At 38.4% G+C, this 72,089-nt stretch overlaps 1 long non-coding RNA gene across 1 annotated transcript; it reads right to left on the bottom strand.

Annotated features, from left to right (window-relative positions):
• Positions 1-35,633: 35,633 nt before the first annotated feature.
• On the bottom strand, positions 35,634-57,793 carry LOC309858191. Its single transcript, XR_014308087.1, has 3 exons — positions 57,560-57,793; positions 37,976-38,026; positions 35,634-35,755 (listed from the first exon to the last, which is right to left on the bottom strand). It is a non-coding gene; the product is annotated as an uncharacterized lncRNA (long non-coding RNA).
• Between the last annotated feature and the right edge of the window lie 14,296 nt (positions 57,794-72,089).

Raw genomic sequence — 72,089 nt, 5'->3', positions numbered from 1 at the left:
TAGTTGAGTGGCTCTCACGTGATTAAGATGGTGCACCTTGGCATAGTCTTCCAGTAACAGATGTTTCTCTCAGCTTTGCCCACCCAGTGTGCAGACTGGGCAATGCGAAAGTGGAACCATGAAATACAGAGGTACAGAAGTAGCTCGAGATGCCTCCAGTTTTGCAAACTGGTTAATATTATATGGAAACAGAACAGATTATATGTGTGTGTGTGTGTGTGTGTGTGTGTGTGTGTGTGTGTGTTTGTAAATACTAGGAGGGTAAACCACTGACGCTTAAGTTCCTTTCTCACAAATCTGGATCTAGAGGCATATTTAAGAGAAATGTGCTAGAAAATTGTAGGCAATGCTGCCTGTGATAAGCTCATACCTCTGCAGTGCCCACAGTGACCATTCCCATGGCTGGCCATCTTTGGCGGCAGGAGTTGGTTCAGCCTCCTTGCAGGATACATCAGAACTGGGGGGAAGGGGGAGACTCAAGAGCTCTGAGACAGCCTACAATGACAAGCAGGAGGTGGTGGGCAAGCAAAATAGTTTCTCACTCCTCTGGAGGGACAATTCTGAGGCTTACTCCACGCAGAGCTTTTATTTCCAACAGCAGTAACAGACTCATTAATGCAGCACACACTGGGTTATGCAGGAATGAACGGAAGTTGTACTAGGTAAAAACACATGATGCAACAAGGGAGCTAGAGAACAGGAATGATGAAAGAAGAGAGGAGTGATATCATAACCCAGGATGGGTAGAGGTGTCTCCTAAGGTCAGGGAGAGATTGCGTGTCCATCTTCTTCCTGCACCACCGCTACCCTCAGAAACCCTGTGTGACTGTGTCATAACTCTGTGATATGCATCTGGGATTCATGTCCAAATCCCACTTGTCCCAGCCCACATCTTCAGATGATGAAGAGGTTTCTCTCCTTTTGAAATTCCATTTTTATTTCTGTCTGATTGTGTGGTATATGATTCCTGGTTATAATTTTCCACCTTCTAAAGAGGGATTCATCTTCATCAGTACCTGGGGAATTAACAACACTATCAGATGAGGAAATGCTTGGACCAGACCACAGAACAACTGGATGGACTTAGGTCCTTTCTTTCCTCTTCCCACTTCTTGAAAGCAGGCATGCTGTCAAAGAGAGAGACAGGAGCTCTTGGGATGGATTAGAACATCATCATTCCAGGAGAAAAGACAAATTTGGGGGCATGTGGTAGATGGCTGCATAGTATAATTTCAAACACAGTGGTTCAGTGACCCTGGATTTGATTATTCAGAGGGTTCCAGACACCTGTTGGAGAACAGAGTGCCCCAGCCCTTGATCCTCCATACCAGGCGGGATAGCCAATCTTTTGTGTTCAGGCTGCTGGAGAGAGGTGTGGAGCCCCTGAGAGCCACTGATCAGAGGATTGCAATGTTATATCCTTCTTAAGCAAAGGAATACTGAGTGAAACATCAATTTAGGATGGTGTAGAGGAAGAAATTCTTTTGAGTTTTCCAAAGAAGAAATACTACAAGAAAATATTGCTATGCCCTTATAAATGGAGAACAGGTAAGGAACACGGAGCTCTAGCAATCCAATGTAGAAAGTCATGACTATTGATGTATGTTTCTTCCCCAGAGAGAGGAAACAGAGTTGGGTCTGAGTCCTTTATTCTTTTTTTTGTCTTTCAGAATCAAGGCAGAGACAGGTAGAGGGGAAAAGGGATCACTGACAAGTTGGTTTTGACTTTTCTAACCCTGAGCTTTCCAAGGGTAACCTTTGATCTCTCCTTTCATGAGCTCCTCTGTCCACAGTCTCTGAGCACATGGTTTGCTGACACAAGTCTTTCAAACGAAGCCCACATCAGGGAGCTCCATAGGAAGGGAGCATGGCAGATTTCCTATTCTGCCCACTGTTAGAAGTCGGCAAGAACACAAGCTGGACCCAGACAATGGAGGTTCCCCATTCCTTCCTGTGTCCTTGAAATCTGCTCCTTTTGTCTTCCTCACTCCCAGAAGCTGCTCCAAAGGTATAGCCTTGAGACAGAAATGTGGTTTCTCTCCTCTATACATCATATCATGATCAGCATTGTCTTTGTGCTTGGGCTGCTGAGACTCCTTTCCTACCACCCGCAAGGGTGTGTTTTCTAGACAGAAAAAATTAGACAGAGTCAGTCAACCCAGGAAACTTCCAAAATCCCACAATCAATAACTTTGTCCAGGGCATCCTCTCTCTGTGCCCCCAGGAAGTCTGTGTCCACAGCCAGCCCTCCATAAGACTGCACTATTGGTCCCAGGAATCTCAGGCCATTGCCACTAGATTCGTGGGTATATGTTTCATTGCCAAACAGAAAACGCTTCTCCAACTCTTTTTGAGAAGAAATTTTACTCAAAGTATTATCTTGGTCCAGTCAGGAACTTCATTAATTCCTCCTAGGAGCACGTCTTCTGAAGTGTTCTCCTTTTTTAAATAATCAGTGATATTTATCCTTCACAAATACATTTCTTCCTTCAAATAGGAAAGTGATGTCTTCTATCTGTGCTATAGTTTGGGTTGAGGTTTGAGGCACCAGGAGCTTGAGAAGGAAGGTAATCAGCTTTGGCTTTAATAAATTGCATTTTTATGCTTCTAAAAAGTGAGCAGGTGCATGGAGGGAGTTTGCGAGGGGAGGGTTGCATGTCCACTATCATCCAGAGTCCTTTCAATCTGCTAAGATAATATCATTTTGAAATATATAATTATCCTTTGTGACTTTCATTTGGGGGAAAAAAGGAAAACTAGTATGAAAGCATTCATTCATTCAAGGGCTTGTGAAAGTGAAAGAAAGCAAGGAAAGACCCCAGTGTAGGACCAGGCTAAGTCAGTTCTTCACCAACAACCTACCTTCCTTTCCATCTCAACACGTGAGCCTACAAGCATCTCTGAGTGAGTAATACAGAAGCAACAGCTTGGGAGCAGTCACCTTGGCTACTTCCTGGTGAGCCCTGTACACTTCAAGGAGGTAAGCGGGTAAAGCAATCTCCTTTCTCTTGCTTTCCCAACAGGAGGAAACCAGAGGGTAAGGAGGGCAGAGAAAAGGGCTTGGCTGAGCCGGGAGGGAAAGGAAGGGGTTCTCTTTCCAGATTTGGACAAGAAATCTTCCCATATTTCCACATAACACTCAGGTCACTCTCCTTCCTCTGGATGCATACAAAATTCAAAGCCAGGGACATGTTAAAATTGCCTCCTGGCCTGAGCCAGCTCGCCCAAACTCTATCCATGACAACAGGAAAACAACTGCTCTGAAGGGGCTCAGGGACAGGGACCTTTTCCTGAACACAGTTCTATTTTTGTATTCTAGCAAATATAGCCAATGCGCAGTGAACAGAGAATGCTTTAGGTGAAGGCATGTGTTGGAGGTTCAGGGTAGTGCTCTGGTGATCCCTGGGGGTGGAGAAGTCAGGAAAAGGCAGAGGAAATGTTTGGCTACAAAATCATTTTGAGGGATGCCTGAGTGGCCCAGGTGGTTAAGCATCTGACTCTTGATCTCGGCTCACGTCGTGATCTCAGGGTCCTGCGATCAAGCCCCCATGTTGGGCTCCACACTCAGCACAGGGTCTGCTTGAGAGTCTCTTCCTATCCTCTCCCTCTGTCTCTTCCCCCCATCTCAAATACATAAATAAAATCTTCAAAATCACACACACACACACACATTTTGAATGGCAGTGCTCACAGAACTCAGAGTTAGGGACCACCATTCAATCTGCCCAGGGCTATGCTTCCGGGGGTGCCACTGATACTGAATGCAGTGGGGATGGGTCTTCCTGGAGTTAAAGGACACTGAGCCCCACACCACACACTAAATATCAGGGTAACCAAAATGCACGAATGTTTAGACACCTGTTACACATTCCTATCCAGCTCTCACATGGGAGGAAATTTCACTAGATAATCCTTAGACAGAGCAGATGGTGGCTAAGATGGTTGCTGGGTTAAAAGAGGAAGAGTTGGGCAGGTTTAGTAGGAAAACAGTGTGGTGGTATGTCAATCCGTGCCATTTTCCTGTGTGGACATGCCCACGGATGCAGCTACACTTCTGCGGGGGGTGAACCGATGTGTTTGCTGGAGGGACCAAACAATAGTCACCATAGTGTAGGGGGCACACAAAACAGGCTGGTGCTTATACTTTGCACAGAGGCTGTGGGGCCCTCACACTGTAGCCGACCACAAAGGCTTGCACTAATGATGGACCAAAGACAACGTCTTCATTAAGCATTTTATTGAAGTGGACATCATGATAAAGAGGCAATATGGCCCCCAGTCCTGGCTAGTATTGGGTGTCTTTTACCCTGGTGAAGAGTGATTTCAAATCTGACAGAATCTAATTATTTAGAAATTAAGTTATGAGAGGCTTCTTTCAACCACTGTGAAACATATTCTTGATTTTCTTTTAGTTTATCTTTTAAAATTCACAATGCTTTGAAGTAACAGATATCATTTATCCTTTTTTTTAAACAGATTAAGAAATAGAGGCACAGATAAGTAAAGGTACACTCATTGGACTAGCATAAAAGAAGGGTCCAGGGATGGAGAACCCTCTGTTATCATAAGGAATCAATTAAGATAAAGTGACAAAAACAAAAAAATCACAAGGTGATTGTTTTAACCAACACAAAGGAAAGTACTGACGCATGGGATTGCCAAGTCTGACATTAGGGCTGCACTCAGACACCAGGATTATTGCAAGGGCTCAACTGATGTCCTTAGGATTCAGTTTCTCTTGATGTCTTGGTCCTAATCTTTTGTATTTGTTCATTCTCCAGCTTCATGTGGTAGCAGCATGCCTACAGCAAGTTCAAAGTGAAATCCTTTCAGGTTCAAGTACCACTGACAATAGAGTTTCTACATCACAAGAACTCCTGTAAGAGTTTCACTGTTCCTTACTGGCTCCGGGTAGACCACATGCTCTTCCTGAACCAGTCACCAGGGATAGGATGCTTTTTTTCTTGGCTGGGTCTATGTCACATGCTCACTCTTGGATTAAGAGTATCAGTATAAGACAACTCCAGGTACACATGAACAGAAACTGAAAAATAGAGATAACTCCCCTAAATGAATTTTGATGCTTGTTTTCAAGTATCGAACAAATATAAAAAAGGAGACGTACTTGTTTTTCCCTATATCTCAATGAGCTTATTCCTTCTCGGCAGCCACAAAGTTCTTAATTGAAATGAACTCTAATTCTAGTGACAAATGACTAAAAATCCAGATTCCCTGTCATCTCTCCCAACGGAAAAACAGATCTCTGTAATCCACGAATCCATCCACAAAGCTCACCAAATGTTTAGATTATAAAACCAAATGTCCAATCCTTGCTGCCTCAGTTGTGAATATCTTTTCATCTATGAACAAACTAATAACAGAAACAAGATCTAAAATTAAGAGAGGGGAGAAAAACTAGAGAAGTAGAGTTTGAACAAAATTAAAGTTCTATTGTCCCTTATGTTCACCTCTGCAGGTGAAGGAAAGACGAGCCTGGGTTTATTATGCTGCCCGCGAGGTGCATTTTTCTGAACACAGAGAACCTGGCTGCCAGGCGAGTCTACCGCACATCTCAGTGAATGACATCCAAACATGATACACAATTATTTATGAAAGACATCATAATCATGAGTCTTCCACATATAAAAAATGAGCCTTGCCACAGGTTTATTTAACTCATTAACTAATGAGAAAACTAGGGTGCCTGGGTGGCTCAGTTGGTTAAGTGAGTGCCTTTGGTTCAGGTCATGATTCCGGGGTCCTGGTATCGAGTCCCACATCAGGCTTCCCCTGCTTTGCGGGGACCCTGCTTCCCCCTCTCCCTCTGCCTGCTACTCCCCCTGCTTGTGCTCTCTCACTTTGTCAAATAAATAAATAAAATCTTTAAAAAATAAATAAATTTTTTTAAAAAAATTAATGAGAAAAACCAGTAAATGAACGTGGTACAGAGGAGAATCCAAAGTACAACACATATATAAGGTAACAAGAAACGCTAGAATGAATTTATAGATAGAGTTAAATGGGTCTATCCATAAGGTAATAACCTACTGCATTCTACAACCAATTTCCATATCTATGGACAAGAATCATTCGTATTATTATCAGTTTTATACAACTTACAGAGGTACAAATAGCTCAAAGTTATGAAAGGTAGAGATGACATGGAAGGGATTTTCTATTCCAGAGATTACTCTTTTTGTCCAGTTCCACAATATCCCAGAACACTGCAACACAGCCCCAATGGATAATCCAACAGGACCTGTGACCCCCTACTCATGCCATCCTCTATTTCACTGGGAACCAAAGAAGGGAATTGTCTCAATCTCCAAGTCTCACACTTTTTTTTTTTAAGTAAAATAGATTTCTTAGTTTTTGTTTGAATACCCCTTTCCTAGAATTGTACTGTAAATCCATGGAGATTGGATCAAAATAGCATGTCAAAACCATCTCTCACTACAGTGTAAGTGTCTAAATACATGCCCCTTCAATTATACAGCATGTTATATTCCCTAGCAAGGCTCTCTCTTTAAGAAGAGAGCTTTTCAGAATTTGTTCATAAAAAGTCCTTTCAATTACAGTCTCCATTCCAGGTACATCGTACAGTGACCATATGTAGCTTACTCCAATCTTTTCTTTTGTTCACTGAACATCCGTGAATGGAAAAAACACTCCCCGTAAACATTATGAGCTAGTGTACTGACTGGACACATAATGGCGTTAAAATCAACTATCCTAAGAACTTTTCTAGTTTGATTTGTTGAATACGTAATGCCATCTTTCATGACATAACTTGCTTTTTCACTCTTTAAAAGTCCTTTCGATCTCATGACCAACAACTTTTTAAAATGTTGCCCATTGGGGCGCCTGGGTGGCTCAGTGGGTTAAAGCCTCTGCCTTCAGCTCAGGTCATGATCCCTGGGTCCTGGGATCCAGCCCCACATTGGGCTCTCTGCTCAGAGGGCTTCCTCCGTCTCTCTCTGCCTGCCTCTCTGCCTACTTGTGATCTCTGTCTGTCAAATAAATAAATAAAATCTTTAAAAATAATAATAAAAAAATAAAATGCTGCCCATTGAAAAAAACAAACAAACGAAAAGCATTACTATCAGTTTGCAATCCCCTTCTTCTCAAGTGCTCCACAGGATGACAAGTCAGGTCCCCATGTTAGAAGAGTAATTAGTTACACCAACACAAAAGAACTCGGTTCTTCAAGGGATGAAATCCACTGCAAGGGATAGCCATGACAATTGTCCATAATTACCCACGTCAATTCAGTATTGCTTGCTCGTAAGTAACGTCCCCTTTAAGAACAGCTTTGACATTTAAAGGGATAAAATTCTGTCATTTCTCTGTAACACATTCAACAAGTTCCCTGCAGCCATGGAGTACTTCAGTAACACTGTTTACACATCTTTCAATTTGCATAATCCTGTTGCTAACAGGGTAGTGAACACTATGAAGAGGAAATAAATAGATCTCACTTAATAAATTATTTAAAATAAAAAGTCAGTAAGATTTTTGAGATCTTTCATTCTGAATTAAAGTATGATTTCAGTGTTTCAAATATACCAAGAATTCTCTCTATTCTATTTGCTAAAGGGAAACACAATTTTTGGAAAGAGAAAAAAAAAATACTGAACTCATCTGTTTTACAGATGTTTTATCAAATATTAGAGAAATAGCTAAACTTATATAAGTTGTCTCATAAACCTTGTTACCCAGCTCATTTTGTAGACTAATAGATATTGCATTAATTTTAAGAATAAAGGTAATACCAAGAAATGATGCATATAGACATACATATGCTAAGAAAATGCAGCAGTGTACTTTAAAAATCATATTAAATTATTAGAATATATACCGGGAATGCAATAGTGGTTCAACATAAGCAAATGTACTTCATCACAATTTTCTCACTAGATGCAGGAAAATATACTTTAGGGCATAAATGTCAATTTATGATTTTAAAATGTCTCAGCAAACAGGGGATTTCCTTAGCTGGTAACAGTTATACCCAATACTGAATGGGAAAAAAAACCTGAAGACTTTTCTAGTTGGCCCCAAGAAAAATAGTACACATTTTAGAAAAAGAGATTATTTTTGCTTTTGAAAAAATCACTCTTGAAATTTGGTTGGAAGTCTATAATATTTATGTATTAATTGGGGAGAAATTATATCTACATCATTCTAAATAAATGATAGACTCTTGTTTTATTTTGAACTTGGGTATTATTATTTTACCCTGTAAAGATACCTTTTATCATTTGTACACAAATTGGTATATGTTAGTGACACACTGACACCACATAGAATCTTCTTTCTAAAATTTTTTCTCCAGTAATTGTCAACAATCATTGATGATTCTTGCCAAGATCAATTATTACCACAGTGGATGTAAAATTAATCTTTTCTTCCTCATTTATCAGTTTATATACTTCTGTAAAGAGGGCCTTTCTTCTATTCCTTTATTTTCTGTTTGGCCATTTTCACGTTATTTTCTGTATATGTTAATTCAATACAATGTTGTAGTTTGTTCAAACAGAAAACTGTGTTGTAAATAAATTAAGAAATTAAACCTATAAAAAAGATAAGCCTTTATAGGTTTATCTCAAACCTATAAAAAAGATAGGTTTGAGTGTTCACCTACACCACTGCATTTGTAATTCCTTTCCTATACCCCATTTCTTCACTAATTTTCACAGTTATGTACTATGTCCCATGCATATACTCCCCAGTGATACTCAAACACTTTGAAAGAAGAGATCATCTTACCTGTCTATGTAGTCGTGGAAGACTTGTCACAAGTAAGCATGGGGGGTGCTCACAAAATATGTAATGAACAATGAACTTTCAGGGAGCTCCACTGAATAATTGGATGACACATTAAAAAGTCCTACCAACAGTAAAGTAGTAGTATTTTTTTTACCTTTGAAGTAGTTCCACATTTCTAGTGAAAAATAATAATAACTATATCAAACTTTTAAGTAAATCCAAAAGGGAAAAAATGAATTAGAGGTAGATGAAACTGGTCTCATCATAGAAATCAAGGCCTTGCAACTGGGAAAGTTACAAATACCTAAAAGAAGATTCTTCATAAAAATGTCAGTTAACGTAAGTTAGTAGACATAAGACAGTGGAAAGAAGAAAACAAATATTAAAGAGCAACTTTAAATGGTAGCATTAAAAAGTACAGACCATACAGTAAACTGTGCTTCCAAGGCTCACTGATGTAATACAAATAACAACAAGGAAAAAAGAAATATTCGGTTTTGAATTTGCATTTGCCTCTTAAAAACCAATAAAAGAAAAAAATACATAAAAAGGGTATTTTTAAGAAACCCAAAGTAAATGAAGTTACACTACTGGTATCTGTAAATGTTAACTAAATTCAGTTCCCTGGACCAAGAACTCTAAATTTTTTTTTAACTTTTTTAATTTATCAAAGAGAGAAAGAGCACAAGCAGAGGGAGCAGCAGGCAGAGAGAGGAGGAGGCTCTTCACTGAGCAGGGAGTCTGATGTGGGACTATAACCCAGAACCCCAGGATCATGACCCGAGCTGAAGGCAGACACTGAACAGACTGAGCCACCCAGGTGCCCCGCAAACATCCCAAATTCTATCTTACGTCCTTGAGACCATGGACCAAAGGGAAGAAGCACTGTATCTAGACCCAGATAGTACACCGTCCCAGGGAACTGACAGAACTTAACACATATACCAATAATAATACTAAGCACGGCAGTAATAGAAAACATCTGAGCACATGACATGCTAATTAAGCCTCACAACAGGACCTCAGACTCCCCACACCCCCATGTACATTGGATGATGGGTGACACGGTAGGAAGTTCAGCTCCAGGACTCAGAATGAGAAGACACGTATTACATTAAAGCCACAGGGAGAAGAATGCTGCTGAGTCGCCCTGACAACTTAAGATCAACATTTCAAGTTTTGGATGAAAGCCCTTTTATTTTCTTTAACTTCCTTTCACAGAATGTTATTTATCAAAGTGAAATATATATGTAATGACTTTCATAGGCTTTTTCTCTACCTATTATATATGTGTTTATGGTACTCATTAGCAGGATGCTGTGTAGTGAAGTACATGCTACATTCAATAAACTGGCCACCACATGCAGGAGATGCTCAATAAATTCCTTTAAACTTTGATGGTGTCGGGGCGCCTGGGTGGCTCAGTGGGTTAAAGCCTCTACCTTCCGCTCAGGTCATGATCCCAGGGTCCTGGAATCGAGCCCTGCATCGGGCTCTCCGCTCCGTGGGGAGCCTGCTTCCTCCTCTCTCTCTCTGCCTGCCTCTCTGCCTACTTGTGATCTCTGTCTGTCAAACAAATAAATAAAATCTTGAAAAAAACTTCAATGATGTCACCTGGAAGTCTTCCTAATTTAGGAGTAATAACAAAAGTAATTTGATCATGACCGTCACTTAAGCTGTGTGGGTAAGGTAATGTTATTTGTTAGGAAAACAATAATAATTTAATGATAATTATTGTGTGAACAGGCAGTACACCAATTTTAACAGCGTACAAATGATATGTCTCTCCAGTTAAAACACCTGAACCTAGTTACAGCTCTCTCTCATTACTGAGTCTCCAAAGACCAAACAAAAATAGTGATGTTTTTAATTATCCTGATTACAAACCACATTAAACAAGAATGTGCCCCAGAAGGATATGCAGAATTTGTGATTTTTAAAGCCATTTGGAACATCAATTTTATATTCAGAGACCAATAGCTTCTTTAGGAAAAAAGAACCAACCCCCACCACCAAATGGGCTCCTTATAAATCCTGAAAAGCACCATTTTTAAAATAATTCATCTATTATCCACATATAAAAGAGTGCATGTTAAAATACAAAGGAGAGAAAGTACATTTCACACATAGCTTGATACCATCTTCTGCGTATACTTAACACATGTGAGGCATAATGAAAATGAAAATTTTAGACCTGCATTTTCACAGCTCATTTATACACCTAAAAAACATTCTGCAAATAAAATGTAATGCTTCAAAAATTCCAAACAGAAGACTAGAAAATGGAATCATCTAGCATGATTACCCCCACAAAAGATGAGTTGATAAATTGCTGGTTGCACACATTATTTAGTGATGGATATGATCAGCAAAAGAATTCCATTAAAAAAACACACTTTTTAAAGTTTAGATGGTTCAGTCTAGGAATAGAGTAAGAGGGTAATAAAGGAAAAAGTGAAAGAACATTCAAATTCATTTGAACACTAAAATATTCAGCTATGTGCATTTACAACTTTTGATATTATTAAGTAAAAAGTAATCAATGTGCTAAATTCCTCTTCTTAAGACTTGAGTGCTAAATCTACCTCTTCTGGTGGCATTCACTGATCAGTGGTATTGCCAGAAATTATTCTCTTCTTACACATAAACACCTAAAGCCACATTTAAGGAATATAAGATTTCTTCAACTGTCAAGAACACAAATGTTGACATCTTATGCCAGGATCATAGCTGTGGGGTAGTAATCAGTAGACAGCATATGAATATATTTTGAAGGTATAGCCAACAAGGTTTTTCTGAGATGGGCTGTGAGAGAGAATGAGAGCAGTGAAGGTTACTTGCAGAGTTTGGGGCCAAGGTGATTAAAAGAATGATTTTTCTGGGGTAGGAAAAACTGTGGAAGGGGATTTATAAAATAGGAAATTGCAGCAAACTTTTATAGTGCCAAAACCCTCCTTGATACCTTTGCCTTTGAAAGGTGGGTCTATGCCCTTCCTCTTGAACCTGGTGGGGGTCGGGGGGCGTGCTCTGTGGCTGGCTGACCCTATGGGATATCTCACATGTGATGCAGTGCCAGTTTCTGGGCACAAGCCTTAAGAGATTGGCCACTTCGACTTAGTCTCTCGGAAAACACACTCTTACAATCCTGAAGTCCAGTGGAAGAAGTATGACTACTACAGGCTACCATGTTCTAAGGAAGCCCAGGCTCTGCGGAGAGACCACGGAAGGTGAAGCACCACGGAGCAGGAGGGAGAGAGCGAGGGGCAGAGAGAACACGGTGCCAGACATATCTGTAAGAGAAAAAGCGATCTTGGGAGAAGACCCTTCAGTCCCAGACACCCTGGCTGATGTCATGGGGATCAGAGATGATCTATCTCATCCCTTCCCAAATTTCTAATCCACAAGATCCTGAGCGAAATAAAATGGCTGTTTTAAGACACAGAGTTTAGGAACAGTTTGCTGTCCTGCAATAGATTATCAAAACAGGAATAGAGAGTTGAGTTTTACATATGCTAATTTTGAGATGTCTACACACACTTAGGTGTCAATGTATTTCAACCTTTAGGTTTTTGTTTTTTTGTTTTTTGTTTTTTGTTTTTAGTTTTTGCTCTTTAATTTGTGTGTCTTGATTTGATTTTTTTATGTATGTAATTTTTTTTTGAAATTTTTAAATTTCTTTTCAGCGTAACAGTATTCATTGTTTTTGCACCACACCCAGTGCTCTGTGCAATCCGTGCCCTCTCTAATACCCACCACCTGGTTCCCCCAACCTCCCACCTGCCCCCGCCCCTTCAAAGCCCTCAGATTGTTTTTCAGAATCCATAATCTCTCACGGTAATATTTTTCTTTAAAAAAATCTCAGTGCTTTCATTTATTTATTTTTAAATTTTATTTATTTATTTGAGAGAGAAGGAGAACAAGTGAGTGTGAACAGAGAAGGGGTGTATGGAGAGGGAGAGAGAGAATCTCAAGTAGATTCTGACTTGAGTGTGGAGCCAGACTGGAGGCTTAATTTCACAACCCTGAGATGATGACCTGAGCCGAAATCAAGAGTTGGGACAAATATCTGAATAATGTATGCCAAGAACCTGATTAATGCCTCTTTGTTATAAATCACTAAACAACTGTTAAATGGTTTTCAAGTTTTAGTCACCAAATAGCCAAAGGACAGAGGAAATTAATTATGTTATGAATCACAATACTATATACATTTTATAATAATTAAGTTATGTGAAGAGGTAAACGAAAAAAGAAATAAAGGATGTATATATTAATGTCCCTTATAGTGGATAGCGAGTAGATATATGTTAAATGTGCTTATTCATAAAATAAAGTTCATATATATCAAGTCTTTAAAGTTAACCTCTAGAATAACCTGAAGCAATATTTCTAAAAGGGAGGAAAAAGAGAACAAAACTGGTGGCCTACTGAAAACAGGATAATTCATTCTTGTTATAACAGAAAATCAATGTGTTTGTGGTAGCTTTCTGTTGTTCCCAAAAGAGATTATCATAAAGTAATATGTGTGTGTGATAGAAAACAATATGGATTGTATGATCCATTAACAGAGATAGTAATTAAATATATACAGTTGACCTTTGAACAAACAGCTTTGAATTGTGCGGGCCCACTTACTTGTGGGTCTCTATTACTCTAAATATATTTTTCCCTTTCTTATGATTTCCGTAATAACATGTTCTTTTCTCTAGCTTACTTTGTTGTGAGACTTATAGAATATAATGCCTATAGATACACAAAGTATTAGATGACTCTTTACGTGATCTGTAAGGCCTCCAGTCAACAGTAGACTATAAGCAGTTAAGCTTATGAGGAGTCAAAAGTTATACTAGGATTTTCAACGGCAGAGGTGGGGGAGTGGTCAGCACACCTAATCCCCACATTGTTCAATGACCAACTGTATTTTTCACATTCTAGTAATAAATTCTGAAAAGAAATGCAATAAACTAGTAGGTTATAGGGGAAAGAGAAAGAACACTTCTCATTTTTACTTTTGAAACTTGAAGGAAGACTTATAAGTTAAAACGAATGTAGAATTAGAGTTATTACTCATCACATTTCTAAACCATATACCGACTCTCATCCAATAAATAAAAATAAAAATGCCCACTTCCTATTTAAAATTATGAAGTTCTATTTAGTTATAAACGTATTTCTAGGCTAACCATCTGTGTGATAACTAGAGGCTCTAATCTTCTGCCTTATAATTCTTTCTGATTCCAGTTTATCCATAATTATTTTGAGTCAGCATAAGATAAAGCCTCTCAGTTAAAAATTTAAATAAAAATATAATGTGCTACAGCTGAACTTTCCGAACAGACCGGGTATCTCAACTCTGTCAGAACCAGGGATTCCGAGAGCCGCAGTGAGCAGGTTCATCCTCTCCTTTCCTTTCTCGTGCAACTCAAAACACGCCCTTCTGACGACCACTGTCACCCTCAGCCATGAGCAATACATCCTAAATCATAGTAGGGAAACAGAAAACTTTTTTCAGGCTACCCTACTGTAGCAAGATAAGTCTATGGTAGCATGATGAAACAGAGAACTATTTCCATCATTCAAATCATGTGGGTCCCAAAGTATAATACTTCTCCCTAAAATACTTAAATAACTGAGTCAAAACTGACATGTATTATTGTTTCAAGTGCCCGTAAGTGGCATCCACTCTCTGCCTCTCTTGCTCATAGAAAGCTGTCCAGTCTCCCCTCGTATCTTAGTTCTTCTTATGTAAGAATTAACCTCATTTCAGTGCTCGTAGCGTCTCCGGCAAAACTTCTACCTTATGGCATCACTCGTCTTTTATTTCTGTTATAAGCACTATTATTTTTTCCTTAAGCACTATTCTTGATTATTTGGCTTACGTTTTCTAACCAGAAGGGCCTAGAAACAAACAGACAAGTCGATGAATCTGAAGTCTTTCAGGTGAAATGCCCCAAGGGGAGAATCACTCAACAGTCCTTTTGTGGCACCGTCAGAACTCTTTTTCAAAGAACTAAGTCGTAGAGCTCAAAGTCTCAATATATTTTATGAAGAAAAATGGATTTAAGCAAAGGAAGGCTAAGGAATTTTATCACAGTGAAAAAAAAAAAAAGTTTAGTTTAAGAAACGCACACCATACCGTAGCTGTTTTATTAAAATTCCATCAAACTCACATTGTCTTTTTCTGGTTCACCTTCCTTATCTTTGTAGCGAATGCCTTGTAACCTACAGTGTGTAAGATGAACTCCATCTGTTGGCGCCCTGTGGGAAGTTCCTGGGGCCTCGTGTTTGAGACATTCTAACTCAACGCCGTGCAAGAAACTATGACACATTTAGTGCATCCTTCCTCTGAGGACTTGACAAGGCAGTAGAGAGAGTGACCGGAAAGGTCATTTCCATTTCTTGCTTTTATAGTAAAACATTGAACATTAGTTGTGTTTGCTTTCTTGCGAGTATTAGGCCGTTTAACAGGCAGCCATTTTGGCATAAGAAAGGGTAATAACTGGCCACTCAATAAATAGAGTGAAATATGAAAGCTGGTTGAGTCTCTGATCGTAGATATCATCCATTTCAAGAATCCTGGAGCCTGACAGGGGTTCCGTGACTTGCAAAATCATGTTAAACTGTTGCTCAAGGTGGGGAGACTAAGCACTGGGAAGGAAAAATAACCGGAAAGAGAGTTTGAATTGCTTTCATAACTCCTGCCATTTCAAAACAAACCACGGAACAATCCCCATGAATTTACTGGCTTGAGAGCTCTGATGGGAGCTGTAAATGGAGATTCTGACAAGGAAGAGGAAGCACACGTAGAATCACAGAGCAATTACAGGCATTACTAACTTGAAATAGAAAAATTGAGCCCAGCTGCTCTCACTGACCACTGGGGAAGGATCTGGGTTTCTGTTGTGTACAGCAATTCTTGGCAACTCTCATAGACATCTAATACATGTTTCTATGCCGGGTAATTAAAAACCAACACGTTCCAAGCAGTTGCACAGAGGCTGAGGTCAAAAGACCATGTTAGGACAGCTGAACTAGCTCAGCTGCCTTTCCCGAGGACAATTGCTTTTCATAATTAAGCTTTGAACAGTATAATCCGAAGAGGAACTGCCCTGCTTCCTAAGGCCCATTCTGCTACAGTCAAAATTTCTTATAATGGGATTTTCTTGGAACAGAGACAGCATATCAACACTATGATCTGGAAGCCATATTGGAAAGGAAGTTACATTGGAAAATCTATTGTTGCTTTTTTTTTTTTCTTTTTAACTGGATGTTCTTCCCTCTCTATCCTACCATTTATTGACAATCTTTACCTTGTAAGTGAAATTTATGACAGGCACTCCTTCCCACCATTATTATCACAAAGCGTACACATCTTTTCTATCACCTAGTATATGAATTTAATCAACATCTATGCTTACTTTGTATCTACTGTGTGCCACGTACGAGTCATCTAGTGGTGAGAAGAGTGTGGTCCTTACAGATGGAATAGAGAGCTCACAGTGGGAGAGACAGAGAAGACAGCCTAAAATTACATGTATAAACACATGGGCATGTAGACGAGGGCACACATATTTTGAATGTCAGAAAGGGTTGCCTGGGAAGAGTACATTGAGCTCTGAGACCAGGAAAAATGAGTTAGAATTGTCCAGGGGAAGCAAGGGTGGGTCTTTTCTCAGGCATTTGGAACAACATGTGTAAAATGCTGAAGGTGAGCAAGAATTCTCCTATTCCAGGACTCCCCTTAGTATGACCTTTCCCAAGTATCGGTCTAGGTTCCCTACCTTCATTCCTGTTAAAGCACACAATGTCCCCTAACTTTGGCCACCGGTATTCTCCGCTCCCTTCCTCATCAAACCTTCCCAAGGACTTCCCTCTTGCAATTAGCTCTTCTCCTTCTGTTTTGCCTATTGCCCGTTTCTTTAGACTCCTTTAGTCCATTACACACATCTAACAGTAACTCTTACAAAGAAAAATGAGAAAATAAAAACTTCTCTTGACTTCCATGATAAGGATTTGATGTTTTATCCTGAGTCTGGATAACCAGTGAAGGGTATTAAGCGACTAAATAAAATATCATTCTGGCTGCTGTGTGCAGCATCATTTAAAGAGGTGAGACAGGATGCAAGAAGACTTATTAGAGGCTTAATCATGGCCATATATAGACAATGGCAGTGGGGATAGGTATTAAATGCAGGGAGTGATGAGAAGCACAACAGAATGTGGGGCTGTGTCAGATGATTGGTTCAGCCTGTTGAACATATTAAATTTGGACATCTGACAAACTTTCAAGTACAATTGTTAGATGCAGGTTATCTGGGGAAAAATTGGTTGAAAATTTGAATTATTTGGCTTATTAGGTCTAATCCTTAAACACTGACAGCTTGTACACATATATACATACACGAATGTGCCATCTATAAGGTACTGGAAACAAAATTGGGGAGAAAGCCATAAGAATACTACCTATTAAGAGTGATACTATAGGGGTGCCGGGGTGACTCAGTCAGATAAGCAACTGCCTTTAGCTCAGGTCATGATCCTAGGGTCCTGGGGTTAAGTCCCGCATTGGGGCCCCCTCCTTATGGGAGTGTGCTCCTCCCTCTCCCTCTGCTGTTTCTCCCTCTGCTGTGCTCACACACACTCTCTCTCTCCGTAAAATAAATAAATAAATCTAAAAAAAGATAGCTACTATATATACCAACTTACATGTTCTTAAGTTAATTTTTCTCAGTTTTTATTCTGACTTGTTACTAACTACTTTACACCCCTGGCTCCCTAGAACACAATTTCCATGTGTGTAAAATAAAAAGATTTGAATACATCTTCCAGCTCTAAAATTCTAAGTGTCTCATTCTAAGACCAAATTTTAAACCCAGAGCGAAAATCTTATATTTAATTTAAGTAATGTCCCAGCACTCCACCTGAATTATCTGTCAAATCTGTGATTTAAAATGCCAGGCAAAATTGGGTCTTATTTTTAGGCAGAGAAGAGTCAGGCCCCCCTTTGTGACTCTATTTGGATTCACCCAAAAGTAGTCCCTGAGATAAGGTTTTGAGAATAAATCAGTTATTTGGAATGTAAAGAAAACACCAAATGGGGAAAATGCAAAATCAGACAAAGAAGGAGAGAGCCAACAGAGTAGATGTTTTAAAGCCAGAGCTCACTGTGGCTTCCTGGAACTTAATCCCACTGAGGAAACTAGGGGAGACCAGAGCCAGCCCATCTGGAGAGAAGAGGGCTGAGACTGTTACACTGTTCCTGTTCATCGTTGCTTGAGGGCTGTGCCTAAGGCATGTCCACCTCCATGCATTAAAGCCAAGTTTCTTTCAGAGCCACAGAGAGTCCTCAGACAAAAAGAAGCAGGTTCCGGAAGCCATGAAGTATCAAAGTCACCGAGTGTGGGGATACAGGCAAAGCCCACTTGTTCCCTCCTCCATTACCTTAGCAGGAATAGTCTAAAGCAAAGTCTTCACCAGCCAACAACCCGAAGAACTCCATGTCCTGAAGAGACTGTAGGGTGCTTCCTATTAATTGGAGACACCAAGAGTGGCTAACATGTTCCATACCTGTCACCAGCCAACACACAGTCCTGTGATTTACATACATTTCTTAGTATTTATCTTTACCTCTTCACGAATAGAAATGGAGAGATCTGACTGTTTACTAAGATAAAAAAGAACCATGATGACCAATATCTAGAAGAGAAAATAAGACTTGTTTGAATGATTCACAGATTGGCCAGATAGTTCATCAGTGCTACCCACTATTTCTTGGTAATTTATTGATAGAATCATATCCTGATATAAACACATTTGTTTCCAATTCACTGAACCTGGAAGCCTAGTTTTGGGATAGAAGCTTGGCAAACTAATTAGAAATGTTAGCTTTACTTCCCCAAATCGTGTTAAACTAATTTAGTCATTTAGTTAGTCAAAGTTAATTTAGTCATTAAGAGAAGAAAAAAAAAGTTTCTGCTAATCTGAAAATGAAAAACAAAAAATAACAAATTCAAGTTCTTTAGTAGTTTTTCTGTCAGTAGGAAAAACATTTTCTTATATATTTAGGATAAAGTAAATATTTTCTAATTATTTTCTCAAATCTCTCAGAGTCCTCCAGATAAATTATATTTGGTCCTTTTTCAAAAATAGGAAACAAATGATAGACTCCATCCCTTTTTTTTATTTTGAATGTCACTTTAAAAAATATATATATAGCTACATAACAAAGGCATCTCTCTAACAAGTCTTTTAAATACATGAGGAGGGGAAAGATACTCATTTTTGTCTGTATCTTGAGTATCTAACCTATGCCTTCTGCATGGAGCTCAAAAAGGTTTATTAAAATAATGTTAATACTTTTGACTTTTTTCTCAGTTTGGACTTTCAAAGGTTTATGTCTGTATAGTGTCTGGTACACAAGGATGGCTGACAGCAATGTCTTATCTCTGGGAACCCCATAATCATTTGTACATGTGTAACTGAGGAAGAGGAAATCTGTTACTTAACTCTCATAGAAAATAGAGACTGGGGTAAAGTAACACATCTGTCTAGGGTATGAAATAATTATAAATGATGACCATGGCTTGTCCTATTGATGACCAATGTCCTTGTAACATTGTTTTTAAAGCCCTTGAGCTTTAACAGTGAGTTAAATTATATTACAACCCCCCCCCACAAAAAGATGTGTCCACCCAGAATCTATGAATATGACCTTATTGCTGAAAAGGGTCTTTGTAGATGTAACTCGAATAAATTAAAAATCTCCAGCTGAGATCATTTTGGATTATCTGTGTAAGTCCTTATTGCAATAGCAAGTGTCCTCGTAAAAGAAAAAAGAGAAACACAAAGAGGAAAAGTCCATGTGCAGACAGGCAGAATTATGTAGCCATAGGCCAAGGAACACTGGCACTAGCAGAGCTCAGGGGGACAAGGATAGATTCATCTCCAAAGCCTATAGAGGAAATGTGACCCTTCCAAACCCTTGATTTTAGACTTCTGGTCTCCAGCACCTCGAGAGAATAAATCTCTGTTGTGTTAAGCCAAGTCTGTAGTCATCTGTCAGGGTAGCCAGAGGAAATGAATACAGGCATTATCTTTTCCATAAGAGCTATTTTCAGTCTCACAAGTGACCTTTGACAGGATTTTCCATTTTCATATCCCTTGAAAGCTATGGAAGGTTGTTACTATGATGCTGGCTTTGACCTTTTCAGTTTGAGTAAACATGGCACCATGACCAGTGTTCCCTCCATCTGTTTTCCTTGAGACCTCCCTAACCAATTCCAGCAAAGCACACTGGGTCTACTGAAAGAAATATAAACAGAGGATATGATTCCCTGTGTTCTTTTTTATGGTTTCAATGACCAAGAGCCTTGGTCAGACGAGGCTGTTATAACAGAATAGCATAGGCTGCGTGGCTCAAACCAACATTTATCTCTCACAGTTTTGGCAGCTGGAAAGTCCAAGACCAGAGTGCTGGGATGATCATATTCTTCCTGACAATGTTCTTCTGTTCCTCCTGCCCTGATGACTGTCACCTTCTTGTATCCTCATATGGCATAAAAAGGAACTTCTGGTCTCTCTTCCTCTTATAAGAACACTAATCCCATCATGGGGGGGTATGTTCCTCGTGACTCCATCTAAGTCCAACTACTCCCAAAACTCTTACTTCCAAATACCACCACCCTGGGGGTTAGAGCTCCCACATTTAAATTTTGGGGGAGACACAAACATTCAGGCTATACCACTGAAGGAAGCAAATACTAGAAGAGCGGTGCCACTCTATCAAAGCAGTAGATTATGGCTCTAGATCATTTCCCTCTGCCAATAATGGGCTTGATGTGAATAAGGAATAAATTCCAGTATGTTTTTACAGATTATTGTGATGTTTACTACAACAGTATAAACTAAGTCACCCAAAGACAGTTTATAAAGCTAGAATTAAGACAGTGTATTTTTGTTTGGGTTTGGGTTTTAGTAAGAATTCTGCTTATAATCCAAGAGATGGTGTCATAAAATGAATTTCTAGGGTTACCACTGTGTAGACCTACAGACTGAATTTCCCCTAAGTATAAGCAACTGAGTGATCACATATTACCACAGGAATTGGCCCATTATATACATAATTTTCCTTTAAAAAATCACATATTGTTAACTAATGTATCACACATAACATATAGAAACGGAAAATGTGGAAAAGTTTAAACAAAAGCAAATAATCAGTTGCTATCTGGGAACTGAAAATTTAATAGTTTTTAAAATGTTTTTATTATTTGGTTTAATTTTTGGTTAATGCATTATGTTTTGGAGAAAACATAACAGAAAACCATAACAATTTCCTCACTCTAAATCCTGGATCCTGTGAATCTGTCACTTTATGTGTCAAAAGGGACTTTGCAGATATGAGTAAGCCTGAATCCTGAGATGGGAGATCATGCTGAATTTTCTGGTGGCCCAATGTAAACCCAGCAACGCTTGTAAGAGGGAGGAAATGACAATTTTTAAAACAAGCTGTACTTTTCAGGCTGAGAAGCTACAGTGACTGCTGTTGCCACTTCGCTACTACTGGAGGCACCACAGGTGGCTATGTGGTGGCTCCGCTGGCGAAAGGCAGGTGGCACTGCCAGAAACCAGGTAACATGTCCTCCTGCCCCCTCTGCCTTTGTTCCGCTGTCACTTTCCATTAGAAAACATTCTAAGGACGTCACCTAGCAAGGCACTCCCACTCACGGAGTTTTTCCCTCAGAACTGAGAAGCAACAAAACACAGCGAGTGCCGGGGCAGCCAACTGATCACAATTTTACGAACTAAAAGCTCTGCCCAAATTAATCTTACAAATTTTCCTAATCCCTCATGTTTTCTTTGCTTCTAAATCATCCGTAGAATGTAATTTGGATGGAAGTATTTCTTCAAAGATTTGACAAAACTTAAAGAATTTTTTTTAATTTATAAAGATATTATTGTCTTTTTTTGTTTAAAAATAAATTGTTTTCAAAGATCTGTGATGTCAAAATTCCACATATCACTGAAAATTTGTGGGAATTATGTAATCATATAAAAAAATTTGAAAATACCACTTTGATCATCTGCAGTTATACTGACCAAAAAATCTAATCTCTTCTAAAACAAAAAGTTCATTAATCACCCTGACACGTCTATTAAACAGTCAGCGCCGACCAGACCCACCAGAATGCTGTCAGCAGCTGAGCCCTGGTAGTATTTCTGGCAGGCTCTGATATTACAAAATGCCAGGATGAATGCCACTTCACTGTTTGTTCTCCCGAGATGCAGACATTTTGACCTAAGAGCACGGAGAATATTACAGTACCATTTTTTATTTCAACATTAGTTTCAGCATTTTCTGAGGGTTCTTGAAAGTAGAGACTCCAAAAATATAAACCAAGTTAACCAGGGGATAGCTTTCAAAAATACCCAGTAATGCTTCTTCATTTAATAACATGGCATTACCTTAAAAAAATAAAAGTGCACATGAATTGTTCATTTTTAATGACATTTATATGTTTTGGAAATTTTTGTGTTGTGATTGACAGTATATATTGTTGCCCAGACACATGCAGATGAAGACTGGCATTTTTAGGTGGATTTTATTTATTAATTTATTTTAGAGAGAAAGAGAGAGCGAGCACACATGCATGGGGGAGGGGCAGAGGGAGAGAAGAGAGAGAACCCAAAGCAGACTCTGTGCTGAGTGCAGAGCCCCATGTGGGGCTCGGTCTCATGGTACTGAGATCATGACCTGAGCTGAAACCAAGGATCAGACACTTGACTGAGCTGTCCAGGAGCCACTAGGTACCATTAATTTTTAGTCTGATCTCCTAAAATCAAATTTTAACAAATTACAAAAATCGAACTTTATAATTAAAGAAGGGCTACAAACCATAGCTCACCTGACTTTGTAAATAGGAAAAGAGATCTCACATATGTTCAGAAATTATAAACCATAATAAATGTGCCACAAGAGTCATTAAAATAGGAGTTTGGCATAGTTCTAAACAATTTCCTATTGTTCCTACTGTTGTCTCAGATTTTTGGATTATAGGCGCTATCAAATCTGTAAATGAGCTATGTGCCAAGTGCTGTATCAGCAATCAATTAATTTGAATATTTCCTTATCAGTGTATATAATAGAGTTCAGGCACCTCTTTTGATTAGTTAACTTTATCAAAAATATAATGTAACTGAACTTAAAAATATGTGACAGCATTTGAAAAATAGCATAAAGTGTGTTATCAAAGCAAATTATAAGTATATATAAATATTGTATATAGATATAGATAGATATAATTTGATTTACTGAGACATAAGACAATCTAAATCGTTCAAACCTAGGAATAGAAATGACAAAAAAAAGCACAGATCACTTTAACAACTGATGAATTGTTTATCATTTCTTTCTTGTTTCCAATACAAATAATAAATAACCAGTAAACACTGAGTCTCTGTCCAATAATAATAAAAAACACTCCTATCCGGATCACCTTCTTCACTCCCTCTTAAGCAAAGATCATATTCTCAACCTTAAGTTTAATACAAAGTTCCCAAAGTACCTCGCCCAACATTGGGCATGAGTACATACCCATATTTAACTAGGTCACAGTAGTCTGGGATACTCTTCTCTGGGGAATATCTAATGGTGTTGAGGAGAAAGGAGCATGGCCCTTTGCACCTAGGGTCCAAGAAGTGTGTATTCCAGCACAAAGGGGTTTCACTTATAAAGACATTTTCAAGGGGCGCCTGGGTGGCTCCTGGGTTAAAGCCTCTGCCTTCAGCTCGGGTCATGATCCCAGGGTCCTGGGATCAAGCCCCACGTCGGGCTCTCTGCTCAGCGGGGAGCCTGCTTCCTCCTCTCTCTCTGCCTGCCTCTCTGCCTACTTGTGATCTCTCTCTGTCAAATAAATTAAAAAAAAAAAAAAAGACATTTTCAAACGTTCATCTCATTTCTGCAGGCCACAGAGAACACTCATTCAGTGGAAGGGAACGCAGCCCCCAAAGAGAATTAAAATAAAACTCACCAATTTACTGAAACACAAGGCGACTGTGTCTGCAAGTTGTTCTGGAGTTAACTAGAAATTAAAATAGTCTGTGATTAGTAATGAGAATCCCATGGCAAGAATCTGGCATCACACTATAGAAATCTGAGACAGAACAGTGTAGGACACCTAAGAGTATATTAGACACTGGAAAGCCAATTTTATTTCAAAGGAAAGACTCCTTACCTAGCCAAAATGATTAAATGTCAGCATGAGCTATTTAAAGAGAGAAACAGGAGAGTGATTTTTTTTTAAAAAGCTGAACATTATATATAGCATTGTTTCTTGGCATTTTATCTACCTTCTTTGTGATAAATTAGACAGCTCAGCCCTCCTCCAGGATTGCTGGATATTCTGATAACTCTAATTAAGACAGCAATCCCAATTATTGCTTTGCGTCTCCCAATCAGACAAGAATTTCTGTCAAGTTGCACTTTTCATTGTCTGTATTATTAAAATCATCACTTTTAAGTTTTCCAGATACAAAGTTGTTATATTTAATGTGCTTTCAGAAATGTCCAATGTCCTCTTCACCACTGACCTACTGCCCAATGGACGTTGAACTCTCTAGACAGACATAATTTCTTACCCAAACTTTTTTTTCCTTTTTTTTTCTTTCCTTAAATATTTTATTTTCTTACCCAAACTTTTATCTTCAGCACACAGTGTAATACCTGGTCCTCAAAAATGTTTGATCAGAGTAAGAAAGCATAAAGATTAGAAAGAACAGGCTTCCAGCTTTGCTATTAGCTACTTGCCTAAAATTGGCCCTTTAAAAATGAGTGCATGGTACCAGAAATCTGGAAGGCTTCTCTTACCACAAACCTTCCGTGAGCTTGTGAGTATTATTCGTGATTACAGTCCTGTGTGAAGCATACCTCGTTAGAGATGGGAAAATATATACCTTGATAATTATATGAAGTTTAGAAGAAAATCTATAAAAAATAAAAATTCTAGCTATACACCGTAGAAACGCCATCCATACTTACCTTTTTACTCTCAAAACTCTTCTAAAATGATAGTCAAAAAGTAACAGTAAATAAATCCTCAGAAAAAGAAAGAATGGGAGCAAAAACACCAGTGAACAAAAGATTTCAGCATATATTTGAAAGACAGCATACAGATAAAATAGTGAATTTTTCAGAGATAAGAAATCTAAAGTACATACATCCAGAGACCAGAACTGAAGTGAAGTAAGCTGATTTGCCTCATGAAAGTGTTCAGTTCCCAGCAAAGTGTAGATGCTATGAGCCTGAAGACAGGGGAACTGATAGAAAATTCTCTAATAGAGATATTAGACTTCCCAGAAATTGCTGTTTCAAAAATTGAGGAAACTAATAGAGATTAAATAGATCAAGAATGCAAAAATACTTACATTCCAGGCATGCATGTTACACATGCGTTGAAAGAGGCAAATCAAAAAATAGCAAACAAGGGATTTAACAAGGCAAAGTGACAAAGAAGTGGTTCAAGGTAACCACTTTACAGCAGTCCTAAAGAGAAGCCGTCTAGATGCAAATAGGAGAGTAGACTGTTCCAAGAAAAAGTTCTCTAAAGGGAAAAATGGCTTCGAGAGATTATCTACTATGTTTTAATATATATGGGAAATCATAAATAGGCATATGGCAGATTTTATATAAAATAAATAAAAACAGTCCCATAGAAAACTAAGTAAATTTTAAGAAGAAACTTTATGTCAAAAAGAGAAAATATTGAACAAGAAAGTAAATAAAATCATAACATACAACTTCTGCCTATACTGTAATAGATATCATGATGTTCCCTAGGGGCATAATAGCAGCAAAATATGATGTTTCTTGACTTTATAATTTTAAAAAAATAATCAAAAGCTAAGAAGCAGATGGTTGATGTCATCTACTGAAATGGAATATAATAGTCCTTAAAGGATCACACACCCAAATCCTGAAAATTGGAAGAATTTGGGGAATACTGCTCCAACCCTTTTACTAAAAGACACAGAAGGATGAGACTTTGGGAAAAAGACACAGAACAAGAAAGGGCACTGCAGGGCGCCTGGGTGGCTCAGTTGGCTAAGTGTCTGCCTTCTGCTCAGGTCATGATCCCAGGGTCCTGGGATCTACCCTGTGTTAGGCTACCTGCTCAGCAGGGAGTCTGCTGCTCTCTCTGCCTGCTGCCCCCCCTGCTTCTGCACTCGCTTGCTCTCTCTCTCCCTCTGCTGCTCCCCTGCTCCTGTGCTCACTCTCTCAAATAAACAGGAAGGAAGGAAGGAAGGGAGGAAAAGAGAGAAAGAAGGGAAGGAAAGGGGAGGGAAAAGGAAGGGGAAGGGGAAGGGAGGACAAGGAGAGGCAAGGAAGAAAGAAAAGACTTTGCAACTGGAACAAATTCAAGGATGAGCTGCCCCACAACCTATTCTATAAGACTGCATGGATCTGATGTTGCTAGATGCCTCAGTCAAGGAGCAAGATGCCATCTATAATCTCTGGAAAGTCCTGGCAGAAGAGATGCAGCACAGATGATGATAGCTCTGGGTCAAGGCTCAGCCTTCTGCACCAGAGAACTACTCTCTGTTTGCAAACACAGCACAAAGCAACCCAGAAACTCTTCCTCAAAAAGAGAATATGATTTGCAAAAAAAAAAAAGTATAATTTTCTCTAAAATCCAGATTGTCCCAAAGGCTCCATAGCACAACCCTATCTGGCACAGACATTTCAAATTCCATTTAATTTGGGTCACGTGGCCAAAATGGTATAGCAGCTTGCATGACAGGCTGGGAACACTGTAGATCCTTCTCTTGTGCCGGAACCCACAAAAAAGGGTTAGCTTTTTACATTGTTAGAGATAAGATACAATGACTTATCTCTCATCTTGCATCCTGATCAAATACAATGACTTGGTTAACACACTTATTATACCACCAGAACTTTCAAAATTTAACGAAGTCAGCAGGAATTGGAATTGTCAAAGGATTTGTTTTCAGTCTTCTGGAGCATATATGATTTTTATAAAGGTGTTCAAATATGTGGGATAACTATATTTAGCAGCTAAAATAACTGCTTCCTGACCACCAGGTCCAACTGCATGATATTATCAGTCCAGTGAATTAGTATGATATTTTATGAACAGAGACAGTGGGGGGTCCTTGCAGACTAAATAATGACAGAAGCCTAAAAGGCAGAATAGCTACAAGGTAGAATAGTAAATGGCCAGAAAATTGAAAGCCTGTTCTTGTTGTCAGTCTGTACTGATGTATAGGGGAGAAAAGAAAAATAGAAGAAGAAAAAAAGAGTTCTCCAGATCGATAATTGCATACCAGGTAACAAAACTATGTTGACTTGTTCTAGTAAAGAAAACACATCTACAGTACCATTTGCATTTAGAGTCCCTGCATGATAAAGTTGATAATAACCCACTGTCGTTCTCGAAGGCCCGTATCTTTTTTTTTTTTTTTTTCCCTAAAGGTTTTATTTATTCATTTGAGACAGAGGACAGAGAGAGAGGAGAGAGAGCCTGAGCAGGGGAGAGAGGCAGGGGGAGAGGGAGATGCAGATTCCCTGCTGAACCAGGAGGCTGATACGAGACTGGATCCCAGGACCCAGAGATCATGACCATGACCGGAGCCGAAAACAGACACTCGACCATCTGAGCCACGCAGACACTCCAAGTTCCCTATCTTATCTGCATAGACCAATAGACCAAACAGGTTATTAGAATAAGAATATGGCAGGGGCGACTGGGTGGCTCAGTGGGTTAAAGCCTCTGTCTTCAGCTCAGATCATGATCCCAGGGTCCTGGGATTGAGGGTCCTAGGATTGAGCCCCGCCTCAGGCTCTCTGCTCAGCAGGGAGCCTGCTCCCCCCTCCCCTGCCTTCCTCTCTGCCTACTTGTGGCTTGTGGTCTCTGTGTGTCAAATAAATAAATAAAATCTAAAAAAAAAAAAAAAAAGATAAGAATATCACTCAAGTCCTTAAAAGGACACTAATCTCTGCAGACCCTCTAGAAATGCAGTATTGCTTCTGGCTAACTAGTTTTCTAGTTAGCAATAGATCTAGCAGTTTTCTGACTCTACTTATCAGAAAACCAATATGAGGCTTCTGCTCTTTGTTGAGTGTGTTCATACTAATCTACGCATTCGGTAACTGGAAAAATAACCATTGGAGGGGTTCAGGGACCAAACTTGCCCACTGTAAGGTGACTCTCAAAAACAAAAAATTCATTATTTACTTGGCCTTCTATACCCCTAACCCAACTGACTGACCATTGTGGACACTTTTAGGAAGAGAACCTGCATAAAGTCAATTTCAAGTAATTCTCAAAAACTGGGGGAGTATATCCCTCTCTTCCATCACAGCCACCTGGTGAGCAACTCAATTTTGAAGACAGGAGGTTGAATTTCCTAAATGGATCATTGGGACTGAAGGGAAGTTGTGCCACTCCTCTTTCTCTTCCTAGGTGTTCAGACCCATGTATTCTAACCTTAATGGACACAGCCTGAAATAACGGTTTTGGAGATAGGACTTGTAGAGCATCCTGGAAGATGGCAACCTGCCACATGGGATAGTTCCTCCGCTCTTTTACCTCAGCAATGCCTTCAGAAAGGCAGTGTATTTCTAGCAGCTTTGGGATGGGTAGTATACCAGTGGGTTCTGTGGCCCTCTGCCCATTGCCCGTCCCCTTTGAAGTTTAGTAAACCCCTTGGTTTAAGACAATACTGTGTTAGTGAATCATCCTTTATAAGCCCTTGTCATGTGGTGCAGACAGAAAAGGCAAGCTGTTGCTGGAAATGTGCTGATCCTAGTTAAGATTAATGGCTGCTGCTTCCAGGACAGAAGACGCATAATAACGCAGTGTAATCAATTTACCACCAAGTGGCTGGTAGTGTGATGGCAAGGCTTCAGCATTGGTCTCTACCGTTGGCAGAAAACATAGGTCGGGGAGCAGTAGGTGTGCCTGAGAGTCTTAGGGACATAAGAAGTGTTTTGACAATAGAAGGCATAATGTTAATAATCTGACATCTGGGCGGTGATGATTCAAAATCCAGGAAATCTAATATCCAGACTTCCAGGAGCCATGCTTTGTTATTTAGAAAGAGGGTTTATTGATGAAATACAAGAGGCAGATGCACGGTCATGTTCACATTGGCTTTTCCCAGACTAATCTCCATCCTCATCTGCCTCGGGTTCTGAAGTCTTTTTATCTCAACTGCTTCAGTGGCTCCTTTGCCCTCAAACTGGGTTTGGCTGAAGGGATCCCAACACAGAGATCACAAAAAGGGAATAAGCTTGGGATTTTTATCCTTCCAGCACCCCACCTGCGGGGTCTGTAAAGGGCTCTCTCCTTTGTTGCGGAAACCAATCATCTCGGTCTTTCTGCCTTGAGTAGCAACAGCCCCAGTATTTCTAGTACAGAGTTCCGTATGTGACCTTGGGTTAGCTCACCCAAACCATTGGAGATGGTGCATTTATTAAACCGTCTTCCAAGTATCCTAATTTGTGTGTGCCCTCTTTTTTCTGCAGCGATTCTGAGTGACATACATACGAGGAAAATGGGGGTGGTGGATTTTAAGGAAAGTGAAAAAGTGGACATCAAGAGGTTCTTTTCAAGTGACTAAGAAAATGCATAAAAAGTTCCTTAGTAAAAATGTTTTGTTGATACTGAACTGAGAACCTCAGCAAGTGATAAATCCCAACAGATGTAATTAACAGATAATATGTAATCTCTTTTTAAAAAGACTTTAAGATTTGAAGCTCCAGGAACACTAAATTAAAGTTAGATGTAATCTACTTTAACTGATGTTGTTAAACTGACTAATTGTGTATATTCATACCAGAGCATTGACGCAATTAATTTTCAAGTATAAATCTACCCCACCCTCGACCTCACATCGGACAGCCAAATATATTCTCTCCTGTCTTCACTTAATCCCTCCCCCCCTCTTAGGTTGTATCAGTTATCTATTGCCACAATAATGGTAGAGAACCAACAATACAAGACATCACTGGCTGAAACAATGGCGACTCATGGCTAGTGGGTATGTGTCAGCTGCAAGACCAAGTGGTGCCACTTATCTTGGCTGGCTTGGCACACGGATGTCTGGCTGGCTACTGGGTGACTCAGCGTGTCCCATCTAATAAAACGTTAGTCATTATATGGTAATAAATGACCTTTTCCCAACAACAGCTAGCCCCCTCAAGGTCCTGGAAACATTTCTTCCAAAATTCCTTAGAGACTTACACTATCCCAAAACCCCTCCCTCCTTAAAAGTATACAATGGGCCATTCCTCATGACCCCAGGGCAGCTCTTTCTGCCCACAGGCCCTGTCCCAGTGTTGTAATCAGACCACCTTTTTGCACCAAAAGCATCTCAAGAATTTTTTGTTGGCCATTGGCTCTGAGCCTTAACATCCTTTCCTACATCTACAGGGAATATTAAGAAATGGGAGTTTACATTAAAAATCCCAAGCTAGAAGGAAGTGAGCCACTGGCCTCAGGAAGGACAGGGTCCAGACGCCAGGTACTGATGGCACACCTCGGGACTTTGGGCTTTGTTCTCAGGTAGCAAAATGTCTGGTCAACTCTCCATATCTTGGCTTCCTGCTAAGATCCATGATTACCACCTCTTCTTTTCATTTGCTAGAATGCACTGCCCCCACACACATACACACACACACACACACACACACACCCCTCCTTAGCCTTGATGGAGCAGAGAACAGCTTGGAGTTTTCCTGAACAAGGTGGTCAGAATAAGTGAGCAGCAGTCAGGTGTCGCCAGCGTCCTGAAACCATCTCCAGTGACAAAGCACATGCTCTTCCCATTATTAACATTTGCATCATGAACACTGCTTTCCCCTTTTTATGACTCAAAAACTGCTGCATGAAATGAGCCAAACAAAGAAGAAATATAAATTCCTGTTGCATCCATCCATGATGAGGAAATGTCCTTCCTCCACTGAACTGTACTTAGTATAACAATAACAGCCATAATGGTAACATTTACATTTCCTCCGTGATTTACACTTTTCGTAATACTGTCACATAGTTGTTTTATTCCTCAGCACTGTTTCTAGCTGCAGTTCTTCTGTTGCCTGTCCAGGAGAGCTGGGGCCCTTTTTGGCGCCTTTCTGCCCACAGTTCCCAGTGATGACATCCCAGTCAGACCCCTGTAGACTGGAAGACTCTAGAAAGATTCAGACCTGTGTTGGCCATCCCAAAGGGGGGAAGTGCTGGAGTGGATTTAGGGAGGTCTGGGGCCAAGACAGAGAGTATTTTGTGTTTGCATGTGTTATAAATCACAAACATTATTTGTTAACATGAGTAGGATACTTGTTAAAAATTAATATGTTAGCCCACCCTGCCCAAGAGTCTGAGAATGTAGGCTAGGAAATCTGAAATTTAATTCGTTATGCTGGTGATTCTTTTTTTTTTTTTTTAAGATTTTATTTTTAAGTAATCTTTACACCCCACATGGGGTTCCAACTCATGAGCCCTGAGATCAAGAATCGCGTACCCTTTGGCCAGCCAGGCACTCCTCCCTAGTCATTCTGATGACTCTTTCCATCCTATTTGACTCGACAATACTGGTGTAATGTGAGTGAAGGTGAACTTTTTTCCAGGCCACCATATACTTGACAGTGTAATTATCCACATAGGACAGTAATACTTATCTAGGCTCTCCGTAGGTTTATCAAAACATCTGAGATGAAAATTGCCGTTCCCTTGCTTTTCCAAAGCATACTAAAGTTTATTTTATTTAATTTTATAATTTTATAATTATCTTAATATAATAAGATAATTTTGGGGGCGCCTGGGTGGTTTAGTTGGTTACGCATCTGTCTTCAGCTCAGGTAATGATCCCAGGGTCCTGGGATGGAGCCCCACTTCGGGCTCTCTGCTCAGCGGGTAGCCTGCTTCCTATCCCCTCTCTCTGCCTGCCATTTTGCCTACTTGTACTCTCTCTCTGTCAAATAAATAAATAAAATCTTTTTTAAAAAAGATAATCTTGAACAATATAAATCATTAAATCTATATTTAACCATAAATTTGAATATGACTTTTTAGCTCATTATTTCCATTTAAAGATGAAATCTACAAACCATTGGATTTAGTTCTTCAGAAAGAAAAGGAACTGAACATCCTCTGGGCATCTAGTTCATGGGAGGTACTTTGACCAACACTATCTCATTGTACAAAAGCCAACCCCAGAGGAGTGGTCAGTAGGTTGGGCTCTGAGGTCCCCTGCCTGGATTCATAATGCCTCTGCTACATGCTCGAAGCTTCCAGCTATAGGTCTCTGGGCAAATTACTTAAATTTTCTGTTTCAATCTTCTTATTTATGAGGGAGGGTAATAATGGGAACAACCTCAAATGGCACTTAATGTGGGTGAAGAGAATTTAGATGAGCAAAACTCAAGGAGTTCACAAGTAGTAAATGAGTCGATGAAAAGCAAATATAAGCTATTGTTATCCTTTTGTAATTACAAACTCTATTCGTTATTAGCCCTAAGAGTCATTTTAATGTTAGTTAAAATTAAACTGACTTATTATTTGATATAATTAAGGGCGACAGAAAACACATACAGTACTAACATATGGTAAATTAGTTTAAGGCTATATTTTAAAATATGAGGTTTTATTATCATTGTCATTATACTTTATCTAACTTCTGCCTGAATGGAAGATCTCACCATCACACAGCCCTCGTCAGACCCTGCCTCATGCCATGGACTCCTCAAAGATCAAGTCATAAATCCTGAAAACAAATGACGCAACTTAGAATTCTATAATTAAATTATGTTACTCCCTATTACAGAGAGGAAAATTCAAGGATCCTTCCTTACCTTCTGTTGAAAGATTTTTAAAACTAACCTTTTCGTGGCCTGCTTTCTATCTTTCCACCACGAAGTACCTCCCAGCTAAGAGCTATTTTGCATTTTAACGAGAGGCCTCCTTAACCTTCCTTGTGGCATTTGGAGAACTCGGACTAAGACACTAATAAAGGGCAAGCATTGGGGGAAGTGAAGGGCAGGCTCTCCTTTGTCTCCTATCTGTTGTGGCCGTTTCGGAGGGAGGGGGCAGGGCTCTGATGAATGTCGTGCCTTCAGTTTCAGCAATCCCATGACACGTGGGAGTGCTTTCCTTTTATGATTTCAGCTTCCTTCTTGCACTTCCTTTACACACTCCTCCAATGGAAAGTAAACCTCTGGGCTTTTATAGACTGATACTGCTCTGAGTCAAAGCCCAGTTGGCAAATCAAAGGCTAGGGAGGCATTTGAAAGGGAGAGATCATCCCAATGGCGCTCACAGTAGAGTCCTCTGAAGTCCTAAGCGTATCCTTTGAAACTGGCTTCTCTGCATATCATTCATTTGTTACTAAAACACTAATATTGTTAGTGCTCAGATGGTATTCCAGCTCTCTGGAGACTTTCTGGGTGCTGTCATCATGCTGTTCACAGACCTGATTTTCAGATTGCTGGACAAAGTACAGGGCCTTTATTTACTCTGATTGTAGGGCCGCTCAGGCGACTCGAGGGCTGTTTTGCTGATTGATGTACGTTCTGCAGCCAGAGGTGATTCCTCATCATAACTTGCAATCCAAAACACCTAATAGTTTACATTAAACATATTGCCCGTAAGATCAGATATGATAACATGTTGTACTTTCTGTGTGGAGATGAGGCTGCTAACTCACAACCTCTGCGGCTTTTAGATATATAGGGGAGTTTGGGTTTGTTTGATTTTCCAGTCACCTATCTGCTCAAATCTGATCAGATCACCTGTCCGTCTTCTTGCCCTTGCTGTTAGAGGCCCAGGTTAATATGAAGCTATAACATTCAATGCTGCCTTTATGCTCTTTGTGAGCTGCAAGTCTTGGTGTGGGAAACAAAGGCGGAAGGAAACGTAGATAAAATCCAGTGTCCTTTGAACCTACGGCCCATTGATAAGTACTTGAGGCAGGCAGAGCATAATTTCTTCCAGGAAATTCCCAGCTGTCCAAAGGTTAATGTCCGCTGTGGTGGGGGCTGGCGATGGCAATACAACCCTCAGCCCTCCAACATCCTGGGAGTCCTCTTCAGCGCATGAAAATCCTTCCAGAATTTCCCTTGGTCTTTCCTTCCCCCAAGCCTAAGGTATGATCAGCTCCTCCTCGCAGTCCGAGAGCAGTAGTTCTTTCTGTCCACAGGTCCCGCCCCTGTGTTTTAATAAAACCATTATTTTGCACCAACAACGTCTCAAGGACTCTTTCCTAGCCATAGCTCTGAGCCCCAACACCACTCCAAACTACAGCAGGTCCTAACTACTACTTGCAAATACGTGTGTGTGTGCGTGCGCGCATGTGTGTGTGTGTGTGTGTGTGTGTGTGTGTGTGTGTTTTCAGAGTGGGGATGGGGTTGGCACAGGAAGAGGATATAAGACAAAAATTGGAAGGTGGTAATAGCAAAACAAGATTTTTGTTGTCCTTCATTCCATAGAGGGAAGGGGACTTTGAGTACAAGAGTAGAAAGGGCAGTGTCTTTGTTAGCTTTGTTAGCACATCGTCTTTATGCTACTGAAGTGGACATCCCTCATTGCCTGTGTCCCACCACGGTGAAGAACCTATGAATGACTGAAAGCTTTAAGGAGATAAAGCACCCCACCCTTGTCTCCCCAAAAGAATCAGGGAGACCACAGGTTCTCTCCTTTCTCATTAGGAGTAAGCCTAAGCTGCAAGCAGAGGGTAAGGCAAAGAAGGAGAAAAATATCTAGTAAATCCAATAAGGGAGATAAAATATTCACCAAAAAATGGATACACGGTTCAAAAGTGAAGGGCCCCTGGGTGGCTCATTAGGTTAAGCATCCAATTCTTAATCTGAGCTCAAGTCTTGATCTCAGGATTGTGAGTTCAAGCCCTGGAATGGGCTCTACGCTAGGCGTGGGGTCGACTTAAATTTTAAAAGGGATAGGAAATGAGTCTGATTAAAACAAGTACAGAAATAGGTTGTACCATTGGGCACTTGGTTGGCTCATTTGGTTGGGCGTCTCCTCCGATCATGGTCCCAGTCCAGCCCCACAACCACCTCCCTGCTCAGCAGGGAGCCAGCTTCTCCCTCTCCCTCTGCTCCTCCCTGCCCTGCTTATCCTCCCTCTCTCTCAAAGAAAGAAATAAAATCTTTAAAAAAAGAAATATTTCGTACCTTTGTCTGAATTATTAATATATAAAGCTTCACTAATAATGATATGCTCTTTTATTATAATGGATTTCATGCACATGGCCACAAGATGCCACACACGTCCGTAACAAAGAGGCCACATGTAGAGCTAATGAGCGGAGTGGTGTGGGACATGCACGAGCCTCCTGGGTAGAAGACTAAGGTGTTTGGGGGGTCCCCCCGCCCTTGCTTTCTACTTACAAACCCTGTGAAATGGTGATAGTAAACTCTTTTCCTATGCTCTGGGGAGGAAAAAAAAAAGTCTCCTCAAAATGTCTGAAAATCTAACACACCTCTACAAAGGTAAAGTTAAATCATTAGCAAGAGAATCCTTGTCTTTAAAAGTCTGACTCTTGCCGCAAACTGCCCGCCATCCAATTGCCATCCATACTTTCTCTTAAAGTAATCGAGCTCACGGTTTCTCAAACTGGAAATCATGAAACTTTAGTTGGGACTCTCACAGCCCGTGGGGGGAAAGCACCAGTTTGCTGAGGGGCTCCCTGGGAACAGTCCCGTATTTCAGACTCAGCATCGAGAAGGGGCCTGTTACTTACTTCTGTAGAACACCCCTAAGGATCCCTAAGGACTCAAGCAAAATAATCACCTGCAGCACGCCCTTTCGAAAAGCAGAAAGAGATTCACTGAGATTCCTACTTCTAGCTGGTAGAGATTTGCTGCTTGGCTTTGCCTAGATGGAATCCAAGTTCCCCCAGAAAGCGTGGGTCTGGAGTAAAGGCAGTGTGGCTGGCACGCCGAGTTTGTTCTGGAAACCTTGACATGTAAAATAAAATCACATTTGAAACTTTACTCCTTTACAGATAGCTTTTCACTCCCATAACAGGGCTGCTGTACACCAGTGCGGGTACTCCAGTAACAGCAGCTGATAACGGCTTGTAATTGTCAACGGTCCCCAAAGAGAACACTCACTCTGTCCCCTCAGAGCCAACAGAAGCAGGGAACCGAGCTGAGTGCCACACCCGTGAGGTTTGCTCTCCATCTCCTGACAGCTCTTCCTCCAAACGTACTAGTCAGGGGGGCTGGACCCCAGCTTGGAATCCAGCTCGGCAACAATGCGGACTCTTCCCTTCGGTTTCCAACCCCTCCACGTGCTCGTGCTCGCTGCTTCCATCTGATACGCTCTTTGTGACAGCTTTAGTGTTACCTTTCTGCCTTTTCACCTACAGTGTTTCCTGCTTGATTTTAATTCTCTGTTAAATAACTGGTGTGTTTTTGTCTCCTGACAGAATTTCTGATCAATACAGTTTTTGTGTTTTTTTTTTGTTTGGTTTTGGTTTTGGTGTTGGTTTGTGTTTATAGTTTTTTTTTTGTTTGTTTGTTTGGTTTGGTTTTATTTTGTGTTTACAGACTGGATTCAGCTCCTCTTAACCTTACAAACTACATACTCAAGTGACAAGTTATTCGTCAACAACCCACCTTATAAGCAGTTGGGGGTCAGGAACAGGGTGTCTGCATTAAACTGTCTTCTTTAGAAAGTGGAAAGAACACGAGATACTAAGCAGTCGAGTTCCTGGAGCTGGGCAGAGATTTCTAAGGGAAGGGAAATGTTCATCTTTATGAGCTGGTTTTGCTCTCTAGGAGGAGGTCCCCAGACCACTGTTTTCTATTTGTCCCTTTGCATGCAACCTCTGGAAGGTCCTTTGTTACCCTCTTAGGCTACTCTGAATAGGGTGTGGGAGAACATGCCCTTTGTGACCATCTGCGTCCTCTGAAAGCAGATGTCAAGAGACTACTAGACATGTAAAGATTTATCTGGAGAAATGCCTGTGGGAGACAGCGGAGGAGGTGCTAAGTAAGGGAGGCTGGGGAAACTTCATGTCAGATGCAGGTCTGACCCCAAAGAAAGGAAAAAAAAAAAGAAGGAATGGAGAAGAGATGGACGGAAGGAAGAAGGGCCGATGCATCTTAAAATTCAGGAAAATTCTGAAGACCTCTTAGGACATCAGTGAGACCCCAAGCCAAAGCTGCCTCTCAGAGGAGTCCCACATCTCCCAGGAATGAGCCTGCCCTTGTTCAGTTATTAACGGAGGCAGCCCGCGGGTAGAGCAGCATCAGCACAGACATGATCGTGGTTTGGGAGGGGCCGTTGGAGCCCCTGGTCCTCATGATTCCTGCCTCTGGTGATCTGAGTAGTATGTCTTCACTGCGACAATGCTCTCTTTTTGGATTGAGCACCTGCTCAGATTGTTTTCCTCCAATGTAAATATGAGAGTTCAAGGTTGTTCAATGTCCAAAACTAAAATGTAAACCAGGTCTTTTCTTTGCCAATCTATCTCAAATACTTGGAGTCTGGCCTATTTTATTCTTGTTACCAGTGTGTTCCAATAGTCACACCCATAGTTGTTTTTTTTTTCCCCCCTAAGATTTTTACTCCTCGTCTCTCTGGATATAATTGCTACTACCTGGAGCCTAATAGGTTTCCAGGAGGGAGGCACTCTCTGGTCTCGTTCCCATAAGTCATTTTGTCCAACAAAAAGGCTTAATGAGGTGCACCTAAGTCCTTCAATGGTTGAACAATGGATTTGAAAGCTGAATCTTTAATTTGATTCTTGCGTTTAGACAGTGGTTTCATTTAGTTTTGTTGCTCAAAGAACTTTTTTTTTTTTTTGTCTTTTATTGTTTGGGGTAGGAAAGCAGTTACTTGTTCCAAATCTAGAAGTGGCTGAATATCTACACTCTCTATTTTCTTTACTTCTGCTGGCAAACCAGCCAATTAGGTTATCTTTCTTTTTCTGCCTTTTCAAGTGGAATGACAAACTTATCTAATAACAGTCTGCTCTCCAGACTGTTCCACTAATGCTTCCTGTTTATTATATGCATCCCAAGTTTATTCAGGCAACATTTGTACCAAATAATTTGCCACTACATGACAAAGATCACTTTTTTTTTTTTTTTTTTTTTTTTCTGAATGCTCCTGCATTGGCAATTAAATACATGTCCTAGAAGGACACCTCATGGGTCAGAACTACTTACATGGCTCCAGCAAACCACAGGGAGACAGGAAGTTCACTCATGGTATGTTACCTGAGGAGAAGAATGGGAATAATTGAGCGGACAGAATAACGACTTCCATAATGACTTTATTTTATAGATATGTATATAAACTCTTACTGGTTCTGTACCTCTGGAAAATACTTACTGATACAGTCTGCTATTCTACAAATTTCCCATCTCACTGTGAATTAGCTGTCAGGCAAGGTCATATTTTTTTGATAAATACCAACTGTCTTGAGCAATTAGAGTTAAATGAAAGCTTTAAGCCTCATCTTCTACCACCTGGTTTTCAGGTTACTAGGAGATTTGCTATAATAAAAATACATTTCAGACAAAATAAACCATTTTAGCTTAGCAAGAAGACACAAAAGCAATATTACAACCTATTTTTTAAAAATCACCGAAGACTACACTATTTATCTCAAACACTCCAACAATTCCCAGGATTGAAAAATTCCCTCTAAGAAGGATGAAACAATATTTCAATGGCAGAATCACTCGGGCGCCTAGTGGGGCCAGTGACAGTGTCTTCAGGAAACTAGAAACTATACAGACCTAAAGTATGCTCACTTGTCCTTGCTAGGTCCTCTCAGTTTGCTCATAAAAGGGCACAGGTGCCCACACCATCTCTCTGGTCACTGTCATCACCTGCCACAACAGCAGTCACTTCTCTAGCTAGAAAGTATTTTCAGCAATTCTCATCTTATTGTTAGAGTTCAGTGATACTTCTGATTTTTCAACCTCTATGCTAAACTGTAGTTTAAAATACATTATCATGCAGAAATTTAACAGAGACATGAGTTGTTAAGTCTAGGTTATTATGCATCCCAATATAAAGTCAATAATAGACTAGCATGGAAGGCATTACATTAGAAGTAGAAAAGGATATAAAATCTTATTATATTAATTAAATAAGTAGAAGATAATAAATTAAACTAAAATTATAGAAATATTAGCAATAAAGGAAGCACTTATGGAGTTGAAATCTCATTTCTTTTACGGAATTGGTCTAAGGAAAACTATCTCATAGGTTGTTCCATTTAAACAATTCAAATATTTTCAAGTGCCTATTGTCAAAGGACAGAAATCCAGCAACAAACTAAATATGTGAAGTCCTTGTACTTGTGGGTCTAATATTCTAATGGGAAAAGCAGGTGAAAAAAATAGTATGGTGTACTATAATATACAAATATGATAAACATATTCTAATATATTACAGTGATAAATGGGCAAGGAATCTATTTTAAAAAGAGTAATAATTCCAAGGGTTTGTGAATGACAAACTGTCTTCATCTTCCAGCTTCTGTGATGCGTCTGGTGTGCCCTTCTACTGAATGCTAACTGGTATAAATGTCTAATATGCTTTGAGTACTTTGAAGACAGTATGTTACTGTCTTCTAACAACTTTTGTTGTTGTTGATGAAAGTTTTATCAGGATCACTAGGAAATATCTGTGTTTTTTTTGTATGGTCAGTCCTTACTTGGATGTTTGAATTTTTTTTATTTTTTTATTTTGGGGGGAAATTTGAAGTTTTAATACAATTTATCCAGGTGGGGATTTTTTTTTTAACTACATGAAATTTGAAATGCACTTTCTAGATGACCCACTTATTTCTTTTTAAATTTTAAACAATTCTTCAGTTTGAACGAATACTGGTTCTGTCATTTCTTCTCTTCTTTTAGGATTCCAATTATATAAATATTGAAACTTTAATTTCTGTTTTCTCTGCTGCCTAATATTAGCTTTCTAAATGTGTGTGCAGTTGTGTAAGTGTGTGTGTATGCATGTGTGTGTGTGATTTTTTCCCGCTTACTAAATTCTTAGCTAATTATTAAATATTATTTCATTCACTTATTCTATCATTGGTTTTATCCAGCTTGAAGTTGATCAATCTATTAAATGCTATTTAAATGAATGTATTTCTGGGGTGCCTGGGTGGCTCAGTCAGGTAAGTGTCTGCCTTAAGCTGAGGTCATGATCCCGAGTCCGCCAGCAGACCCGCTGCACTGGGCTCCCTGCTCATCAGGGGAGTCTGCTCTTCCCTCTCCCTCTCCCCCTGCTCATGGGCTCTCACTCTCTCACTCACTCTCTCAAATAAATAAAATCTTTTAAAAATAAATGACTATATTTCCCTTTCTAATATTTTTATTGGTCATTGGTCATTTTTATATTCACCTACTCTCCTGTTATGTCTCTGCTTTATTTTATCTTATATGTTACTGATATTTTTTATGAAGGTAAGACTCACATTGGGTGACAAAAGATCTCTCTCTCTCTCTCTCTGGTCCCTCTCTCTTCCTACCCTTTTCTCTCTACTCCCCATGGCCCCAGTTTTGGATGGCTGAGGACCCTTGTACTCTGGTGTTACTGAGCATAGTGGGATCAAGCCACTAAGCCAGAGAACAGTTTTACTTAAACATATGCTATTTTGTTATTTCCTTTTATTTTCTGGTCACAGACTATGTCACCTTAGAACTGAGAGAGCCCTGCTCCAGAGACTGGTTCCAAGCATTGAGACTTGACCAAAGGAGCTCTTAATCTTATTTTCCCAAGAATGCCAAACTCTTAGTGCTTGGGGATCTCAAAGCATTTCTGTTACACAAAGTGGTTTTTATTGATCTTATTAAATACATATGTCTTTTTGAATGTTCTCTTTTAAATTTCTGCCACCATCATTATGCACCGGGAGTAGGAGGAGATCCACAAGATGGAATTCCGCCGCCATCTTGGCTTGAACACCACAGCGCCTTGTCAACAATTTATCTGTGGCTCAGGGCATTTTGATTGTTTTCCCTTTTTATTTTCTTGCATTTATGCATTCCATACTTTAATAATTCTGTACTTCTTTTGACACAAGAAAAGAAAGGATGAATTTAGTATCTGAAAAGAAAAAGTAATTTGCATATGTTTAATTTATATGCATTCTTGTGAATTTCCTAACGAATATCTCTTGGACTATTTCAGTCTAGAAACAAGAGAGAAAATTCTCAAGTAGGTTAGGACATCAAAGTAGTAGGGAGGAAAAAAAGGGTATGAAGGTAAGGAGCCAACTACTTTATTTTTTACTTCATTAAGCTAAAATATTTCCATGATTAGCAATTGTCACTTCTGAGTACAGTACAAGATAACAGTCATTTTCCAAACAGTGAAAGTAATTTTAGATACTGCTTAATGAGCTGTTTGCAAACCCAGAAGCCAAGCACTGAGTTTTGAAAACCTCCACTTCTTTGACACTCACATGTCAGTCTGGCCTAAATTGTTCACCAAAACCATAGCTAAGCATATTTGCATTAAACAACCAAATGATAAAGAAAGCATTAACAAGAAAAAGAAATAGAATTTTCCTCAGAGGCTTCAGAGGATGCCAATCAAATGTCATAAAGATAGCTCCTTCAGGGGCACCTGGGTGGCTCAGTAGGTTAAAGCCTCTGCATTCAGCCCAGGTCATGACCCCAGTGTCCTAGGATTGAGTCCTGTATCGGGCTCTCTGCTCAGTGAGGAGCCTACTTCATCCTCTCTTTCTGCCTATCTATGATCTCTGTCTGTCAAATTTTAAAAAAAAATTAAAAAAATAAAAGATAACTCCTTCAACAAGATAGTGTGGCAGATTTCATGGTCTATAACATTTATTTCACCTTAAGTAGGTTTCCACCTTTAATCTTAAAAACTGGGAATGCCTGGGTGGCTCAGTCAGTTAAATGTCTGCCTTTAGCTCAGGTCATGATCCCAGGTCATGATCCAGTCCTGCAATGGGCTCCTTGCACAGCAGGGAGTCTGCTTCTCCCTTTGCCTGCCACTCTCTGACAAATAAATATATAAAATCTTTAAAAAGAATGTAGCTATTTGTGTTTGAATAACCAAATGCATACTTAAATATTTAAATAGCTTATGCTATTTTTCAGTATTTTGAAATAGCTTAAATCTATAAGCGTATCAAAAAGAAGTGGCTATTTACAGCACAAGCCATTAATCACAAACTAAAGAGATATTGTCATTGAAACCAGTGAACTAATTTCTTCATATCAATCATCTACTGGTATTCTGAAAATATTTTATTCATTAAATTTTTAAACCTAAAGCTATAAACCACAAATGACATCCACATTGAGATTTCAGTGATTAGGTCTCAATCCTCAGCTTATTGGTCCTGACTAAGCAAAATTCGTACCAGGAAAACTTGAACAAGGAATGAAAACTTTATTCAAGCATATTGGGGGGAAAAAAAGAAAAAAGGAATATTGTAAAAGAAAGGAGAGGTCAACTCAACTCTATTGAAACAAAAGGTGGGAGAAATTTTAATAACTGAGGTGAGCTAAAAATAATGGAGGAAGGTAGGCTTAAAGTTGATCAGTGGGATGTGTTGAACACGCTGCATTATTCTCAAGTTCACAGATGTTTTCTCTCTGTGATTAGACCATCCGCACTTGCTAATTGGCACCTAATGGAAGTCATGCTCCTATCCTCCCAAAGCAATTGGGAGTCAGGAGCACCAACTTCCTTAATGATGATGCTTCAAAGGTATGGTTCCTAGGTCCCTAAGGATGATATTCTTGGGTTGTGATAGTGGCTAGAAGTTTTTCAAAAGATGTTCCTTTCAAAGAGACAGAGAAAGAATTAACAATGGCAAGTTTTCTAAAGTAAATGCTTTAAGAAAAGGGAAGTCAAAGGCCTAGAGTCAGGAAAAAGCCTGTCTGAACTTTAGCCGAGCTGTGAGCAATTTTAAGACCCTCTTGATCACAGCATTTGACACTGCTTGGACATCACCCCTGGGCAGTTTTCACTCCACCTCACTGGAGGCTGCTTCTGTGTCATTCTTGTTGGACCAAGAGCTCTCTTCATGTAGTAATGTGCTAGGATCACCACAACAAAATAACACAGACTGGGAGGCTTATACAACACAATCTTTTTCTCCCAGTTGCAGAGTTGGGAAATACAAGATCAAAGTGTCACCAGTTTGGTTTTTCCTGAGTTCCCTCCTGGTTTGTAGATGGCCATCTTCTCACTTATCTCCTTATATGGAGGCAAACAAACTGGTGTCTCTTGCTTTTCTTAGGACACCAGTCTTACTGGATTAGGGTCCAACCCTTATAACTTCATTTATCTTTCATTATCTCCTTAAAGGCCCCAACTTCAAATACAGTCACTTTAGGGGTTAAGGCTTCAGCATCATGAATTTGGTAGGTGGATGCAATTCAATCCATAATACTTCATGAACTTCCAAAGGTGGAGTATCATATACTCAGTCCTCAGACCCTCCTCAATTACGATTTACTCCTCCTATCACAGCAGAAAGTCCTCTGGATAGAAATAAATTTTAAAAATTGATGACATCCAAATTTATAAGCTCAGCCTTGAACTTTCCCTCAAATTCAGAAGTCCTAAAGCCAAATTCCTCTATGACATCTCCATTTAATATTTAATAAGCACCTGAAATGTAATATGAATTATTTTCAGGTACACCTTCCCAATCATCCCCCAACCCAGGAGATAGTAACTCGAGTTTTCAAGCAAAAGAGTATTCTTGTCATTTTTTACTTTTCTCATCTTTTGTACCCCAAAACTGGTTCATCTGCCAATCCTTTTAGTTCCACTTTTAAACTATATCTTCAATTCCATTTGAAGCTAAGAGGGGAAAGGAGTTCATCTCTGGTTCTGTGTTCATTGTGTGAACTTGAATACTTGCATTAAACTTTATGCCTCAATTCCCTCTTATCTAAAAAGAATATTAAAAATATCTACCTCATAGGATAATGGCAGCACACACAGTGCCTGGCATGTAGCAATTGCTCAATAAATAGCAAGCATAGGGGCACCTGGGTGGCTCAGTCAGTTAAATGTCTACCTTCAGCTCAAATCAGAATTTCAGGGTCCTGGAAGTGAGCACTGAATCAGGCTCCCTGCTCAACGGGGAGTCTGCTTCTCCCTCTCCCTCTGCCTCTCCCCCAACTCACGCTTGCTTTCTCTCAAATAAATAAATAAAATCTTTTAAAAAATAAATAAATGGCAAGCATAATCTTTGTGAACTTTAAAAGGTTTTTCCAATTTGGAACATGCTATGAAGCTCACCAACAGTGCAATCACTTCATCTTTTTCTTTTTTCCTCCCTAAGTTCCATAGGAAACTTTGGTCAACAGTCACATACACTCAAAACCTGAAATGGCTGAGCATAAATTGGGTTTATTGTGGAACACTCTAAAAATTCCTACTCCCAGTGCAGCCTTCCTAAAGCTGACACATCACTCTTTTTAACTGAGAAAAGGCAATAGCCAAATTTAAATATATATGCAGCAGTAGACTTGAATCACGAACGCAACTGTACAGCTTATCTTCTGCCAAACTAAACATGCGGGAGAAACCATCTTCACGGGATCCCACAGTTGCTCTACTGTCTTCTCTGGAACCTCCCTCTATAGAGACGACATAGGCTATTTATACAAATGCAGATTGTAAAGGAAGGCAGACCACCCACATCAGCCATCCCTTCAGCGTGTCATGCTCAACTACCCTTTTTCTATCTTTCCACCCCACACCTGCCAAAATTCTCAAGGTTCTGAACTCATCACCAAGTTCCCATTTATGGATTTCTAATTTATAAGTGGTTACTGTACAAGAGAAGGTATGTGAAGTTAGAAACCCAAAGACCTCTTTTTCTAACTGTAGGATTATATAGATAGAGATGTTAGAACTCTTCTTAGAAAATACCTTATAAACTATAAAGAGCCTAATGAAACGCCAGATACCGCTATCTTTAACAGGGTCAGTCCATACCATTGAGTTTCATGATATTGCCCTACACCAAGACAGGCTACCTCTGCATTCTTTACTGTCACTCCATGGGCTGGGTGTCCTTGTGGCTCATTCGTTACAGGCAGTGTGACACGTGACCAAGTACAGAACTGAGATGGAGGGAATATGTAATGAATTATCCTCAAACACTCATCTTCTAAGAAAGAATTAGGTGTGAACTGGTGGAAACAGACCTGCCATCTGTGCATGCAAAGGGTGGTATTACTTGAATTTGCCTGGTTAGATGTGATCATTTTTCTCCTCTTAGTTTTCCCTTGGAGACTCTGAAATAGGAAATCAATTAAGTCTTTCCTGAGATGAGAAGTCATCAAGGGCCTTATCAGTGCTGGCTTCCTGAACATAAGAGGATCTCAGGGTCTCTTCTCACTTCGAACCCTTCTAGCAGAATGTCTCCATACTCTTCCTTCCTTACTGAAACTTCCCAAGCCAAGCTGAAGTCTCTCATCCTCCTGGATGCTGTCTGCAGCATTCTAGCCACGAGGACCTCAAAGCCTGTAACATCATGTTGCACTTCAGTCTTTCTTTTTGTCAGTGTTCCAAGTGTCATTGTTCATGCACCACACCCAGTGCAGTCTATTTTTAGATCCTTTTTTGTTGTGCAGGTTAATTTCTCACATGTGAACACCTTACCATCCATATCTGTTATGAATTTAAGGTAGCAAATGACAGAAACTCAATAACATTTTTTTTATATTTGGTAAATAATGCTAATTAGAAGAAAATAGGAGAAACTACTTCCTGGAAAACAATATTTAGGTAGATCCCAATGCTAACTATGGATTAACTTATTCAAAACAATAATGGTCTGAGGCAGATACTATGATTATTACCATGTTACAGATGAGGAAATAAGTCTTAGTAAAGTAGAATAAGTTAGCTAAGGCTCCAAGCCTAGGAAACAGCAGGGGCTGCTGAAACCCAGATATCTCTAAACCTTCAGCATCATGATCATAACCCCAAGCCAGGTGGTACGGCTTAGGGACTGGGAGTTCATGCTTGGACATCAAATGGACCAGAATTTGTTTATCAGACCTTCCAATTTACCTGCTGTGTCATTTTTGAATTGCCTACCGCACAGCACAGAGGAATCACAAAACTGTTTATCAAATAGAAGAAAGGCTTTGTGTAATATGATTTGCTATGCTGATACATGCTTAGAAATTGAATTATAGCTCCTTAAGTCCTACATAAGAGTGAATATAAGAGTTAGGTATCTATCTCTGAAGGTGATGAGTAAAATGGAATCTTAATCTGGATAGCTAGAAATTTTCAAATCTAACTGATCATCCTTTCAGACTGAATATGCTATTATGATCTGTTTATAACTTTTTTATTTAAAAAATATCTCCCCCAATTATATCTTTTTACAAGGCAAATATTTTCTTCCCCCCTTCTTCTTTTTTTTTTTTTCATTAAGTAAAAAATAAGAAGGAAGTTATTTCCTTACAGTTTAAGTGGAGTGTGGTTCTGGTATGTTGAGAATTTCGTCTGGAAGTAGATGGTCTGAGGAAAAATAAGTTGCAACTAGTACTATAGTTTTGCTTCTCTCTATAAGAGTCAGAAATGGCCATAAAAATGGGATTAGGTGTATATAAGAATGAATACACCTGGACTCATATTCTCTTTATTTCCCACAAAAACCATCCATATATGCTATCAAATTGCAGGTTTCCACCACATACCCTGCCAAAACATAACCTTGTTGAAATGCAGATCTAGCCCTGCAGTGACTTGACTTCAGTACCCAAAGCCCTGAGGGGCCTGTGATTATGGCTCTCAGCCTATCCCAGGCCGGATTACTGACAAGACAGACACCTCACAAGAATATGTCATTCTTCCTTGCCTATTTAACTGCTTTTCTCAAAGAATAAACAAGTAAAACCAGGAAAAATTTATCAAACTACTATTATTAAATATTTTCTTTTGTTTCTATCAAAGTGTATCAATATAACTGATGTTTCCTCTGAAATTGACAGCATTTTGGCCTAATGTAAAAGATAACTGTTACCTTCTTAATAATCTTCAATATGTGAGTAGGTGCAACTTCATGTACCATAAAAGGAATTTAGGAAAAGATGTTTACATATAATATATTCATTCTAGAAGATCATCCTTAATCCAAATGGAACCAGCATGTTAGGTTGGTGTCCTTGATTTACCATTTCAAAAAGGGGATATTTTCACTTGCTTCTGTCCTTCATGGATGTCTAAAATGCTTTCACTTTGCTTCAGCAGCATATTCTAGCAATATTTTTTTTTCAAAGGACATGATACATTAAGCAAGAAGTAGTTGTAAGTAATGGACTATCTTACAAGAGGGCTGATTCCTCCCAAAGTGTAATCTAGACCAGCACTGTCCAGTGGAAATTACAGCCATGATGAAAATGTCCTCTATCTGTGCTGCCCAATATGGTGGCCATTAATCAAGGGTAACTATCAAGCAATTGAAATCATCTTGTGTAACTAAGGCGTAGAAGTAGAATTTTAAGTTTTATTTAATTTTACTGCATTGAAATTCAGCCTTGTGCAGCTAGTAGCTATCATACTCAACCTGGTTTTGGACAAAGTCATCGCCCATACTTCACTATGTCCTTCCTATTCAAAACATGTCTCCAGTATTCCATGAGTTGTCCTCATTTCTATCTCCACCATCTTAATCAATCTCCCATACAACCATTAAAATAGTCTTCCTTCATTCAGCATTCAACAAATCCGAATTAAAAGCCTATTACATAACATGCCATGCCCTATGACATATAACACACATAGATCTATAATCAAAAGCAGCATAGTCCCTACACCCAATTTGACTAAGAATTCACTGGTTAAGGTATACAAAGCAGTACGAAGAGTTTTAATCAAGTTACTCACCTCTCCAAAATGCACCGTAGCTCCCTATTACCAATCCGACGAAAACAAACTCCTAAACACACAACTCAACTTTAATGTGGTTCTTTTGATGGCTGCATAGTAATGTGGTTCTTTTTAATTTTTCTATTTCAATCTCTTGACCAGACTGGACCATAAGTGATTTGCTAGATTTTCCTGCCTTTATCACATCATTATTGAGACATCCTTAAATATCTGACCCTTGAAACTTCCTCCATGATTCTTATCAAGGTTCTTATCAAATGCTATCTTTTTTAAGAAGGAATTACCTTATTTATTTAGTGATAACTTGGAATTCAGCTCTGGAGAGTTTATGTCATATAGATGTAGATTTTTCTTCTAAACTTGGACTCATACTAGTTAAGTACTAGGTGTGTGCTATTTTGGAACTGACAAAGTAAATTTGGAATATAATTCTAAGAGAAGCCATTTAAAAAATAAGACTGACAAGATGAACAAGAGAGACAGTTGTCTACTTTTACAACAAAGGGCTGTGGTTTTGCTAAAAGACCAATTCAGTAATTTGATCTGTATGTTTGTTGGGGTGTGGGTGTGTGGGGGTGGGGGGGGTGTGAAAGTAGGGAAGTGGAAACTCGTGAACAAGAAACCTGATTCTCTAACATAGCCTTTTCACTTCCAGTTCAGAAAATAAGTCCTCGGGGCACCTGGGTGGCTCAGTGGGTTAAAGCCTCAGCCTTTGACTCAGGTCATGATCCCAGGGTCCTGGGATGAGCCCTACATGGGGCTCTCTGCTTGGTGGGGAGCCTGTTTTCTCCTCTACTTCTCTCTCTGTCTGCCTCTCTGCCTACTTGTGATCTCTGTCTGTCAAATAAATAAATAATAATTATTTTTTTAAAGATTTTATTTATTTGACACACAGAGATCACAAGTAGGCAGAGAGGCAGGCAGAGAGAGGAAGGGAGGCAGGCTCCCTGCTGAGCAGAGAGCCCGATGCGGGGCTTGATCCCAGCACCCTGGGATCATGACCTGAGCCGAGACAGAGGCTTTTACCCACTGAGCCACCCAGGCGCTCCTAAATAAATCAATCTTAAAAAAAAAGAAAGAAAGAAAGAAAGAAAAGAAGTCACAAAGTGGGGAATCTGGGAGAAATGCCAACTTGCCCTTTCTTGCAGTAGAGTCAGCAAATAAGCTATTTTGTTGATTGGGTATAATTTCTGATATCTTATACTCCTATTTGACATTTCAATTATATGTCAAAAGCAAATGCAGCTAACTAATTCTTGTTCTGTCACCCAATTTGAGCTTTTTCATTAATTCTTAGAGTATTATACAGTTGCTATAAGCTAATTGTTGTTTCAGTATTAACATACTTCCTCACATTGTATTTTATGTGAAAGCTCTAACTACTGAGTTTACAGAGGAGAAAACATTAAAAATGACTTGTTCAAGATCAAGAAAGCACACTGGTGAGGAATTATAAAGTATTACATTCACTATATTAATATTTCAGTCTGTTACTTGGTCTGTTCCTGTCATCCTCTCTCCCTTTGTCTGCTCTCTGTCTTACTCTCTTTCTGGTTATATAAATAAATGGACATATGTGTGTGTTCTTTGGGAGTGTCAATTTTCAGTTAAAATGAATAAGTAATATAGTTGTTTTTAAGGTAAAAACATACAATACTTTTTTGGTACTAACTAAATGAATTCCATGAAGGAAAATTTTTGTGTGGTGTTGCATAGATAAAGCCCCACTGTCATACTCTGCTTTTGAATGTGGACACATATGTATGATATTTGTTACAGAAAATATACAGTGATTATTTGTGGATGATAAGTGACCTTAACAAAATTTCTAAATCCTCTATTGTAGAAATAATCATAATTCCTACTTAAATTTTTTTAATTAATAGTTTTTTGGCAATAAGAGTCAGGCCAGGTGGCTTTGCTCTCTCATTAAAAAGGATATGACACTTCAAAATGTAAAACTTTTTTTTTTCAGACACTTGGCACATCACTCCACCATGGGCATGTATACATGTCCATTCAGCATAATAAATTTACTTTTCTTTTTGTTTTTCCAAAAATTTTCAGCACAGTAATAGAATTTTAAAGTTACAAATAAGGAACAGGGTTTCGTAAAAAAAAGTTTGGTCAAACAATATTTCCCTTATTTAATGATTTCATTATAAGTCAATGGCCCTAGTTTCTTAGAAGGCAGTAACAAACGAGTTAAATCCCATATTAGTCACGAATTTTGCAAATATTTTATCCCTTCCCAGCCAGGCACATGGAAGCATTTCAATTCCTGGTTCCCTTCTTGGGTGGAGTAATGTGACCAATTCTGACCAAAAAGTTATGAGAAGAAAACTTCTTTAAGCCACGGATTGCATACCTAGTGCATGACCTTCAGGTCTCTTTCCCTATGTTGCAGAATCTAGCAAAGGTACAAAAAGAGTCCATCACCTTAGTCCCAAAGTGAAAGCATGGATGACGCATAGTGGAGCCACCTGCCGACCCATGATGGACACACAGAGCTAGAGAGAAATAAAACAGGATTTTTTCATGGCACTAAGATTTGGGGATTGTATGTTACTGCAGCACAACTTAGTGCAGTCATACTAATGCAGATGTTGTGACTGATGAAAATGCTAGTTTTGTTGACCACATGAGCATTCCTTTGGAGCAGATATATGAGAGACAGGTATATTCTCTCATCAATACAAAAGCACTCTTATGAAATGGGTTTGTAAGGGTCTAATACCTTTCCTTTCTCTTTGTTTTATCTATTTGCATGTCCAGGATACGTTCCCCCCCACTAAAATTCTTCTTCCCATATCATCTAACCTAACACTTTATCTCTTCCTTTGTCAAACATATTTCATATGAAAACACATTACAGCCTATATTTAGTATAGGTGTAGTACCTGTCCAGTAAACACTAAATCAGCTTGGAAAATAATCTGTCAAATCCAATAAACTCTGTATAGCCCTTCAGTGGAAGAACTGTGTTTGATTCTTACATAATTTTAATTTTGCTCATACTCAGTCATACTTAGTCATCTGAAAAGAAAACCAAACAAATAATAAAATCTACTGGATTGCTCTAACACATTGCTTAAACATATAGTTCTAAAACTATTTATTTAAATACTTTATAATTTTCTGTATATCTCAGCTACAATCAAGAACACTGTGGTAAGGAAACAATATTTAATCTTGATGTGACTCTCAATGAGAAACATTGGAAATACCTAATTAGTTAGCAAACATATTTGAAAAATAATTGTACAGATATTTCCAGTTGCTTAAGTTCAGAAGGATACTTTACACATATTTATATGTTATATACATAATACAATATATAAAATGTTTAATTATATAAGTAAATATGTTGGTATTTATCCCTTACTTATACATTACATAGAATATGCACCACTGTCACCATCAGCAAGAAATGAAAAGGCATGATTCTTTTTAGAAATCACTTAAGTCCCTGTGAATAGCTGGTGGTCAAGTAAGAGATCATTTTTGCGATGATGTGTTTAAATCCCTCTCCCTTTGTATAGAGGAAACCATGAGTTTCTTATAGCATTTCTTTCAAGAAAAATATCCTACACTTGTGTGCAAGAGTTTTCTTAGAAGTAGGTGAAGGATTTATCGCCTAGGTCCGACGGTAGACGTGAGTGAGTCTCCTGTAGACAGTAGGATCTGGACTGGGACAAAACCATGAAGAACACAAAACTTGGCTTTGATGTATGCCTGCCTGTTTTGTTCTCTGCCTCTAAGAAGTATTCCCTTGTCCCTTCCCTGCTTTCACTTTCTGGCAGCATGCTGTCTGACCAGGCCAGCGGCTCGCTGGTCTTGTGGTACTGTTGCTGTGGTTCCCAAATTGGCCGATTGCTCACCACACTGTAAGAGGGGACACATTTTTTTTAAAAAATACAGAATTACAGAAGTCTGTGCTTGCAAATACTCCACAAGCAGAATCTCATGTAAGAGCAGCTGAATTTCAAACAAACCCTTCAAGACTAACAGCAACAACGATGATGGTGATGATGATGATGAAGGTAACTCTCTGGTGCAGAGACTTTACTACTTTGTTCAGCAGAGAGAAAGATATTTTGACATTTTAAGATATATTTAAATACCTCTGAAAATATCTTGTGATCTTTTAAATAACACCTAATAGATGCTCATGTAATTCTCTGTGAGGCTGTCAGCTATACCCCATGTGACAGGAGTATTGGTATTTGTACTAGTGTTAGTGGTATTTATTCTGGAGACAAGGAGAGTCTGCCTCGCCTGCTGAACCACAATCTCACATTCCATACAAAGGTGGTTCTTAAATGTGTGATCACAGGTACTGCCCGGGAATCTTGTTGAACATGCAGAGTCAGTTTCCAGAGAATTTCCAGAGAATCTGGGTCAGAGATCTGGCGTGTAGAGGAATTTGCATCACTGATTAGTCCCCAGGAGAGACTGATGGCAGTGGTATACAACTCCTGTTGGTAGGACCACACACAAAGTCTGTGATGGTGGTTATCCCCTTTCTTGGACACTGAGAGCTCTGTGAAGAGTTTTAGGAAGTCTTATTTCTCTCTGTTATTATCTTGACATACTGAAGGATATATAATACATGAAATAGGATATTTCATGTATTTCAACAAAAGGGATAAATGAAAAATTGTAGAATTTGGTGACAAAGGGATCTGAATGTAAAACCTAGTTCAGCTACATTCTCACTGGGGAAGCTCAGGCCACTTCTTTCACCTTGTGAGATAGTTTCCTCCTTTAAGATAATTTTAAAAAAAGACAAAACAGAACCGATTCACAGATTTGTTATAACAATTAGATAAAATAGGGACAATAACAGTGCCTACTGCAGAGTAATCATTTTAAAAGTTCATTTACATACCTGCCCATTTCTCTTGTCACTTTTAGGTTTTCCACTTTAAACCTACAGTATTGGCTTAATTCTGATAAAAATTGCTCTCCACTTAATTCTCTTTTGAAGCAGTTCTGGAAAGATTAAAGTTGGCATTTTTCCTGGCTGCATGCAATTTTGACTGTCCAGTCAATTAGCAGCCAGATTCAATCATATATAAACGTTGCTCACAGTTACATGTTGGGTTCTCTAACCCCAGAGGGTGGATATAATCCTTCCTTCAAAATGCAATAAGCGTTCTTTATGTGATGAGATACCAATGCTCTGTTGTTTTCTTTTCCAGTGAGTGGAACCATGATTGCCCTTCATGGATGAAATGTTTTATAGAGTTATATTCTGCTTCCAGGGTATTGTTAGAAAACAAACTATTTAACTTTCCTTTGGAGTCTGGCCCCTGATGGGTCAAAGAGCTTGGTAATTATGGGTATACACGATAGTGGATGGCTCTGGGAGAGGAAGTGGTGAGGGAACACCAAGCCCTTCAGCTCCAGGTCACACTTCTAATATATACCAGGTCAGCAGTGATCAAAAGTGTGAGGGACTTAATACTGTCTTCTATGTCAGAAAAGCCTCCCCTGAAACGACATCCTCTGCACAGAAGCCACAATTTAATTGACATGGAAGAACAACCATCGTTTTATCCGTCTCCCAGCCACATCAGGCTGAAGACAATCCCACAGGAATCCTTCTGCCATCCCAGGAACACATGCCACAGGATGACTGTAGTGGCACTTGATAAAGGGACTCAAGTGTATATGATCTAGCATGTGAGCAGTGAAGTCTGTCTAATGAAGACACTGTTACCAAATGTTCATACGCTATGCCTTACACATTAGATAGTTAATCTCCACGTTAAATTGCCCAACCATGTGTCCACAGTTGTCTGTAATTTGAAGATACTTGGGTAAAGTTTCTTTTTCCCTTGCACATTCCAGGATTAAACACTATTCCAGGCTTCTGCAGCTCATTTTCTAAGGAAAAATGGTGACTGTTCCTCTTGTTACGTTTTCCTCATAAATTTGGAGGTTTTGTATTATTGACAATAACTGTCAATTTTTGTCAATAATTTGTATTATATAATAATTTTTAATAATATAATTTGTATTATCTAATAATGTCTCATAATAATTTGTATTATTGACAATAATTGTCAGTGACAACAACTGACAATTTTGATTATTGACAATACATAACAATACGCTTGATGGCAGACTATCAGATAGAGCTCTTTTCCTATTGAAAATATTTTAGTGTTAAGAAGTGATCATTCTGGGGGGTTAAGCCTCTGCCTTCAGCTCAGGTCATGATCTCAGGGTCCTGGGATCGAGCCCCACATTGGGTTCTCTGCTCAGCACAGAGCCTGCTTCCCCCCCTTTCTCTGCCTGCTGCTGTGCCTACTCGTGATCTCTCTCTCTCTGTGTCAAATCGATAAATAAAATCTCAAAAAAAAAAATGATCATTCTTTCATGGAAAGGACACTGAAGATCAGCAGTCCTGAACTTGAATCTCTATTCAATATTCATTATCATATATATTTAGAAACTTGATGCAGATTACTTAAGTTTTCCAAACCTCAATTTTCTTTAGTTGTCAAATGGTCATTAGTAATATCAGTCCTACAGGGTCATTATAAGAATGTAATAAATACCGTCTATAAAGTGTTGGTCAAATTGCTTATTTCATAAATGATATCCAATAACTGTCAATCTCTTTCATTAGTAAGCATAGAAATTGCTAAAATATTTTTGCAACTTCATTGTGTAGGGATACATTTAAATGTCAAAGGCATTATATCAGTGGTTTTGAGGTTTAGATAGGCCCGCCTATCTAAATCTGGGTGATCCATCTGGTGAAGAAAATACTTTCTCATTTGAGAACCACAGAATAGAGAAGCACAATTAGAAACTGAGGGAAAGTAGTTTGCTATGTTAGCCAAGACTCACTTCTTAAGAATGACTGGCAGATTATAATAGATTTCATATTGCACATACATGTGCCAAATTGCTCATTTCATCAATAACCAAGTGCATGAAAGCAACAAATAATGAATGGTTAATTCTCGGAAATTCACTCAGTCAAAAACCACCCCAGGCTGGTGGGTATCTTATAGATACCACATTGGTAATCTGGTACCATCAGTAGCAGTGCTACTGTTGCGTGGCCTCAATCAGCCATTTAACTTATCTGTGACTAATGTGTTAAGATTAAATTAATAACATTCAAAATCTTTCCTAGCTATAAATCTATCTGAATATTTGCTATTATTAATGGGGAAGATAATTATAATTTTGCTACTTGCTCTATTGTATTTCTTTTGTGGTGATTCACTTAGAATTAATTTATATCATAGTCTAGACAGCAATTCATTCATGCAGAGGTATTATATTGAGTTGTCTCACATAGCATCGTTTGCTTCATTACTAACATTGCCTAGTAATTTTCAATTTCAGAAATGTATACTATCAATAGTGACACAATAATAGAAGAGCACAGCTTGGTGTTCCAATGCCAGGTTGATTTTATAGCACAGACAATAAGATTAGTGCTCACCTGACAAGCAAGCCCAATAAATTTTGACAAGAAAGTCACTAAGAATAAATACATGCCCCCATATTTATTCAGTTCTGACTATAAATACATTTTTAAAGAATATAGAACATTTTCCTTGACAACATCCTTGACGTTTTAGCAACCAGTTTATAAATCATATAGGAATTTGACAGTTACAATATTAAAATGCCTGTGTAGCTTGTGGAGATGGAACATCCAAACCAACCTTGAAACTAAAGAAAGATAATAGTTATATGAAATGGCATTATTGTAATTTATTGGAACTTTTTTCCAGTATGTAGGAAACTTCCAGAATCGATCAGGCCAGAAACAGAACTTGTTCCCACTCAGAGAATTAGATCTATTATTTCCCCTTCCTTTTGGTTTAGTTTAGGCATTTCAGTTAATTGAATACAACTTATTACTTTTAGGAAGTAGGATGCGATTGGCTAACATAAATTCATCCATTAAATAAAACTGTATTAAGCATTATATATAAAAGAATCTATAGAGGCTCTTAAGTATATTCTAGTATAAATTAGACAGAATTACTTAACTTGAAGGAATTTAGTGCCCAGGGCTGACAAACACGGACACCATTAATGGGCTTCTGGATTAGAGTAGACAGCAGGTACACCATCTACTTCTCACACGTTGGTTACCCACAACCGTACACACAAATACTTTTTTAAAATATATATTTCCGGGGGGGGGGGGTTGAGTTCCCTTGTACAGAAGAGACAGTGCTACTGCAAGACCAAGAGATAAATTACGGTTGTGATAAACTCCTTGTATAATGTAATTTTTTGTTGTCATTGATTTGTCTAAGACTAGGCATGTGTTCCTATCTAATATAAGAAAATTTGCTGAGGAAACTTATTCCTATTAAGTCAAAAACTATGAAGAGTTTGAGATTTTGCCTATTTTCAAGCTAACAGGTTATCCTGCCACATTTTGTATACATTTTCTAATAGAAAAGCACAAGACTTCTGGGGCAGAAAAATATGTCAGACAGTAATCACGTCAAAATGAAGCTGCTGGGGAGACACCTTGCCTCAGTTCCCCCATTCCACCTCCCCCGGGCAATGCAGCCAGAGATTTACATGCATATGCAGGTGGCTGCACCTCAAGAGAGGAACTCTAAAATTTTGAGACTTGGAGCTTCTGCAGGATAGTCGATCTGGCCATGCTCATCAGTAGATAGATAGAGAGACCTTATCTTTACTCTGGACTGTGAACAGATCCTATCTGGAAAGGGTAAGGAATGCCTCTAAGTTAATCCCTTGTTATACTAAACAAATGTGTCTAGGTATGAGTGAGGAGGGCGGTGTCTGTGAGGCTCTAGCTTGCAAAACCTTTGCTTTTCAAAAACTCGTTTTGTGCAGAAGGTCTGGATACTGCAGACCTGAAATATTCATAGAGAACTGTTTCTCAGCTGCTTTCCATCTTGCACAAAAAAAAAAAAAAAAAAAAAAAAAAAAAAAAAAAAAAAAAACCACAAAGCCTTCCAGCGTAAGGGTCTTTTATTCTTTTTCTCTTTTTTCTTCCTGGCAATTGCACATAATCCTGGAGATGAAAACACCATTTGGTGACCATGTTGGCAAAAAGCATGTTGGCAAACGTCAACACACTAGAGGTGATAGAAGCAAAAAATAAAAAGAGGTTGGACACCTCACTGTGTTGCTAAGCATCTGAATTAATGCAAAAACTGCCTGCCTCCAGATTTAATGTTATGTGAGGAAAACAAACTCCTATTGTTTAAAGCACTTTAATTTGAGTTTCCTGTTACTTGTAACCAGAAGCACTCCCAAATCATGCGCAGGAGATTCCTGAATGAATAAGCATCTCATCTACCACGAGCAAACCTATGGTCAAGTGTGTAGTAGTCCTGGCTATGGCACATTAATGGAACACACAGAATGTGATTCACAGGAATTCTACCATTTTAGCCTCACAACCTTTGGAGGTATAGAATTTCCCTGTTTTCCAATTGAGACAATGTAGGCTTAGCAAGATTAGGGAACAATCTTAGCAGGATTGGAGGAAGAGAAAATAGGTAAACATGACAAGTCCATGGTTTGATCCGCTCGACTATGAGCAGGAATCTCCTGTTTCTCTGATAGTTCACAGAAGACGTGAGTTCATACTCTGCAAACAGCCACCCAAGGCTCCAAACTTTCTTGTACTATACTCCTTTAAAAACACCCTTCTTGGGGTGCCTGGGTGGCTCAGTCAGTTAAGCATCTGCCTTCAGCTCAGGTCAGGATCCTGGTGCCCTGGGATCGAGTTCCCATGAGTCCCTTGCTGAGCAGGGAGCCTGCTTCTCCCTCTCCATCTGCCCCTCCCCCTGCTCCTTCATTCCCTCTCGATCACTCTCTCAAATAAATAAAATCTTTTTTTAAAAAACTACCCTTCTCTGTGGTAGTGCCTCCAGACTCTCTCCTCTTCTGAGTAGTACTTCAGTTCCTCTGATGCACGGGCCCTCAACTGTGTACCTCCTCCAGGTAATACATGCCAAAAGAGTCACCTTGAGGCAACGCCAGCCTTAGAGGAGCAGTGCCATTGGCCAGAACACTGGGCTGCTGGTGGATAGATGCACCAGGTGACAATAAATCCACTGGACCCACGCAGCCATTCTTTGCGTTTGCATAGACAAATCTGTTGGTTCTTATGCACTGAAAAGAAGATCGAATAACCATAAGGGTTAGACTGTCTCTGAATAATTTGATTTCCTACAGGAAAAATCTCATTACCCCAAGTACCTAATCTCTCTAATATATAAAGCTTTCCAAATCCCACTAGACCAATGGCTCATAAATTTCAAATATTTTTCAACATAACAAAATGTCAGTGAAACAAGAGAATTAATCCCTTCAAGTTATGCATTGGTTAAAGCAATATAGCAGAAGATGAACTGAATGCCTGGAATGTTCTGGTTTGCTGGAACGTATGATTGAGGTGGCATAAATGAATAATAGCATTAGTTATCAGTGGGGCTACCTGATGGCTGTCTTCGTTATCCAGCCAATTGCCACATATCAGTTCAATCTGGCACATTCAGCTAGAACAGTGTGGGTGGTTTTTTTGTTTGCTTGTTTTTGTTTGTAAGTAGACTTCCCAATCAGTGTGGAGCTCAATGTGGAGCTCAAACTCATGACGCTGAGATGGAGACCTGAGCTGAGATCAAGAGTCAGATGCTTGACTTAGGCACACAGGCGCCCCAAGAACTGTGTTTTTATAAGAATATTTTATGCTTGTTTTTTTTCTAATTTTCATTGCGAACCAATAATTTTGTAAAATGCAATAAATATAAAGATCAAAATCTAAAAATATACAAATAATAAGCTCCCCAATTTTTAACATTAGTGTCCATAGACAAATTTCAATAAAAGTAGAACAAACATACCATAGGGAAAAAGAAAATAATTTAAATGCCATAAGCTCTGTTTATTTAAAATAGGCATCTGGGAAATTAAAAGAAGAATTGCTATTACACAAAACTTTTTGTCACCCTACAATCACTATTAACAAGAAGTTATGACTGAAGTACTAATGTTCATATTAAACACCTATATATATATATATATATATCATTTGAATGAACACTATGTATATTAATATTTGATGTGACAAATGAATTTGTTTCTTGCTTTTTACATAAATATTCTAAGTTAGATTGACAACAAGATGTTTCTGTAATAATGTTTATAAGCCCCATTTTTATTTTGTTTTAAAAGCATCTATTCTAGAGAATTCAATCTCACAGACATATATTGATGCGAGATAAGAAAAGATTTTAAAATAAACTTCAGTTAAGCCCAAGATACCCATATTTAACTTTCAGACAACATGAAGCATGTTTCAGACAACATAATCCTGTTTTAAAATTTCATTTTTACTCTATATCAGCAGGCTTTTCTAATAATTTATTCTGTGAAGTTTTGGTTACATTTAAATTTTTTTATGAAAACAAATAGGTTTTCATACACTTTTTAGCTACAGTTGAAATACTCACCTGGAAACACCACACATGACCTCCACCTGTGTGTACAACCTCTACAGAGGCTGTCCTGCAAACATCTTACAAGGAAAGCTCTCCAGTACCTGATCTCATCTATATTTATTCAAGGAACAAGTACACTGATCACATGTTGTATGTCCTAGTAATACCAAATTGCTATAATTTCTATAATTAAGAATCTGTTCCTTGCTTTGACTCTCTCTCTCGCTTTCCCCCTTGCTCGTTTGTTCCTTAAATTCCACATGAGTGACAACATATGGTATTTGCCTTTCTCAGACTGACTTCACAGTATGATACTCTCTAGCTCCATCCATGTTGTTGCAATCTGATCGTCACCAGACTGAAAAGAGAGATGGGTGCGGGATGGCTGAAATGGGCAATGGGGATGAAGGAGTGTACTTGTGAACACAGAGTGATGGACGGAACTGTTAAATTACTACATTGTACACCTAAAACTAATGTAACACTGTATATTTACTAACTGGAATTTAAAACAAAGTAGTTACTAAACTCTCATCTTAAAGCTGAGATACATCTTTTCAGCAGACCACATTCAGCTGCATGTTCACAGTAGAAGCACTTACCTAAAGAAAACAATGGTCTGGCAAGAACCCCCGAAATGCAAAACAGGTAGGCTGTCACTTAAAACCAACAGTCTTTAGTTTTTGCAATCAACCCGCCCCTTTCTTCCAGAGGAAGCATCTCTCCTTTTTCCTTGCTCCAATTACTCTTACCGGATCAAAACTGTTTACTTTATTTACACTAGGGTCTTAAAACTCAAGCACTTGACTGAGGTTTACGTAATTCAGCAGAGGAGAGGAAAGCTTGAACTAAAGAATTTATTTATTTATTTATTTGTTTGTTTGTTTGTTTATAGACCACTAGGTGGCAGCAGACAGGAAAGGCATAATTTGGACTAACCAGTCTTTCTACCAGGGTAGATTTATCATTTTTGACAGGTACTGCCAGGAAAAAGCCCATCTGTAGTCACCCTGGAGAACATTGAGGGTGTTTTTTGGTTTTTTGGTTTTGGTGTGAGATAGGAAAGCTACTTTCTCATTGTTGTTTTTCTTGGTCTATTTTTCTCTCCTCTATTAATTTTGTCCTTCTAATGCTCTAGGTGGGATTTCAGATGACCTATTGCAGAATTTGAGACCTTTATATCCTGTGACCTTTAATACTGGCTAGGTAATTGAGTTGGTTGGGGGCGCCACAAAACTGGCTGTGCAAAATGAGTAAGTTCTTTTTTTATTTCTTTATCTTGAAAGTAACAGAATTACACTGCCCATATCACCACAGGGTTTATAACATCCTATGGCATGTCTTATTCTTTTAACCACTAACAGTAGCTTTAAGTTACTTGAGTAGCTTAACTCAAGGCAAATTGATATATTTTTGTATAAATTTTATTTCATTACTTATTAGGCTCATTGAAGTGAATTTTCAACCCCAGCAGTGCTAAGGTACAATATTGAGAGTCCTGGCAGATGGAAAAAGCACAGAATTCAAAATCAAAGCCAAATACCCTGGCTGGAAAAGATTCAGAATCTTCAAGACTTCGCCCTAACACAGCATTTATCCCTTTGGAGTCTTCTCTCTGACTACTGTTTGTTTTATTTGGAGTGCTTTGGGCTGTTCTGAAGTTGATATCATTGATCTCAATTACCCTTGGCTTCAGAAATCGAGCTGGTTGGAGAGGAAGGTGTGCCAAGTTACACTCTTCCTTATTCCTTCAGGAGTCCCTCGTGTTCTGCAGCAGCTCTCCAAGTCCAACCTTTTCCTCTTTATTTCTGTTTTTCAAAGTGTTATCATAGTATTTAAAAGCCAATCTCATTATATGACAGAATGTACATTGCTCAAAGTAGCAAATCCTATGGCTCGTGATGAACCAGTTTTATTTCCTTTTTGTTTCAAGGTTAAAAATGCACAGTGAAGAAGATATTTGCATTTATTTTCATGAACACAACCCTGGAATAAATTACTGCATATCTATGAAGTGCAGATGGGACTCCTGGCTTCAAAAGGTCCTTAGAATGCTTCTCTGGAAGCAAATAAATTGTACTTACTTTACATATTATTATTTCACACAGGGCATTGAATGAAAATATTAGTTACAAAGGTACAAAGGTACCAGAGGTATTATAAATTAATGTTTCTGTATTTACTGAGTATATAATTTTAGTCTTCATAGGAGCAGTTAATAATTCTGGGTAAGTGCTAACATCTGCATATTATGTGAACTATTTAGTTTCAATCATAACAAGTTCACTTTATGAAGGACTATCAATATGAGAGACTTGAGGAGGCAAGTGCATAGCTACTCAATTATAGAAGCATTCAAAGAGAAGGTTCTTCTCTTTTATGTCTCAGCAAACCTACTAAACCAAAGTCCATGTGAAGTTCTCTATTTATCCAGAATTTCACACTAAGCAATATAGAACATGATGACATCTCCCCAACATGAGCAAGTAAGTGATAAAATGAAAGAATGGTCCCTATTAGAGTCGGTCAGAAAAAGCTAAAGGGAAAATTCACTGATGTTCAATATTAAATCTCCCAGGCTACGGATTTATAATTCAGGGCTTCATTTAAAATGTTTTTCATCCCTATGCTTTTTTAATGTTTGCCACTCTACTCCTAATAACCATTAACCCTAGGAATTTTTAATCAATGTTAATGGGAGGAAACAAGGAGTTGTATTACAGAAATTTGTATCCTTCTTCCTTTAGAACCACAAAGTCCAAAAGGTACTGTAGCCAAGGTGAGTAAGTGCAGGAACATTACCAAAACACAATGAAGTGAGATAGTATGTGATAAGGGGAAATTCCTTAGGAGAAGATGTCAATGAGCAAACATACCTAACATCAAATCTTCTGTGCAATGAACAAGTAGAATTAACACGCAATTACAAAACAAAAAATTCCAGTCACTAACCCATTATTTTACACGTATCTTTTTGAATTCTAATAAATGGTCTATTATTAAGCCAATAAATAACTGGATGATTCATTAGTTAACTAGAAGTGAAAACCTCGGGTCAAGTTAAATTGTGCTTTTATTTGCAAGGAACTACCCGAGAGGTGAAAGATACTCCAGCTGGATGATAACTTAGGAATATCAATGCGAGCACTATCATTATGCAGATACAGATTTTCAGAGTGTACCATAGCTAAATTTTTAAGTAATAGCAGAGGTGAACAAAATCACCAACCTATGACTCTTCTAGTCCTTTTTTCTCTGCACTCTGCCTTCTCTTTAAATTTTTGTTATCTAACAAAATTGAAATGATAACTAACTCATGGTCTTCTCCCTTAATAACCACTGTTCTCAATCATGATTTAGATGCAAGAAAGCAAAGGAGAAACAGAAATGGCCATTAAGCGTTTATTGCATAAAGATATTGTACTGGACACTCTTGCATACTCTACATCATAAAATAATTACACTGCCCTGTAAGCTATGTTTCCTCCCATTTGGTTTATTACTAGCAAAAACGAGACTTAGTAAAATTAAAGCACAATGCTCAAGATTATATGGGTAGTAAATATTGCACCTGATATTCAATTTAAGGTCTGATTGACTTCAAGATGAATTCACTTTTCACTAAAAAAAGGTGTGTATGTGTGGTGGAGCATAGCTATAATATAAGATCAGGCTTTGTACACTGATCTAGATTTTTAAAAGCTATTTTGTGATTCATCCAAAGATAAATGTGCTTAGCCATAAGGTGGGGTTAGAATGCACTGAAACCTGACTTCATCCCATGTCCACAGTCCATGGGGAACCAAAAACATCTAGGTGTGTAGGTCTCAGGTCAGAGGAAAGGTAGAAATTAATTTTGGACAAAATCCTTAACCGAACATGTATTAAAAATCATGCGAACAGTTACATTTCATTCCTATATATATTTGTCTACCCCGAGTCTATAATGACTATGTATCAATAGTAGGCTCCTGGTATTTTGCCATTTGCACACTATTATTGTCCTCGTCAGATTAAATCATTGTTATAAAGGTAACTGCCATCATATGTCTAAAACAGTGATAATTCTAATGGCATTTGGGGGAACTGGAAAGTCATCTGTGTGTTTCCTCTCACGGTCTCCAACAACTTGGGCCAAAACAGACTATAGAGGAACTGTACTAGGAACACCAGCTCCAAGTGACCACACTTTGGTTCTCTTTTGAAAGTAATTTTTGAGTCTTAAAAATCATTCAGTGGATTTCAAGACGCCAGGAGGTAACAATGTGAAAATTACATCTCCTGTATATACCCATATATTTCAGGTGGATTGAATGGCTTACATTGTGTGCAGCTTAGGTGCTCTTAGTATCAAACTAATGGCAGAGAAAAATAATAAGTCAATTAAAAATGGTACAAGTAATTGGTTATAAGAATGTTCTACCTTTTCTAGATTAAAAGTGCTAACACTATTTGTATTCTCTTTATATTTTGTAATAAGATATTTCATCCAGCAAATCTGAACTCAGAGGATAAAATTAAAGGCTTAAAAACTGTGCAGAGAAATGGAAGTGGTAAATAAGAAAACAGCCCTCATGCTTAACCTCATGCTTAAATCCCAATACAGTGGAAGATCAAAGAGAAGTGCTACTTTATTTGCAAACTCACTTACTTTTTAACCCACTGAGCCACCCAAGTGCCCAACTCACTTACTTTTTAAACCATCTGTGCCTTATGGAGGTATGGGCTTAAAAGACAGTCTCTAGAAATGTTAAAATAAATATGTTTTATAGACAAATATTATCTTGAATAAAAGAAGAGAGTTTCAAAGTTCCTAAATTTTGATACAAATAAACAATTTTGATACAAATAAACAAAACTTATTTTGCTAAATTGTGATCTTAATATTTCTACCAAAGGAAAAATCAGAGGGTAAATGGAAAATGGATTTGAAAGTTTATTTATTTATTTAATTGGTGGTGCAGGGTGAGCAGGGAGTAGCAGAGGGAGACAGAGAATCTTAAGTAGGCTCCACACCAAACGTGGGGCCAGATGCAGGGTTGGATCTCATGACCCTGAGATCATGACCTGAGCTGAAATCAAGAGTTAGATGCTTAATGGACTGAGCCACCCAGGTGTCCTGAAAATGAATCTGATCTAGGATAGCATTTTTAGTGCATCTATTAAAATCCATTGTACATTAGAATGACAGAAGTCAGACATATCTAAAGCAAACTCCAAAATATAATTTAATTAGCCGGCATATGTTAAAGTATTGACTCAAATTTGTTCCCGCAGTTGTTCTTACAGAAAGATTTCTATTTTAATAGCATCTGCAGTAACAAGCCTTGCACTCTAAAGATGATCTCTTAGCTTGCAAATCTTTACTTCAGTTATTTATTTTACTATTGTTACCAAATTCAGTTCACAAAGCTGGTAGATATATGCAATTTATGTCACAAATGATTCATAAATATTAGGAATGTCTGTTCCAAGAGAGTGCTTTTTAAATAGCCAGGAAGATGGCCCATTTTATGGGAAATTTTCTCATTTTTTTGTATTACCACTACAAGTTGTAAAGACAATACTAATTTTGATAAGCATATTGCATAACTACTAAATTGAAGTCAACATTGTGTTGGCTTTGCAGTTTTAAAGAACATCTGATATTAAGCTAGAAAGAGACATGTTCTTTATGTGAGCAATTTTTGTAAACATAGGCAAAATCTATTACTCATCCTTCCATGGACCAGCCTACTGATAGGTGTCTAAGTCTGTATATATGGTTGTGAATCTTATCATTTTTGCTCCAGAGCCATGCATATATACCCCTTGCCTGTAAATAATAATATACTAGTTTTATGGTTTCGTTCTAATGTTTGTTTGTAGTGGAGAAATAGGTTGAAATGGGATCAGAAAAAAATTTAAAAGACTGTGCTTCAAATTACTAACAATTAAACCAAAATAATCACAAGACAGTAAAGTTTCTCTTGTTTTATAGTTCAGCTTAATTCAAATTAACAAACTTAACAATAATTAACTCATGAGCTATTGTACGAGGTCCTTTAGTTCAGAAGAATAAAGTAACTTTAAGCCATTTTCAGTTAAGAGGAATAATTCTCCCAGGAAATAAAGAAAAGAAAAAAAGAAAGAAAATAACAGCGTGCCTGGGTGGCTCAGTGGGTTAAGCCTCTGCCTTCAGCTCCGGTCATGATCTCAGGGTTATTGGATCTAGCCCCATATCAGGCTCTCTGCACAGCAGGGAGCCTTTTTCTCCGTTTCTCTCTGCCTACCTCTCTGCCTACTTGTGATCTCTCTCTCTCTCTCTCTCTCTCTGTCAAATAAATAAATAAAATCTTTAAAAAAAAAAGAAAGAAAGAAAGAAAGAAAATAACAATGACCAAAAACAAAACCCTCTTCCTTAGGAAATCAACACTATGCCAAATTTTTATTCTTTTTTTATTGTGGTAAGACAGATATCAAAAAATTTACCATCTTGACCATCTTTAAGTGTACAGCCCAGTAGTGTTAACAACAGAGCTCTAGAACTTTTTCGTCTTGCAGAGCTGAAATTCTGTACACATTGAACAATTCCCACTCCCCCTTCCCTTGGTTTCAGGTAACCACTGTTCTACACTCTATTTCTAAAAGTTTTTACTTTAGAGACTTCATATAAATGAAATCATGTAATTATTTGTCTTGTGTGCTTTATTTTGCTTAGCATAATGTCCTCAAATTTCATTCATGCTGTAGCATATAACAGGATTTCCTTCTTTTTTTTAAAGCTAAATAATATTCCATTTTATGTATATACCATATTTTATCCATTAAATTATCTATTAGTCTATAGATGAATATTAAGGTTACTTCAATTTCTTGTCTATTGCAAATAATGTACCAGTGAACAAGGATGTGCAAATCTGTCTTCATTATCCTATTGTCATTCTTTTGGATACATACATTGAAGATTACTGGATTACATCATAGCTCTGGTTTTAGATTTTAATGAACCTCCATACTGCTCTCCATTGTGACTGCACATTTTATATTCCCTCTGAAAGTATACAAAAGTTCATCTTTTTAACAATTGTTATTTTCTACTTTTTTTTGGTAGTGGCCATGCTATTCATTGTTGCATTGATGGTGTACATCTGTTTTTAACATTTCTTGACCATTTATGTATCTTCTTTGAAGAAATATCTATTCATGTCATCTCCCAATTTTTTAATTGAGTTATTTGGGTTTTGTTAGAAAGTTGTAGGAATTAGTCATATATTCTGGATATTAGCCCCTTATCAGATATATAGGTTACATGTTAGAAAAACCCTCCATTGCCATGGACAAGCTATTAAAAGCAATTCTGCTAAGGACTCAGAACAAGAGGAGAGCTGTAGGAAAAAACCTCAGTCTTGTTAAGGAATAAGTAGATTCTCGCAAGAGTCATGAACAGAATATTGGTAGGAAGATGGATGATTAAGGCCTTTCTAATGGGGTTTCAAATGAAAATAAGGAACATATTTTTGGAAACCAAAGGAAAGGCAATTCTTGTTACAAAGTGGCAATGAGCGTGGCTGGATTTTGTGTGTGTCCTTGTGTTTTGTGGAAGGTAGATCTTATAAGTAATACAACTGAGTATTTGGCTAAGGAAATTTCTGAGCAAAGTATAGAAAAAACTGCCCGGTTTCTCTTGAATGCTTATCATAAAATCTGAGCACAGAGAAAAAATTTAAATACAGAATTATTGGGGCACTTGGGTGGCTCAGTGGGCTAAGCCTCTGCCTTCAGCCCAGGTCATGATCTCAGGGTCCTGGGATCGAGTCCCGCATCGGGCTCCCTGCTGAGCAGGAAGCCTGCTTCCCCCTCTCTCTGCCTGCTGCTCTGCCTACTTGTAATCTCCTCCCCTCTGTCAAATATAAGTAAAATCTTTAAAAATTTTTTAAAAATAAGACAGAATTATTAATAAAAAATAAAACAGAACTTAAAATTTTGGGAAAAATTCAGCCTATTCATATTGCAAAAAATGAGAAAGCATGTTTGGAAGAAAACACTAAGATGTGACCAAGTGACCCTATGATAAGGAAATTTAGGTGGGTATAAAGATAAGACCATAAGATCATATCTAATAAATGCAGAAAAAGCATTTGACAAAATACTTTCATCATGAAAAAAATCTCTCAAAGAGTTGTATATTCAGTAAAAGGAATGTACTTCAGCATAATAAAAAAACATATATGACAAGCCCATAACTAACAACATACTCAAAAATGAAAGGTTACAAGATTTTTCTCTAAGATCAGGATCAAGGAAAGCATGTCCAATCATACTGCCCCTGTTCAACAAAATACTGGAAGGCCTAGGTAAGCAGTTAGGCAAGGGGAAAAAAAAAAAAAAAAGAATCCAAATCAGAAAGGAAGAAGCAAAAATGTCTCTTTGTAAATGACATAAACTCATATATAGGAAATCCTAAAGATTGGACCAAAACCTAATAAGCTAATGTAGCAAATTACAAGATTAAAAAAATACAGAAATCAGTTGCATCTCTATACACTAATAACAAAATATTTGAAAAGAAAATAATTCCATTTATAATAGCATCAAAAACAATAACATATTTAAGAATAAATTTAACCAAGGATGTTAAAGATATGGTCACTGAAAACTGTTTAAGACATTGATTAAAGAAATTGAAGAAGACACAATAAGTGGACAGATACCCATGTTTATGAATTGGAAGAATTAATATTGCTAAAATGTCCATTCTTTCCAAAGCCATCTCTCTACAAATTCAATGTACTACCTAATAAAATCCAGCAGCATTTTTTAAAGAGAAAAAAAATCCTAAAATCTGTATAGAACCACAAGAGAATAGGCAAAGAAATAGCCAAAGGAATCCTGAGAAAGAACAAACCCAGAAATATCGCATTTCCTAACTTCATACTGTATCACAAAGCTATAGTAATCAAAATGGTATTGTACTAGCATAAAAATGGAACAGAATTGATAACTGAGAGGGAAACCCACACATACACAGTCAGCTAATATTTGACAGTGGAGTAGTCAGTACAAAAAGGATAGTCTCTTCAATAACTGGTGTTTGGAAACTGGATCATTACATATGGAAGAAAGAAATTTGGCCCCTATCTTACACCACTCACAAATATTAACTGGAAATGAATTAAAAATGTAAACATATGAACATTAAAATTCCTAGAAGAAATGATGGGGGAAACCCCCTTGGCATTCTTTTTTGGGTATGACACCAAAAGTACAAACAACCACAAAAGCAAAAATATATAAATGAGATTACATCAAACTAAAAACTTCTGCACAGCGAAGAAACAATTAAAGGCAACTTTATTGAATGAATGGAAAGGCAACATATGAAATGGAAGAACCTATTTGCAAGTCAATATAGCTAAAAACTGGTTAATACTCAAAATACATAAAAAATTCATACAAACCAATAGAAAAAAAAAGTTAAAAATGGGCAAAGGTTCTGAGCAGACATTTTTCTGAAGAAAACATGCAAATGGCCAAGAGGTACATGAAAAAATGTTTAGTATTACTAATAATCAGGGCAATGAAAAATCAAACCACAATGAGATATTACCTCACACTTGTTAGAATGGATCTTGTCAAAAAGACATGAGATAATAAGTATTGGTGGAGAATGTGGAGAAAAGAACTCTTGTACATTTTTGATGAGAATGTAAATTGGTGTAGCCACTATGTAAAATAGTATGGAGGTGTCTCAAAAAATTAGAAATAGAGGGACACCTGGCTGGCCCAGTCACAGAGCATGCAACTCTTGATCTCGGGGCCATGAGTTCAACCCCCATGTGAGGCACAGAGGTAACCTAAAAAATTAAAAATAGAATAATCATAAGTTCCAACAATCTCACAACTGGGTATATATCCAAAGGAAATGAAAGCAGAATCCCAAAGAGATATCTGCACTCCTATATTCACTGCAGCATTATTCAAAATAGCTAAGATATGGATACAAATTAAGTGTCCATGTATGGATGAACAGAGAAATATATGTAAATAAAGAATATGTATAATGGAATATTATTCAGTCACAAGTAAGAAGGAAGTTTTGTTATTGGTGACAACATGGATGGACCTTAAGGGCATTATGCTAAGTGAAATAAGTCAGAGAAAGAAAATACTGCATGCTATCATTTACATGTAAAATCTAAAAAAAAAAAGCCAAACCCACAGAAACAGAAAATGGTGGTTGCCAGGGACTGGGGGTAGGGGAAATGGGGAGTTAGTTGTTGGCAGGGTACAAACTTTCCATTATAAGGTGAATTAGTTCTGGGCATCGAGTGTACAGCATGGTCACTATGACAACAGTGTATTCTATACTTGAAAGTTGCTAAGAAAATACACCTTAAACACTCTTTTTTCTAAAGATTTTATTTGAGGGAGAGAGAGAGTTGGAGGGAAGGGTAGAGGGAGAGAGAGTTCTAAGTGGATTCCGTATTGAGCACTGAGCCCTACGCAGGGCTTGATCATGACTCTGAGATCATGACCTGAGCCAAAACCAAGCATCAGCCACCCCACCAACTGTGCTACCCAGGCATTCTGATCTTAAACATTTTCATCACAAGATACGTATATATAATATATATATGAGATGATGGAGGTGTGACCTAATTCCATTGTAGTAATTATTGTGCAACATGTTAAGTATATAAAATTATCACACTGGATACTTTAAACTTATGCAATGTTATATATTGATTATATTTCAGTAAAGCTAGAGGAAATAATATGACTCAAAGAGAAATCAGGAGACAGGAAGGAAGGGTCTTCTGAGTCATGGACAATGAGCAATAGAGGACCCTTTCCCAGACGCAACAAGACCAAAGTCCATTCAGACAGCACCTAACATCAGTGACCAGCATAGGGAATGCTTACCACATCTGTCCAAAGAATTTCAGAAGTTCTGTGTGGGTCAGTGACTCACCACTACGGGTGTCATACCCTCCCCCTCTCTGAATCTGAATGTTTTTAGTAATCCCATACTCATTCTCCCATGGTTTAATGTAATTTTCCTTTTTAGTCCACAGATCACTGGATAAAGAGGAGCCACATTCTCACCTAATATGAAGACAACTGCATATCAACCCAAAGATCCTATACTTGGAGAATGACACTATGACCAGATAGGGATTTTCAATTGTCTTCCTTGGGGTGGGAACAAGTGTATTTCTGCACGTGGGAAAGAGAGTGAAACAAATACCTGGAGAACAGAGGTTGCCTGAAGTAATCACTACCCAGTTCATCAAGTGTTCCAAGTTCTCCTGGGAAAATAGTAAAGCAGCATGTCTTGGAGTCAGGTGTGGCCAAAGGGCTAGTTTCATCCAATGATGTGTGAGCAGAGTGGCAGGTGCTATTTGTGGGTAGAAGCTCTAGAGCTAGTGTGGGATTCTTCACTCTATTGACCTGGCTTACAATGCTCTTGATGGTGGCTGCTCCCTATTCTGGGGTACTATGTGGACACAAGCAGAGGAGAGCCCAGATGACTATGCTACACATGGTCTGACACCAATGAAAAATATCTGTGTTTCAAACCACTAAAATGTTTAAGGCTGAGTTTTATGTCAGCATCACCCAGCCTATCCTGATGGATACGAAAAGTTAAATGTTTTTTAATTCGAAGACTTTATTTTCTTACAGCAGTTTTAGATTTACATAAAAACTGAACAGAAAGTACAGAGTCCTCATATTGTGGCCTGATTCTGGCCCTCCCGTGGTTTCCCCTATTACCATTTGCAAGAATGTGGTACATTTATTTGTTGCAACTGATAAGCCAATGCTGACACACTATTATTAACTGAAATCCACAGTCTACATTAGAGTTCATACTTTCTATTGTACATTCTATGGATTTTGATAAATGTATGCACCATTACGGTATCATAGAACAGTTTCACTGCCCTAAAAATCTCCTGTGCTCCACCTATTCATCCCTCCTCACAACTCTTGGCAACCGCATCAATCTTTTTTATCCCACCAAAATAAAACAAAAGGTTTCTGAGATTACCAATAAATTATGTCTTCTTGCACAGCAGATTAATAATTATAAATGTTAGATTAATAATTATAAATGTTAGCTTATTTCTTAAATCAAAGGATGTATAAATATTTTGTCACTTCTACTTTTACTAAATTGGCATTCATAATTAAATGTTTCATTGTATTTGAAAAACATTATTTGTTCAGCACATTTAATCAATGTACTTCTTTTTATGCTTTTATTAAACCTTGCTTCATTTTTCTATTCCCAGTCCTGAAACCGCCCCCCCCCCTCCGAAGTGGATCTTCATTATTTCTGGCAACATTGTAAATGTCTTCTATTCTAGCTTCTTACCACCTTTTCCTCTCTAATCAATCATCTCAATTATTGCTAGGATATTCCTTAATTTAGAAGTCTGATCATTTCTTTTACCTTAGCAAAAATAATTAATGATGCTCCATTCTGTGCTGATAAAGTCGTGACCTGACCCACCACCCCATTACCTGTAGTACCTCAGTCAAAACAGCTTGTGTTCCCTGAGTTGTTACTACAACCTCTTGCTTTTGCTTGCCTTGAACTGCCTTTCACCCCATTCCTCTGCTTTAGCTTAACATTTTATATTGTATCCATAATACATACATACAAAAAAAATAAGCAACAAAGTGCTTACACACAATAGAAAAAGATGTGATCACTTGGGAATTCATAATATATAAGTATATAAGTCAAGGAAGAGGATATTGCCGTACACCAGAAGCCCTACTAAATGTCATCACTGGTCTGACCTTTGTGTTAATCATGTCTTCATTTTGTTTCTGTTGTTAGTTTTACCCCACAGTTATTCATCTTCAAGCTATAATGCCTGGTAATGCATTTTCAAATTTTATATCAACTATGGAAGTATAGAATTTTTTCTTTTTTTTTCTTTTT

This window comes from Mustela nivalis, assembly GCF_964662115.1.
Source record: "Mustela nivalis genome assembly, contig: HAP1_SCAFFOLD_1983, whole genome shotgun sequence".
Lineage (NCBI taxonomy): Eukaryota > Metazoa > Chordata > Mammalia > Carnivora > Mustelidae > Mustela > Mustela nivalis.
This window is presented reverse-complemented; position numbering and strand designations above follow the sequence as displayed.